At 38.2% G+C, this 60948-nt stretch overlaps 1 protein-coding gene across 1 annotated transcript; it reads left to right on the plus strand.

The window, feature by feature from the left end:
- Window positions 1–16992: 16992 nt before the first annotated feature.
- SdhA (succinate dehydrogenase, subunit A (flavoprotein)) lies at window positions 16993–60147 on the plus strand. Its single transcript, XM_083115487.1, has 14 exons — window positions 16993–17165; window positions 21272–21364; window positions 24378–24595; window positions 25028–25128; window positions 27217–27310; window positions 30494–30686; window positions 33741–33879; window positions 35857–36025; window positions 38969–39164; window positions 41316–41513; window positions 47743–47934; window positions 50755–50898; window positions 55319–55432; window positions 59450–60147. The coding sequence occupies exons 1-14, from the start codon at window positions 17106–17108 to the stop codon at window positions 59534–59536; spliced, it is 1998 nt and encodes a 665-aa protein (XP_082971613.1). The 5' UTR covers window positions 16993–17105; the 3' UTR covers window positions 59537–60147.
- Window positions 60148–60948: the final 801 nt, after the last annotated feature.

The following is a 60948-nucleotide window of genomic DNA, read 5'->3' on the forward strand; positions in this document are numbered from 1 at the left end:
GCTAGCGCATTCTTGAGATCGCTCGCTGGTCGGACAAGTCCAGGAAATAAACAAGTGTGAATATTAACATGACGAGGTTTTCTCGGTTTAATAATCTCCATATCTCTACAATATATAGACATGTATAAATAATTATTTCTTGAGACAGAGACATGGAACCTAACAACCAATGTAAAACAAATCCTTAAAAGAAAATGTGAATGTTTTATTTTTAAAAATCCCCACATTGTGAGGAATCATCAATTTAGATTAAAATGGCACAAAAAACGAGATTAATCACTTGGTGAAAGTAGTAACTGAAAATATGCTGTGTTTTCAATACAAAGTGCATTTGGTGAAAATTTATTATCCTTCGGACACCTATAACTTCTTCGTTTCGTCAATTTTTGACATTCGTACTTACCTATCTGCTTCGCGGAACATTTCTTAAGGTGTATTGACGTTCTTTTTCATCAAAGTAATTGCAATTTTTCACATTAATAGTACTTCTTTCTCGTAGTCTTTTCGCTTGTCTGAGACACAATATGGCGCGTACACCTTCCTACATAATCGCGCGTCGTGCTTGTGTTTTGGCGATTTTCATTCGTTATGCAGTGTTTCAACCTTCGGAACCCAAGAAATACCCGTGAACAAAGCTTATTTTTTTCGCATTGTTTTACGAAGAAAATTGTAATGTTTCGTGGCGCTATCCATGAATGGTTTTTGGGGCTATTCGTCCTGGAATCGGTGGGAAATTTAAACTAAAAAAAATCGTTTGAAATTTTTGAGTCCAAATTTCCCACCGATTCGGGGCTCCGCCCCTGGGGTAATTGACTTACCGGCCCCTACCGCTACCGCGGCCCCGCCTCCGCTCCGCTCCGGCTACCCGGCTTTCTCTATAGAGTTCCTGTTAAAGGCATGTTAGAAATTAGCCGGAGTCACCTGCCCCCCAAGTGAGCCCCAAACTTTTAAATTTGAAGAAATCCGTTTCCAGGATACGGAAAACTTGCCTGAATTTCAGCACACATCCACGACACGTCATATTAGGCATATGCCGACAGCCCATTCCTTCTAACGAGTAGCTTACATTCACTGCCACATTTTCGACATTCCTTTCCTTTCTTCACGATCCCGTGTTCAATTCAATTAAAAAATCCACTGGATCTTCCACACCCGGTACGAATTTCATCACGCATCCACGACACGTCATGTTTCTAACTTTCATTGCAAAGACAGACAGTTCGAAACACTGGATACCCATTCAACCAGTAGCGTGCTCAGGATTTTCGAAAGGGAGGGGTTATATGTAGTTTTTTTTTATATATAGTCAGTCCTCATTCTGCCATATTTTATTGCCTTTGAGGTCCTTTTTTTTAGAAATGCTGGTCAAAAAGGGGGGTTATAACCCCCACCAACCCCCCCTTGGACACGCCACTGCATTCAACAGGAACAAAACACAATCACAACGCGTGATGCTGTACGAACGTGTACGCGCCAAAGGCTATTGTCCGTCGGAGAATTAATTTTCAACAATGAACATGAATTTCCCCTATCATACATTCCCACATCAAACAAAACACCTTCCCGATGTTAGACAATTCGCGATTAAAATTAACCGATATGCCATCTGGTGGGACTTTCAGGAACTAGTCTAAGTAGGATACGTTGTGTTGAAGTCGTTTAAAGCATGGGGGATATGCGAAAGAGTAAGGTCTACTGTTCAGGTTTTTTTGTGCTCTAAATCGTTTTATGGGTCAGACCAAATGAAAAGTTTTCATGTATTTCCACCTCGTGGAATCAACAGAATGAAATTTGTAAATAAATCAGGAGAAACGTAATTGATTGACAGAAGATTGGCATGGGGAACAACACTGTAATTCGGCAAGGAAATTACGATGAATGCACGAGTCTATTTACTTTATTTTTCGAGAGATTGACAAGAAAGTAAAGTTTTAAATTGTACTTTATAAATAAAACTTTTTTCTTTTTCGAAAAGTCTCTTACCCAATGCATTCATGTATTATGTGTGTGTGAAACTTGGAACAGGTGCAAGTCGATTAAGAGAGAAGATGAAAATAGTTTGAGAATGAATTAATGTCAAATGTAACCAGAAAAACAAAATGGAAATGCTAATGTTGCTGCTTCATTCAGTACGATATCCTTTTTCAGTGAGGATAGCCTGGTCATGAAATCGTGAATATTATAGAGAAAGAACTGAAACGATATGTTCGCGATTTTCTCCTGCCAGCTTTTCAAGTATAGGTCAATTTCAATTTCTTTATTTTCAAAAAAAAATCCGAGAATCCCAGTTACAACATGAGGTGTAGATGATGCAGCACTGCTTTGAAGAACCAGTGCGTATACATTAGCTTCGTCTGCGTTTTCCCTGTTATTTTTACCTATCATAATTAAATGCTTCGTTCTCATCACAGCGTCACCTTCGTTAGAGTTCCTGGAATTCACATCGCATTCGCAATATTTAAAAATATCGCGTAATTTAAACGTTTCTCCTCCATAGCAGCCATGGTAACATGCTGCTGTTTCGTACTACTGCTGAATGTAAACAAAGAGTTATCCTACTTAGAGCGGCCATATTGGAAGCGACACTAGCGCTCAGGTGGTAATTTTAATCGCGAATACTACAGGAACTTATTACGGTAAGTAGTTTCTTCTGTAAAAATGAAGAAATCTGTCCGAACAATAGTAAACTAGTACCATAGTTCCTAACTGCAACGCCCATTTTTATTTTCTCAAGAGACCTATTTCGTTCTCTTGGTTAATACAGGCCGAATATCGCTCTTACGCTGCCAAGAGACGTCTATGAAACAGCGAATCTTAAGATGGATCTTGAAAGAGAACTATGAAACGTGAAAAAACGTCCGTAAGACACACAGACTCACTTATCCAAGATGGTGAAGCAAACCGTCTCGAAACAGTATGGCATCTTAAGAGAGGTCTGAAGACGCTTTCCTTTCTTATGAAACGACTATGAATAAGCGCCTAATATAATATAACTTCTAAACATGAGAGCATGTGTGTATATTTCGAGCACGCAAAAAGAAAAATAAACAAAGATAAAAATAAACAATGATAGGCCCCTCTTGAATTTAATGACAAATTATTGTTTTTGGTTTAGAACGAAATACATTTATGAAAAACTTTGTTGCTTTGTTCGCAATACATCCGTTACTGTAAGACACACGCACTTCAAGTTATACCAGCAAAAAATGCATGATTTGTTATTGGTGACAATCAGGTGCATTGTCTGCTGCTATTACTCTGGTTTCAATTTATGAATCACTTCACTAAACCAGTATTCAAATCTTGGTCTGTCCATTTCTTGCTGATAATCACCCTTTCTTTGCACGGAACAGTAAATATGCCCCTTCAAAAAAGACTTCATTGCCGGCAGTGGGTGAAACAATAAGCTTCCCCCTTCGCCTCTTCTTTCTCGTCAGTTTCTTCAGCCCTGGCGGTGGTCTTGCACGGTGGTGTCCTTCAATGTTTGTCAATGTACGCCCCCCCACCGAGTTAAAGCACGTCTCGTCCAAATAATAAACATGTTTCTCATCACGGCGATATCTTTTAATACTGCGGAGATTCATTTGTCGTCAAACAACAAACAATCGTGTCCTCTTCCTAAACTTAAACAGCAAATCATTCAGCACAGCACCCGTGATACAGTTCGTGCGCACATTGACGGCAAATCACCTCTTAGAGTGCGCGTCAAATCTCCTGCATATGACGATAGCCAATAGCAGCACACTGCAGCGGTGCCATGTCGAAATCTCACGGAGATTTAGTAGCGAGGTGAAACAGGTTTTGAACTAGGCAACGCCGCACGTCTGTGATTCGCTGGTGCTGTCCAGCCGTTCAAGGCCATATGCAGGAGATTTGATGCGCACTCTAGCCAGGAATTTTTGGTAGGGGGGGGGGGGGCAAAGTCAATCCTTGAGGGGGCAAATTCTTAATATATTGTGTTGCATAGGCAGATAAAGCGGGTACACAGAAGCACGAGTTCCCACTCCCCCACACACAAAGCAACAAGTAGGCGAAAAGGGATGATATAGTGAAACAAGCAACAACAAAAAAAAAATGAGTAACATCAAGTAACAATAAAATTGAACATAAATAGGCTAATCGGGACTGTAGTCTATCTACTCGATATATGCCGCTTCTGAAAATCAAATCTGAGGCATCTACATTGCAGGTCGATAATGTTAATAGGCGATTAATACGTACCAACAGTTTATCGTGCTTCATATTGTTTCCCTCCAGTTTCCAGTATGCAAGATATTTACGCATGAAGGAATCTAATGAGAATTCAATAACACCAATGTGTTGTGCTATGCAAGAATAATCGATTTAATTAAATAATAATGATTACATATTATCTACACTTTGATGAATACTGTAAAAATGCGTAATACCTTCTTTGTGTACATTAAAATTTGGACTTCTCTGTCTACCACGGATCCTATTTGCTTCAAAGGGGAGACTCTTGCATCACTACAGACAACATTGGTTTACTGGTTACGTTAACCATTTTGCAAAATATTGTGCGAATTGTATTATTTTATTGTTGAAACACATTTCTTTGACACCCAACAAGCAAATAGGAAACCCTTGATTGATCAATGACTTCTTGGATTACGGTCTCATTTAATGTTATGTTGCATAGAGGAAAATTTTGTATCCTCCTTACATCAAGAAAAATGTCTTCCTTAATGACTGTGGTACGAAATCAACTATATGAGGGGTCTTCTCCTTCACCTTACTCCATCCTTTCAGCATGAGGTCTCTGGGGCACTTATCGCCACTACTGAGCAGTGTTGCCACAATCTGAGGGCATAATTTCCCTTTCCAAGGTGCAAAATTTCCCTTTTTGCACTGCTTTTCCCTTCGCTAAAAAACCTTTAAAATAATAGTAATAAATAGTACATAATCTGTACTATTTATGAGTTTGGTGTCTTAAAATTTCCATGGAATTTTGGTATTTTTCATCCCATTTCGTTCAAATTTTGGTTCGAATTTCCCTTCATAAAGGGAAATTTCCCATCATGTGGCAACACTGCTACTGAGCACAAGCGTTCAAACACCAAATATCAGGGTTTTTTATGCTGATACTGATTTCTGCAAGTCAGAGAATAGCTTAAGACGAAAAAAAATAATAACAGAATCCACTTCACAGCAGAAGAGTTGATGGAATGTTTTGTCAAATAATAATGTTGTAAAGAAAGATAGGAAAAAAAGTAAAGTTCCGCGTGCCGTGCATAAAGCAAAGTGCCATGAAGACACATTAAGGGATGTGGTGGTAGATACCCACACATTCTAGGTCTTGGTCAGATGTGATCAGCACCACGCTCCGGCTGCCTTTCCCCAGGCACCCATTGATTTGAGGCTGGTTGAGCCATCCCGGAGACGCTTTATGCCGAACAAGGCCGGAAGAATTTCGACCTAAGATCACCCAGCTCAGGAATCGAACCCGGGTCTTCCTCATGGCAGTTAGACGCTGTACTAACTACACCACCACGGCGCTTAAAAATTAGGTTGTGGATAAGCTACATTAATAGCCAACGTCTCTTATAGACACAGTGCAATATAAACATAAGAAAATATGTAGAATATAATTTGAGAGATTTTCAATGATATTTATTTTACTGCAACTTTATCTACATGTCATTTTCTTGAACCTATAGTATTACACAAGGCACCGCCCTATAACACTGACAATTTTCAAAGTGTGTAGAGGACATCAAGGCGAACAACTTTTCTTAGTAACTATTTGCTGGTCCAATTCTTATTTCGATGCTACAAGCCATCAAAAAATGGCATCTTCTATTCTTAATGTGTGCAGTCCCAATTAGCTTCATGGTTGCCAATGGCAACATGCAAATATTTTTACTTCCACTTAAAATTCTAAAAGAAATAGCATTATATTGAAAATATATCATGCCAACAGTAAGTCAACACTCACCCTTTCCTTTATAAAATTCATTTGTCATAACACACACCTATGTTGCTTATCAAATTTAATGCATTTGCATAAGAGAAATAATTCATAAGATTTGAAATTGATACAAAGGGTACTAGGAAAGTTTTCCAATATGGCGCAACCGAAGGTCGCACGTTGTGACAAGTTGAAGCGTGTTGAGGAAAATGTAACACCTCGCTACGTCAACAGCATCTTGACAGATTATGAAACCTGGCTTTGCTATTATGACATGCCCACGAAAGCCAAGAAAAAAAGTCTGGGTGTCCGAAAATGAAAACACCCCCGTGTCTGTGTCAAAATCCAGATGGGCTTCTTTACTGTGAGGCGAGCTGTGGAGCGTGGGGTATCACAGAAGACAGTCACCGCGAAGTGGTACAGTCACGGACACTTCTGGCTTGTAACGACCTTATTGAAGAAGCACTGAAGCAAGCCATCCATGTCTGACCACCAAGCGCCTTGTGACTAGACAACCCAACCAGCATTGCAATTCTGCGGCTTGTATACCAGTCACAGGTATACATCTCTGTAAATTGAGTAGTGATGCCAAAGAGAAATACGAGATGAAGATTGTCGATCGTAATGTCTCGTGTTCTCGACATGGAATAATACTCGGTCCACGTTACGTTCCATTATTTAATGTTGTTTGGGAAAGAACCTGACGAACTGGGTTTATATTTTCACTCCTTGCATTACAGTAAATTCCATATTTTACAATTATATTAATGCTTTGAACGAAAATGATACCCAGAAAAACATCGAACACACGTGCACACCACTCTTCTCACACACATGCACGTGAAAACAAACACACAAAGCTAAGTTTTAACTTCCAAGTGAATGTCCAAATAACAGTAAATGGAGAAGCACGATGTGCGAAACATGGGACTTTTCACAGAAAGAATGCGTCTATTTTTGACATCCGTGGTTTCTATTAATAGACAATGAAACAATTATGAGAGAAATTAAGATGCAGAGTGTTGGTTAGCGTACAGAGCTCTCACCAGTCAGATCTAGGTTCGATCCCCACCAAGGACAATTATTTTTATTCTTTTCTATTTGTGAAGAAGTATGTAATATTGCTTTCTAGGCATTTTGACGAAAGGATACACATCAAATTTGTTCATTTAATCTGTATTTTCATTCTTCTAATAAGTTCTCTATCACAAGGGGATATAGAGATTCTCTATCTAGGCGATAGATATCTTCTCAATGGTTCCGTAGCTACGATTCTCCAGTATCTTCCACCCACTTGTCTTATTTATTTACTTTATTCATATCAACTCACGAAATACCATGAATCTAACGAAAACACACAGATATAGTTAGAACAAGAAACACACCTCACGTCGAAGGTTCCAGACTCGAGTTCTGGCTTTTTTGCGAGGGTGATTATTCCTGTGTGTCTGTTTATCATCTTTGTCTAAAAAATATTCCTCATTATTGCCGTGATTAACCTAGGAAGAGACCAAAGTGACTGAAATAACAACAGTACAGAAAATGCAAGACACATCTGCCTAGACATGTTATACCTTGGGAATTAGCAATCTGAAAATTAACTTGCGTTTCAGTCGACTACTTGCGAAAGTGTTTCGTGTTGTCTCGTTTGGAGTGTTGGTTATCGTGTTTAACTAGCATGCGCGCAACCCGAGTTCGATCCCAGCGGAAGGAAAGTTCTTTTCTTTTTGTCTAATTTCATCCAATCTTTTTATAAAACTGAGGTTTCTGCAAAACCTTTTGAATTGCATGCCACTTCGTATGTTGGTAATCTGAAAGCAGCAAAGATGAAAATTTGATGTTCCGAAGCGACGATGTATTTGTGTATGTGTTGCAAAAACGCAGTTATTAATTAGTGAAAAGCATGCAGCCACGAGATCATTGAGAACGCTTCCTAGTTGTCAGTGCTGATATGGCAGTAGCTACAGTCCTTCAACACACACCAACTTTCACGTTCCCCCGTAAAATGATTACCTTTCCACGTTTAAAAATCATGAGTGCTGTCTAAAGCAATACTTTGATACTTGCGTTTGCATGTTCGAATCTAAAGTAATATCAACATTTTTTCCTTAGCAAATGATATTGAAACCATTAATAACTGTTTGCAATGTTATATTGATATCATATATGGAAAGAATAAAAATGGAGAATATCACTTAAAACAACTTATAAATATATTAAATTATGTGGATACCTGATCTGAAACGTACGATGCACGATCAGAGAGCCTGAATGTTGCATTGAAAACTGCAGAGAACAATGACTGACTTATGAACAGTGAAAGCACATTACACTAACTGAAAGACTATTTTGAAAATTAATAATATTTGGATAACTGGCAGATCCAAACTTGATGTTAACCACGTAATGCACTTGATAATCACAGAAACATATTTTTTCTTGAGCATGCCCTTTATTTTGTGTCTTGTTTGTTGAAATAATACGTTGAAACGAACAGTAGTATGTTTTAAAGTGTGTTTAGAATCTCTTGTGTACTGCATAGGAATACTGAAGTCATTTTTAGTTTCCTAATCAAATAACAATTATTCAGTATAATCTTTAAAAAGGATAGCCTTTGTTTCTTCCGGTCGCGAAGTCCTATAACGGCTGGGGGTTTGTCGGGCCGACCACCCGTCCCCCTAGTCTGGCTGCAGATCTCCACGCCCCCTTGGTGGCTCGCGTGGGAGGGAGGCCAGCAGTCGGTAGGTAAGCCTTGGCCCAATATTGTGCTGTTGCGCTATAGGATTATTATTATAATATAATCCGTTTCTGTGGTCAAATAACTCCAAAGCAAAAGGCAATAAAATTGTCAGTTTCAGGAGACGGAGAAATAATTTCCTTTTATCTTACATTATACTCTGTCTGTATGCGTAGTGTGGTTTGTCTGTCCGAAAGCTGAAGGCAAACCTCTGTCTGTTGTAACGCGTGGCGTGTTTTGTTCCAGCTTACAAATCACGTAAAATACCTTCGTTCATTTCAGTGTGCTGGTTCTGCAGGCACAAGGTCATGTCGACTGATAAGCAATGATACCACGTGACTCCGGGGCCAACTGTCAGCACCGCAGAGAAGCTTCGGTAACTTTTGCGAGGTTCCTTCTAGTCCTTGACAGAGCGCATGCTCCGTAATTATGTGCAGAAAACCCATGTTTTCTGTGTACAAAATTTACGTATGTTTGGATTGTGTGCTCAAATGTTGAAGTAAACATAACTCCGTGACACACAACAAAAATTACAAGAGCTTCAAAGATTAGAAACTTAGCAAGCGTTACTCACAAGACGATTATAGTGTCCTACTGACAGAAGACCAGGTGGTGTGGTTGTAGCGTTTTAGTTTGACACGCAGGAGATACTGGGTTCGATTCCCGTTTGATTGCCTCCAATTTTTTTCTTAACTGGAGCGACTATATATTTCAATTTATTTATTGAGAACATTCTTATTTTATTTGTAGTGCGAATTGTTGAATTTTGAATTGAATTTTGTTTTCCAAACGATTACGATAATTTCTTGTGAATAGTATTATATGTATTTCTGGATTATTTTCTCGAAAGAAATGTATACTTTTCGCCAGGCATAACATTTTATTGAGTATGTTTGTAAAATGATGAGACATGTGAAAAAAACATAGTAAAAAATCATTTTTACAAATAAAATTTAAAACGGTAAAGATTTCAACCCAGAAATAAAGTAAAAATGTATTTAACCTTTACTCCAATAATTTATTAAATAAAATGCAATAATTAGTTGCTCGAGTTATTTAAAAATCAATAAAACTGGAATCGAACCCAAAGTCTTCTTTCCGCTACCATGGGGCTACTTGACCACTTGAAAATCATGTTATAGCTTCGCCTCATCAAGTCACTTGGAACTCATCGAGACATTAAAGCGCTTTTCCTCTATTTTTTTTCAAGTCCACTTTATCCACAGTAAGAAAACTGGATCTATAGTTTAAAGTGGGATTCCAATCACTTGTGTCTAAACCGCGGATCAAACTTACCAATACTCGGTTCGAGTATGGATGTGTGTTTGTCCCAATGAGAATACAGAGAATATACAGAGGAAATTGACAGGTGTGACAACTGAGAAAAAGGTAAAAAACGGGTGATACTATTAATTTTGAAAATAGTCTTTCAGTTAGTGTAATGTGCCTTAAATTGAATGCCCTATTTTTAACCGTGAACGTGTTTTGTTTCTTCAATTAAAACTTTTAGTTTACAATTTAGTTCATCATACCAACCTGTGTCCTTCTGGCTTGTTTATTTATAGTTTTAAATAAAATAACATTGGAGCATGGAAAAACCTTTCACTGTTATATAAGTCAGTCATTGTTCTCTGCAGTTTTCAATGCAACATTCAGGCTCTCTGATCGTGCATCGTACGTTTCAGATCAGGTATCCACATAATTTAATATATTTATAAGTTGTTTTAAGTGATATTCTCCATTTTTATTCTTTCCATATATGATATCAATATAACATTGCAAACAGTTATTAATGGTTTCAATATCATTTGCTAAGGAAAAAATGTTGATATTACTTTAGATTCGAACATGCAAACGCAAGTATCAAAGTATTGCTTTAGACAGCACTCATGATTTTTAAACGTGGAAAGGTAATCATTTTACGGGGGAACGTGAAAGTTGGTGTGTGTTGAAGGACTGTAGCTACTGCCATATCAGCACTGACAACTAGGAAGCGTTCTCAATGATCTCGTGGCTGCATGCTTTTCACTAATTAATAACTGCGTTTTTGCAACACATACACAAATACATCGTCGCTTCGGAACATCAAATTTTCATCTTTGCTGCTTTCAGATTACCAACATACGAAGTGGCATGCAATTCAAAAGGTTTTGCAGAAACCTCAGTTTTATAAAAAGATTGGATGAAATTAGACAAAAAGAAAAGAACTTTCCTTCCGCTGGGATCGAACTCGGGTTGCGCGCATGCTAGTTAAACACGATAACCAACACTCCAAACGAGACAACACGAAACACTTTCGCAAGTAGTCGACTGAAACGCAAGTTAATTTTCAGATTGCTAATTCCCAAGGTATAACATGTCTAGGCAGATGTGTCTTGCATTTTCTGTACTGTTGTTATTTCAGTCACTTTGGTCTCTTCCTAGGTTAATCACGGCAATAATGAGGAATATTTTTTAGACAAAGATGATAAACAGACACACAGGAATAATCACCCTCGCAAAAAAGCCAGAACTCGAGTCTGGAACCTTCGACGTGAGGTGTGTTTCTTGTTCTAACTATATCTGTGTGTTTTCGTTAGATTCATGGTATTTCGTGAGTTGATATGAATAAAGTAAATAAATAAGACAAGTGGGTGGAAGATACTGGAGAATCGTAGCTACGGAACCATTGAGAAGATATCTATCGCCTAGATAGAGAATCTCTATATCCCCTTGTGATAGAGAACTTATTAGAAGAATGAAAATACAGATTAAACGAACAAATTTGATGTGTATCCTTTCGTCAAAATGCCTAGAAAGCAATATTACATACTTCTTCACAAATAGAAAAGAATAAAAATAATTGTCCTTGGTGGGGATCGAACCTAGATCTGACTGGTGAGAGCTCTGTACGCTAACCAACACTCTGCATCTTAATTTCTCTCATAATTGTTTCATTGTCTATTAATAGAAACCACGGATGTCAAAAATAGACGCATTCTTTCTGTGAAAAGTCCCATGTTTCGCACATCGTGCTTCTCCATTTACTGTTATTTGGACATTCACTTGGAAGTTAAAACTTAGCTTTGTGTGTTTGTTTTCACGTGCATGTGTGTGAGAAGAGTGGTGTGCACGTGTGTTCGATGTTTTTCTGGGTATTATTTTCGTCCAAAGCATTAATATAATTGTAAAATATGGAATTTACTGTAATGCAAGGAGTGAAAATATAAACCCAGTTCGTCAGGTTCTTTCCCAAACAACATTAAATAATGGAACGTAACGTGGACCGAGTATTATTCCATGTCGAGAACACGAGACATTACGATCGACAATCTTCATCTCGTATTTCTCTTTGGCATCACTACTCAATTTACAGAGATGTATACCTGTGACTGGTATACAAGCCGCAGAATTGCAATGCTGGTTGGGTTGTCTAGTCACAAGGCGCTTGGTGGTCAGACATGGATGGCTTGCTTGAGTGCTTCTTCAATAAGGTCGTTACAAGCCAGAAGTGTCCGTGACTGTACACTGAGGAGTGCCTGCCCAGAATAGTTCTAGCTCTCAAAAACGTTCTTCCATGTTTAAGGGTAGACACTTAGTTTTTCCATCATGACAACGCTTCTACCCACCGTTACGAAGTTTGCACCAAGCATTTGGCACATACTGGGCTGAAAGTGCTGAAGCATCCTTCCTACAGTCCAGACCTCAGTCCATGCGACTTTGCACTGTTCCCACATGTCAAGAACCTGGCTAAAATGAATAGGTTTTCCAACGAAGAGGCCCTTTTAAAGGTGTGGGATGACGAGTGTGCCCAGCTCCTTGAGGAAATATGGAAGAGTAGGTTCGAGGACTGGTTTCGAAGGATGAAGAAGCATATCGTATCATGTGTGGTGTAAACGTGTAAAGTATTTTGAAAGACGGTGAAAATGAAAGATGTACTGCAGAAATTATCCTAGTAGCTTTTCTATTTTCACTCCAAAAGATGTCTAAGCCTTGGGTCAGGTTAAGTTTGCAGGAGGTTTTGTGTATTAATCCGCGCGAGAACGGAGCTCAGAATCATCCGTGCCAGTCTTGTCTGAACCGCCGAGCTCTTCGTATCGCATACAATGAGAGAATTGGCAGTATTGCCAACCCCTTAACACATCAAAATCCGTACATGCATTTTTGCATCTTTTTGTCAGCTGAACCATACAATTTTTAAAGTACTTTCTGCGCATAGATTATGTAATAAATGTGTCCTTACTTAATATAAATCGCGAAATATCTTCGAAACATGAGGGCATGTGTGTATATGTCGAGCACCCACAAAAGAAAGAAAACAAAGGTAAAAGTAAACGACATGCCCTTCTTGAATTTAATGCCGAGTTATTGTTTCTTGTTTAGAAAGAAATAAATTTATGAAAAACTTGGTTGCTTCGTTCTCAATACATACGTTACTATAAGCTACACGCCCTTCAAGTTTATACTACCAAAAAAGCATGATTTGTTATTGGTGATATAGGTATACAATGTAGTGAATTGTCTACTACTATTACTCTGTTTGCTTTCAATTTATGATTCAGTTCACTAAACCAGGAGCCAAATGTTGGTCTGTGCATTTCTTCCCTTCCTTTGCACGGAACAGTAAACATGCGTCTTCAACAAAGCCTTCATTGCCGCCAGTGGGTGAAACAATAAGCATACCCCCTCCCCGTTGATTGCTTCAGCCCTGGCGGTGGTTTTGCACGCTCCCACCCTCGAATCAATGTACGCCCCTCGTTGACACATGCCTCGCCCAAGTAATTAACATGTTGTTTTTTTTCACTGCGATAACTTTTAATACCGCGGAGATTCCTTTGTCGTCAAATAACAAACAATCGTTTCCTACTCCTAAACTCAACCGCAAATCATTCAACATCCGAGACACAGTTCGTGCGCACATTGACGGCAAATCACGTTACGCCCTGTTTTATTTTGGTCTTGTCACCTTAAGGTGGAATATAGATCTAAAACATCTTGTTTGATTTTGAAGAGCTTTTTCCTTCGGATGATGCTGGAAATAACACTAGGGCAAAGCCGGGCGCTGAACAGGAGACCTCGATTCAGCCATTCTCGCCGATGTATAGCACGATTATGAATCATGATAAAGACTGGTATCAAGGATTCCACGCGCTCTGCAACGTATTCAGTCTCGCTCGACTCGCTCTTGATCTTCAGTGATTCATCAGCGCAATACAAACCCCAGTTGACGAATATGCGGATCCAAGTTTGTCTGCACAGTGATTGCAACCGATCAAGTCCGTACCTGCTAATGGATGTATGTATCATTTTGTCTGTATATTACAAATTTAATAACTGTTTTCTTGCAAGTGTGCAGTTGTGTCGCAATGGAACCCGTTTCAGCGGAACTATATTCTGCGTGCACGTTTGGATCTACATATGCGAAAACCTGCTGCAAACTTGACCTGACGCAAGGCTTAGTGTAACCTATATCACACTACAATTTTTATTGCTTTCTAGCAGAAATAATAAATGTGAAACACTATCACATTTAGGTCATGTTTGATAACTGACCCAGTAACCTGTCCTACATCTTTCACTAACCGACCTCCGTGGTGGGTGGTTACACAACGCACTGCGACGACAGCCTCGGAATGGGTGGTGTTTGCGAATGTCCCTAAATCAATTTCATATCAACACTCGTTCTCGTCGCGATTAACTAGAAGTAGCAGAAAAGCAAAGTTAAGTAACAAAAATAAAATATCCTCTCTCTCCCTCTCTCTCTACCACATGCATCACTATTACCAAAAGGTAGATGTGAGAAACTAAAAAAAAAAGAGAGTATTTCCAACTTCATAGATATCCAAAAAACACATTACACACCTTTAATAATACAAGACCATTCAGAATTTCCCAACTACTGAAAATCTGGAAATCCTTTTCAGAAATCTGGATCTGGAAATGATTTTCCCCCCAATTCTTGTATGACAGTACGGAATCCAACACACCTTCCTTAATAAATCACCAAATCAATTAGTGTCTGTTATGTTGCTAGAGCAATATAGGATATAAGAATAGTGAGAATTCCGGATAGGAATGTGTTGTATATTTTCACAGGGGGCCCCTGTGAGTTGCCCCCTCTAGCTACGGGCCTGATCACCTCACGCCCTGTTTTACTTTGATCATGTTGTCGTAAGGATGATTATGCATTTAAAACAACTTGCTTGATTTGAAGAGCCTTTCCCTTCGGATGATGCCCAAAATAACACTCGGGTAAAACCGCACACTGAACAGGAGACCTCGATCCAGCCATTCTCGCCGCTGTATAGCACCATTATTAATCAATCACAATAAACATAGGGTTCAAATAGTAGGATCTGCGGATCCTAGTCCGTCTGCACAGTGATTGCAACCGATCAAGTACATACCTGCTAATGGATATATTATTTTGTCTGTATTTTACAAATTAAATAACTGTTTTCTTGAAAGAATGCAGTTGAGTCGGAATAGAACCCGACTCAGTCGAACTATAGACCGTGTTAAAAATGTAAACATAAACATTGGTTAGGTCTTGACCGGTCCCCCCGGAACTTCCGGTTTAGGCCAGTTCCCGTTGTTACCCGTGCAGATTCACCGGCATGCGAAGTAAGAAATGAGCGCTTGTTTTCATCAGTTGTGCGACGATAGTCAAGAAAGGTATTTGTTACAGTTCTACTATGAAGGAGTGGACGTCTAGAATCCGTCGGATGATCAACTGCAGAGCAGATTATTAAAATATGACGTGTCTTTGTGGCCGCCAGTTGTATAGCACACTACGTACATACAAGTATCTCATGTACAAGCACGACGAACGTTTAGATATATTCAATTATTTTGTAAATGGAAAAGTGAGGGAAAGATAATTATTATATTATATATGATATTATTATATTAGAAACTATGCTTAAGTGAATCTTTGCCAACAAATCTGCAGAAGTAATGACACAACAAATGCTCCGCCTATGGATTAAGGGAAAACCTATGATATAGCATGCCACTTTCACTTGCACGAATTTACTTCAAGCAACAAGGGAGTTTTCAGACTGAAGCGACAAGCGATATCGGGATTTCACACAGCAGCGTTCGATCTAAAGCATCCACCATTCACGCTTGAGCAAATAACAGGCCGGCGCAACACAATGCACAGTATTTATAAAACGACCCAGTCCGAGCGACAAGCGATACCTGCAATTTGGCGTTCGGAAGGTGTTTATTTTTTAATGTTTGTTTTCAAGAGACACGTATCGCTGCATTCTGAAATCTTCTTTTCGAACCAATTCACCACGAGAAAATGCACGTGTCGCTTGGACTGGACTGTTGTTTTCTCAGTACCATGCATCGTGTAGCCTCGGTCTGTTGTACTCGTATGCAAGATGAATTGTTTCCTTTAGAGTAAAGGGGCTGTTGCTTATCGCTTAGGTGTGTAATCTCTGTGCCACTTAAAATAAAGTGAATCCTCAGTGATCGATGAAATTTTTCGAACCGAAGCGACACGACAAGCTGCACGTGTCGCTCAGATTCCCAGTGGCGTGTATTGTGCCGCCTGAGACTTGATTTCCCTTGAGCGGTAAATGCTTATTTATAGACTAAAAGGGCCTATGTCGCTTGTCACTTCGGTACGAACCATTGCTGTCGCGTGTCGCTTCGGTTTGAAACCTCACTAAGAGGCGTGCTTTTCACCACAACACAATACACAGATAAACGATCAACATGCTTGTAACAAAATGTAAGTCGTAAAAGTCATTTCCGGGCACCAATCCTTTCTCATTCTGCTTGTATCAACAGGTTTCGTCTCTCTACGTCCTTCGGAAACCTACGGAGTGATACTTGACTTAATAAATTTGTTCCCGATCGAACTGTGCAACCATATGATACACAGCTGACACCCTACTTCCTTGTAAAAGAATCTCCACTTTGCCCTCTCATATTAACGTCCATAGCATCGTAAGCGTAACCGGATGTTCGAGGGGGACCAGACTAGTGCGCATGCTCCGCAGTAGCTCCGCCTTTAACACCGTCTATATTCTGCGCGCACGTTTGGATCTACATATGCGAAAACCTGCTCCAAAGTTGACTTGACGCTTGCTACAACCTCGTACTGTATAATTTATACAGCATATTAGTAATATCCATTGTACTTTAAACTTTACTGAAATTTATTCCAATAGAATTATGGAATTCCGAATATTATGATATATTTTGTCATATTTTTGTTGTCTATCAGACTTCACAATGTTGAAGCCCTTCATTGGTAAAAAGAAAGGAAAGCAACCAATTGGTCATAGAGTGCTGTATGAAGAACATAATACTCGCGAAACACTGCTTTTCGTGCCTTTCTTTCGTGGTCCGGCGATCAACGTCCGAAGGGGTCTATTTCGGGCTACCTTGTACGGAAACGTAGGGAGCAGAGGTGAGAGAGACAAGAAAAGTAAAACTTCAACTATGAGTGCCATGCTCGCATTGCCGTCCTTAATAGCGAAAAATGTTGGTTATTCATCGTTGGTAAGTATTTTAAATTTTACTAACGTGCAATTGCAGACAGATATTTCTTGATGACAATTTGCGTTACTTCTAAGGAAATTCTGAACAGCCGATTATGTAACAAACAAACTAGATGAGAGTACAAACTTGTGGTTGCTAGAAACATAGAACACAAAGTTAAAGAGCCTGTCAGATATATTTTGAAAAATATCTTGTACTGTTAAGTAATATGTGCCAAATACCGGTAATTCAAGGTGCAGTTTCTGGAGCTCGAAGGTGATAAATAACATACGAGATAATTCCATTATGTGACCTGTATTTGATACCGATAAAAGAGCCTTGAAAATAGAAAAACGTTCTGCGACCAGCAGAGTTAAAGAACTTTGTATTTCAAATCATTTGTTACTTTTATAGAGGATATGCACAGAAATGTACATTTATTGGTATAAGGAGGCATCCAGATATTTTTTTGGTAAAATTTTCGGTACCAGTTTCATAGATCGGATACACATTAAAATCGGATATTTTGTGTTTCGGCTAGACTCTACTTTACGTCCTTATCTGCATGGTGATTGCTACTTTCCGTTCGCGGTGCGCGTTCCTGGTGCGGCCGCCGGCATATCTTCGGGTAAGTACCTTTTTCTTTTTACACTTTCTGTTCACGAAAGCCCCACTAACCATTCACGGGGACGAGGTATGCTTACGAGGTTAGGTTATGCCTGTTAGGTTAGGTTCCATTAGCACTCATTTCACCCCTAAATATGTGCTTCATCATCGAAAAAATTCCCCAGTACGTTCAATTACGCATATCCGGACAACATCGGTTTTTCTCGATTTACTCCTCCAGGAAATTTTTCCTCGCTTTGGGTTACTTTGTTGAATTCCTTATAAAATAAGCTTTACAACGATATATGACATGTATTCCTTAGGAAAAGGACGTAAACTAGAGTCTTACCCAAACACTTTTTCTACAAAAGTAACGCAATTTTTTAAGTCCTACCGAACACACGTAACTGTGTGATATCGCTTACTTTGCAAATCAGATCGCTTTTGTCTGTTTTCGAATATCAGTGTTTCCAACCTTCTTCACCCAAAAATACCTACTCGCATGTTCGTCACGTGTGAAAATTGAACATTATGCATGGGTAGCTGATGGATAGTCCCACGAATCATTCACGGATACCCCCATGAACCATTCCGATAAGGTTAGGTTTGGTTAGGTTAGGCAAGCATAGTTAAAAAAAAGGGGGTTGGAAACACTGAGGGGGTTACGTCATCCAATGTATGGAGCATCCGGTTCACGTAGGAAAGCAATGGCAATTGAGTGTAAGAAAAGGCATGAGCCTTAATCTCCGCCACAAATAAACAAGTGACAAATAAATAAATAAATTGTAGGTCGGTGAGATATTTCTATTGAAAAATACATGATTTCCTGGTCAAATAGATTCCATGATAAAAGAAAATACCTCGACTAATGTTGGAAACCTTACAGAAACTTATTTCCGTAAGTAGTTTCTTCTGTAAAAATGAAGAAATGTGTCTCCGATGCATGAAACTGTTACCAAATTTTTGTATCCGCAAAACGTATTTCTTCAATTTTACAGGAGAAAGTACTTACCGAAATGAGTTTTGGTATACTTTACGAATGTTTCTGAAGTGTTTTTTCCCCTCACTTAATACATTTTGCCGGTAAATCATGTATTTTTCAACATTAATGTCTCTCCGATGCACGAAAGCTGTTGCCTCTATGTCCTTCCACTACGTGAATCAAATATTGCTTGCAGTCGATGATGTAACCATCAGTCAATGTTTCCAACCACACCGTTGTTTTCCAAGAACATGACAATTTTAACTACCTAACCTAACAGAACCTAATCTAACCTTGCCGTGCATGGTTCGTGGGGCTATCCATGAATGGTTCGTGGGGCTATCCATGAATGGTTTGAGGGACTAACCATGAATGGTTAGTGGGGCTGTCCGTGCATGGTTCGTGAGCTATCCGTGAATGGGTCGTGGTGCTATCTGTGCATGGTTCGTGGGGTTTTCGAACCTGGAAAAAAATACAAAATCAGTAACACGAAATTAGGTATTTTTCAATGAAGAAGGTTGCAACACTGCATAACCACTGATCATGGACAACGCTAGTCAAGATATTGAGTGTAACACAAGTGAAAATGAACAAACAAGAATTGCTCAATATGTCGAAAGTTGAGATTATTTGCGTGAAAAAACCAAATTGCACCTTGAAGAAACCTTAGGAATGCAGAATACATAAGTACTAATGTGAAAAAGAAGAAAATAAATGAGTTTCAGATGTTTTGTGGTTACTGAAATTGGTAACACTTTACTATACCTGAGACAGATTTCTTGAAATTTACAGGAGAAAGTACTTACGCAAATCATTTTCTGTAGCGTTGTTGATGTTCGGGAATGTAATTTTGATTCATTTTAATGCGATTGCATGTGGTTTTGTACGAAAATCTATTTCCAACGCGCTATTGCTGCTGCCGCCATTTACTTCCTGCATGAGGCACAATACACTCTCGTATTGTCCGTATATGCTGAATTGAACGAAAGGAGTGCTAATGGAACCAAACCTAACAGGCCTAACCTAACCTAGTAGGCATACCTCGTCCCCGTGATGGTTTGTGGGGCTATCGTGAATTTTTGGGCTAACGTCAATGGTTTTTCTGGCTCAAGGAACGATCAACGGTAAGCTATCGCCATGTTGTGTGTGGAAATAAACAAGAACAGTAAGTACTCGTAAATGTAAGAAATATATATTATACTTTCCTAACAAATTAAATTATTTCACCTAAATAAGTGTTCCGGAATGCAGAATAGTACGTTAGCAATGTAAAAAAGTGCGAAAGAAATGATTCCCAGGTGTCTCAGGTATAGTAAAGTAGTACCAAAAATTTTACCATTTTTTTAGGGCTAGGCTAAACCACTAAAATTTTTTTTGAGTTAAGTGCTATTATAAATAAGTATTTAGTTTGTAATAAGTATATTAGCACATATTTTCTTCAGCAAAATGATCTCCATGGCGAGGGGAGTCTCCATTGTATGTCCATGTCAGGAGGCGATTGAGATATTATTATCTGTTTGGTATGGGGAAAGCACCTTTCACTCGTTCATTTCGTCTTGATTGACATTGGTGCTTACCTATTATGCATTGCCAAACATTCTTTAAGGTGGGATTTTGCTTTTCTCACGAAAATAATTTCAATTTTTCACATTACAAGTATTTATGTTCTTCCTTTTTCGCTTTCGTAAGGCACAATATGGCGGGCACAGCTTGGCACGTCATGGAACATCAGTGCGTATGCAGTGTTTCCAACCTTCTTAACTGAAAAATGCCCCAGAAACCATTCATGGTAAGGTTAGGTTAGGGAAACAAAGTTAAAATTTGGGGTTTTATCCGAAAAATCCCCACAAAGCATTCACACATAGCCCCTGAAACCATTCACGGAAGGTTAAGTTAGGCAAACAGTTAAAATTTGGGGTCGTATTTGGTTTTTTCATCTACTTGTAAAACAGCGGCGTGGTTGGGTTACATCATCAAACGTACGCAACAGAAGCAAGTAGAAGCAATGGCAATTGTGCGTCGGAGATATATTTCTCTTCAGATATACATGAATTCCCGGTCCAATAGAATCAACAATGAAAGAAAATACCTGCACGGACTTGGAAAATGCAACTCAAACTCATTTCCGTAAGTAGTTTCTTGTGTAAAATTGAAGAAATTCATTTTCCCCATATCAGAGAGTTACCAAATGCTTGTTTCTTTATATGTAAACCTATTCTACATTATATGAATTGACTGCATGTCCAATTCCACCCACAGTGTGCAGAAGGATGAGATAAACATTTTTTTTTTTTAGAATGACCGTACAAGTATTCATTATTCCTCTTTAGTTCAATTAGCCATGTCATATGATGTAGAATTGGTACATATGAAATGATGAGGCTAGTGTCTGGCAATCAGATTTATGGTATCAGTAATAAAATTAATCATGACAGAAAGTTATGCTTTTACATAAAGTTATAATTTGTGTAGTGAATCATATAATGTGCATTGCTTGCCCAATGAAAGTAAAACCCTCAGTTCTTATTTGCATTTTCAGCTTTCTTCTCTAAGCAGACCATCCTCTGCTGTACGAAAAATTCATTTTACGATTGAGGGACGAAGCAGTGAGGGTACTGCAAAGACTGCACAGGTTGGTATTCGTAAGTTTGTTACTTCTCAACAGTATTGCAATCCTCTGTCTCTAGGTTTATTGAAACAAGAGGTAAAAAATTGGTAACTTTGCTACAATTAAATTATATTTGAAATACAGTATTGACACAGTACCTCAGCACATAGATGTGCCAGGATAAGTAATGATGGTTCATTATACTGTATCAATTAATTGTTGATCTTAGGGGCTAGTTATTGCTTTAAGTTGCAGAATAGGCTATATTGTCAGGACAGTGTTAAAAAATTAGGTTGCGAAAGGCAAAATAAAACGAATTCGAAAATAGTCTACTCTCATGCAGGAGAAGTGTGGAGTCGAATTTGAAATTTGCTCTGAAACGAATTTACTACTTTTTTTAAAAATTATATTTTTTCTCCCAAAGTATCAGAACAAGTCTGCAAGGTAAAAATCTGTTATTCGCCGGACACTTATAACTTCGTTTTGTCAATTTTTGACATTTGTACTTACCTATCTGCTTCGCGGAACATTCTTTAAGGTGTATTCACATTTTTTTGATCAAAGTAATTGCAATTTTGCACATAATTTTAACTATTTTCACCTAACCGAAACTAACCTAACCACACATCAATGGTTCACAATTATTTTGCAATTTCTATATCCTGATACCACGACACGAAATTTTAACTTTGTTTGCCTAACCTAACCACACGTCAATGGTTCGTGGGTCGGAGAATTAAGTTTCAACAAAGAACATGAATTTCTGCTATGAAACATTCCCACATCACACAAAACACAGATGTTAGACAATGCTACAGGAATTTATTACCATAAGTAAAAGTGAAGAAATCTGTCCGGGGAATATCAGATTAGTACCGTCCGCAATTATTGCCACGAGAATGAAACACATATCCGGCAATATGCAGGTTCCGTTCTAAACCATCACCTTCCAGCATTGCCTATGTCGGGGCCTGTTGAAATTTAAATTTCGTAAAAATATAGTTTTATTTAACTTTCATCTTCTATTTGATAAATGAAAATTATGTTTATTCGACCATGGGCATATTGTCTAGTGTGTACGAAAGAAAACAAGAGATAAGTTTTAACTCTAGGATTCATAGTTTCCGAGATAACAATGTTTGGAATTTTGAATTTCCCTTTAAAAAGCACGGCTTTTATATTAGAAATTATTTTTCTACGAAAGTGTCATCAGTAAGTGCACAATTCTCGCTACAAGAATGAAATACATATTAGGCAATATGCAGGAACTGTTTTGAACCCTCACGTCCTGGCGTTGCCTACGTGGGGGCCCAACGAATTTGAAGTTTTGTGAAGAAAAAATAAGATGATTAACTTTTCGTCTTCTTCTATTTGGTTAGTGCAAATTGGATTTTTTCAACAATAGGCGTGTATCTTGAGACTGTACTGAAAGAAACAAGCTATAATTTGTAACTATAGCATTCGTAGTTACGGAGATATAAATCTTCATTTAAGACCTTGTGCAATTTTAATCTTCCACTGAAAATGCACTGGGCGTTTAAGGGCCCACCTTTACTGTGCAGTAGGGCCTTGCAATAACAAGTTGAAATTTTGACACACATTAGAGGAAGGTCTAATTATGTGGTATGTGCAACTTTGCTTGGATATCTCTTGTCCTACACTATTTAAAAATCCACCATATTCCGGTGATTTTTCAGTTTCTTGCATATTCAACCACATATAATATGCATTTGGTGATATATATATATATGGAGATGACATAATGTCTGCATACTGAGCTCACATCAGGGCTACTAGAAAAATTAATGCCACCTTCCTGGTTGGATTACAGTTGTACAGCAGGCACACAAAATATGCAGTTTTTTTGACACTTAAGGTTTTTTAAGGCATATTTTGGGGTATTTTATTTGCTAACGTAAACAAGCTGAGGGTATTTTGATGCAATACACGTGTTCCTTGGTGAGAGGTTTGTTTGGTGTGTAAATATCACTAGGCTGTGATAAATAGTTCCAAAGTTATTGGGTCCTGAATTTAGCTCAGATTTGGGTTACATTTTCTGTTGCGCACCACCTTCTTCCACAGGCTATAACTCGAGAACTATTTCTTGGAGGAACCTAATATTTGGAATACAAGCCTTCCAGAACCTTCATGCCAAATTCCATCCAAATCAAAGAACCATGACCTGGAAACTTTTCTGAAATTGGTCGATTTGACATTTTGACATGGAATGACCCCTATTCATGTAAGCACATGGCAATGAAATGGAGAAATATTTCTGCACATAAGACACATTAAGGAACCATTTTCTTTTAGTATGTGCTTACATGCATATGTAGATTCATGTAGAAAACACACGGCATCATGGTATCCAAACTACACCATTAAAACTTTGGGCAATGTATATTCCCACTCCCCCCCAAAAAAAAAAAACATGATGTAGATGCAAGCTTTAATTCCTGCATAAAATTGTAAATTACTTCTTTGTGATATAACAAGATAGGAAAGCTAATTATTTGTGCTCGTGTATGATGCTGATTTACAACTGTCAGGATTTAATTACAAGCACTGTATGACATGGTGAAATGCATCTACTTATAAAGTGAATACTTTTCTTTTTCATTGTACCTACCTATCTTGTTCTTAAACATGTGCTAATTTTCTGAAATCTCAAAACCTATAAATTTTCATGTAATATACTAACATTTTACCCACTTAAAACGCAATTATTTAATCTACACTATTAACCAATGCCTACTTGTAACCGATATGAATATTTTCAGGGAGTTTTTTATTTGGCTGTAAATATTCTATATTATGAATTCCTGAAATTCTGACGAATTGTAGATAGAACATTTGTATTCTCAGTGGATAATTTACATTTTTTGCAAGAAGCAGTAAAATAATACAAGTCCTTATTTTGCACACTTTAATTTTTTTTTTTGTTTATGATAATTTGCAAAATCACACTCCTCACACTGTTTATGCATATTTCAGTTGTAAAGGCACGATACTTAATTTTGATATTCAAATCTTGCAGCCGTTTCGTGATTATCCAGTAGTCGACCACACGTACGATGCTGTGGTGGTTGGAGCAGGCGGTGCAGGCCTTCGGGCTGCATTCGGACTCGTCATGGAAGGATTCCGGACAGCTGTGATCACAAAACTATTCCCAACTCGCTCGCACACTGTTGCAGCTCAAGGAGGCATCAATGCTGCCCTTGGGAATATGGAGCCAGATGATTGGACCTACCACATGTAAGCATTTTCATTTCTTTTTGGTGTATATTTACCTTGTTAGTGTTGGGCAATTCCGTGAAACGGTACACAGTGCTTGTTGTTGAGAACTGGCCATACAGTTTTTTTTATTCAATTGACCCTGCTATTTACCCTTGCCCTAATAAATGCAAATCCTCCATTAAACTATAGTATATAACAGGGGTAGAAAAATATAGGGTGCCTGATTGCCATGATGCTTGAAAATTTTCACCTGGCACCTAAATTTTAAAATTTAGTTTGAAAAAAAGTATTGGTTCCCTCATGGAAATTTTCATTGCACTTTTTTTTAAATAACAAGTGCAGTATTTGTTTTTTAATACTTTTGTGTTTTCTGTATAATGTGTATCATTAAATTGGAATAATACATTGCATTATAATTTTTTTCACTGTTCATATTTGTTCTTATTGTAGGTATGATACAGTGAAAGGCTCCGATTGGTTGGGAGATCAAAATGCAATTCACTACATGACAAAAGAAGCTCCACAGGCTGTTATCGAATTGGAAAATTATGGTAAATTTCTGCTAAATCCAGTCAACCTTGTTTTCTGTTCTTCCCCCCTCTTTCCAGTGTTCTCTTATTTTCACATTCGACCTGATCTTTCTACTGACATCTTGGCATTTCCTTTAACCTTTTTCCCATTCCGCTGGAAGTCTTTCTGGCCATATTCTCCCCATATATCTTACCACCTCAACCTTGCCTTATTTATTCCATACTGCAGCTTCACCATGTCCACTCCGTTGAATCTCTTTATTTCTTAAGCTGTCTCTTCTGGTTTTCTCTGCCTTCATCTCTCCAATTCTTTCCTCCATACAGGGTGGCTACTCACTTGGAATTCATCGAATTCCAGGGATTATGCATTTATTGGCTTCAGGAATTATGTGTGCATTCTGCAAATTTTTCTGAGTAGACATTAAAAAATGCAACTTTCGTTAATCCAAATCCCATTGAATTTGTACATATTTCACAGTTTAGCTTTTATTTTTATCGAGGAAGGATAACAAAGCAGCATGGAAAATAAAACAGAATTCCCTCAATCCGGTTACTTTGTTAATGACCTTTGCAGAACAATCTATCTGAAGATGGAAGATTATTGCAAGATATCTTGAAGTTGATTACGTGAAATTTAGAAAATTTCGCACTTCCACATTGCACAATTTAGTGGTTAAATCCTATTAATTTCGAAAATCCACTGTTCATTTACAAAAGAGTACAGCGTTTGAAGCGGAGATGGTACTGCGTCACTGCATTGTTTGTTCCCGGGCGGCGGTGGTTGCGATTTCTTCCGTTCGGCGGCGCTGGCATGCGCATCCTGGTTTGCGTCGTCTGCTTCCTGTTGTCAGGTGGCATTGCTGGTTGGCGGGCTGGGCTGTGCTGCTTGGCATGGTGCCGTTCCTGTTCCCCATGTGGCTGGAGGGGGGGGGGGGTCGAGTATGCGCACGCATCTTTTCTTTTTCCCCACCACCAACTGGGAACGCCACCTGACAACAGGATGCGCACGCCAGCGCCACCGAACGGGAGAAATCGCAACCACCGCCACCAGGAAACAAACAATGCAGTGACGCAGTACCATCTCCGCTTCTAACGCCGTACCCTTTTGTGAATGAAGACACTGGATCTTCGAAATTAATAGGATTTAACCATTACATTGTGCAATGCAGAAGTGCAAAATTTTCTAAATTTCACGTAAGTAATTTTAAACTGCGTTTACCGCAAATATCATGAAATCTTGAAGTTGTTTAGACAAATTGTAGTTTGAAATTGTTATACAATTAACAGGTAGAAATAAAGGAAACATCTGCTCGTACCAGTGAATCTTTGGAAAGTTTACCTTGAAAACCAGGAATTCTGCTTGAATTTCATGATAGTCCTAGAGTCCTCGCCCTGTTACAGGTATGTAATGTATGTATTTTACATATTACATACATGGAGGGTGTGCAATCTTACTTGATGCAAAATAACTTTTTTACATACACCTGTAATAAATACCGTATTGGCCCGAATATAAGCCACACCTTTTGTCCAAATTTCAATTGTGAAAAAATAGGATGCATCTTATATTCGCGACCTTAAAAAAATATGACATTTCGTCAAATCACGACGTATTGTGGGAGGAAAGCATTGAGAGTGATGGGAGTGAAGTCAGTAGTGACAATAGCGATGGCGGTGAATAGAGAAATTTTGTTGCCTAATAAGTACTGTACCAGTAGTTAACAGAAAGCTACCTTTGAAGTACGTATAGCACACAATTGTAACCTTAATTTTTCAATAATGATACTGTATTTTTTATATACTGTTTTTATGATAAAATATGTACCTACCTAATTATATTTCCCTGAATCTGCCGGTAAATGGTTACCGGTATTTCCTTTTCTTCCCTCGGCTTACATTCGGGTATAATTTTTTTTTCCCGGCTCCTTCAAATTTTAGTGTGTGGATTATATATGGCGGCTTATATTCGGGCCAATACTGTAATTATTGTGCTCAATTTGAAACCCCTCACCTCGTTCATAGTTTGTATAACATGAGAGTAACATTTGGAATGAAACTGGTAACACACAATTTTTAAGAATAATACACTTTTTTTATTGTCTGTTTCAGGTATGCCATTCAGTCGAACCCCTGATGGTAAAATATACCAGAGAGCTTTCGGTGGCCAGTCACTGAAGTTTGGAAAAGGAGGCCAAGCTCACAGGTAAGCATTTTTTCACATTCAGGGGCCAGCTGAAAGGGATTTGATTTAATCTAAGTTATATACATTCTAATGGTCATATTCATTCAACACTTTTGCAGTGTAATTATCCTTGAAAGTTTGAAGTTTCTGTTTTTATTTTCCTCCAGTTTTGTGTGAAAAAGTAGATTTTATGATTACATAACATATACAGGGTGTCCAGAGTGGGACTGACAGTTTTTAAAAGTGGTATTGTAGTATGGTAAGGAGAAGCTAGAAACAAAAACATTCATTTTGAATGCAAACTCACCAAGTTTTATTGAAAGCAGTTACAGCTCAGTATGGCTCTACATAAGCTCCGTTCGTTGCCCGGAGAATGTCCAGCCTGTATTCAATCTCCCTCCGTATGTTCTGTATCATCTGAAGGGTTACAGAAGCAAGAGCATTCCGAATACGGTCCTGCAGTTCTTGTAGATCTTCTATCGTTTAACCAGAATACCCCATGTCTTTGATGTAGTCCCAAAGAATGAAGTCCAGAGGTGTAACGTCAATATTCTGCAGAATGTCAGTGGCAAATGAATGTATTTTCTGTCACCTGGCGTAGTTTCGTGAAATAACTGCACCTTGTATGCATATAAATGCAACCTTTCGTGCACAACTTTGTGAACAGTGGACCTTGGAATTCCTAGCTGCCTGCTCGCCTCCCATATTGACTTCCATGAGCTATGCATGCTTTTTCATGCACTGACGCCATTTTTGTTTGAGCTACACTGGCGCCACCACCGCTAGTTGTACATGTATGAAAATTTGCTGAAGCAAACTCACAAATGTACTAGTGTTTTTGCAATGCTTTGTTAACAGAAAGTTTAGTTTCTTGAAATGTAATAACTATGAAAAGTATTAAATATGGCAGGCAAAAAGGCAGCGAAAAATTTAAAAAAAAAAGGCAGTGTAGGTCGAAAAAAAGGCAGTCAAGTTTCAGAAAGAGTCAGTGAAAATTGAAGAAGAGGCATTAAAAATTGAAGAGAAGGACTTAAATTCTTCTTAAATCTTTAAAAATGTATTTACAAATTAACCTAAAATTAGTAAATATTATTGAGCTGCTGTTAACGTAAACAATTCGGATTTTACTTTCAATATTTACGATGCCCAGCAAAGTGGCTCCTTTTTAAAATTAATTTAGTTGCTTTTCATTTGCACATGACGGATGCCTACGTCAATAAAAATTTGCTTGCTGCATAACAAAAACAAACACCACATACACATAGTAAACGAACACAAATACAAAAACACACAAAGTTTTATCAGCGTGGATTCACTTGGTATTGTCTCTTTTGTATACTTGTGCAAGAAAGCTCTCAAAGACTGATTTTCCACTTTCCACAGCGGTATACCTGTATCAATAAATGCTTTGCATAACTCCATTGAAAACTCAGATTTTCGGCTGTGATCTGTCAGAAGTTGACATATTTTCTTCTGTCCGATCTTCCTACTTGCAGCTGATTTATGTTTCTCTGACAACACATGTTGAGATATGAAATATTTCTTCCCGTGGTTCACAGCTTTCTCACACACTTTACACAGAAGAACCTATCCATCTGTAGAAAAGATGTCAGTTCCAAATTCAGACACATAGTGGTTGAACTTGCTTTCCAAAGGCACACTTTGTCTGGGAGGCATTTTAGCACGGTTCTGCACTCCAAATTACAGAAGAGAACTGGCAGCGAATTTCTGTTCAAGACGGCGAATTTGAGACGACAATCGCTTATCGCGATGCGAGATCAAGTACGTTTGTTTTGCTTCAGCAAGGTAGTCATTTGCATTGTTGTTTCTGCGAAACCGATAATGAATGCAATGTTGCCAAACTGCCTGGTATTGAATTTAAAACTTGTTCATGAAACTGTGTAAATTAAATACGTGGTTGCGTTTGAATAATGAGGGTTATTGAAAAACAAAATCAAATAGAAGAAGAGAAATATAATTTTAAAAAATGTCTTGTCAGAATAACAAAAATGACAAAAATGTTTGAAAAAGGCAGCATAAGGTGAAATAGGCAAAAAAAAAAAAGAGGCAACATAAAGTATTGTTCAGAATGTTAAGAACCTTCGGATCGGTGTACTTTTGTGTTCAATTTTTGTCTACCAGCGTCGGAAACTAATATGCATTTTGCCTAAAATCCGGGCTCTAGTAATAACTATTTAAAAACTGTCAGTTACAATCTGGACACCCTGTATTTTAAAATTGTGATATTGCTCTTGAATATTTTAAAGTAAAACTTTTGGTTCATTGATGCATACAATTGGGAGTGAAATACATTACTAATGTTAATTAAGTTTTTAAACAACTTTCAACTATTACAAGATTCAAGCATCGGTTTTGAATTTGTGCTTTAAGTCCACTTCATGCACAGAAAAGCTAATTGAAACTGGACTGACATTGTGCCTCCAGCATGTATCGAACCAGTAACCCTTTGATTACAAGGTGTCGAAATTACAACTACACCATCAGGGAGGCCCTCATGCATTAAATTTGTGTGGACAGGGTGGATACTCACCGCGAATTCTTTGAATTCTGGGAATTCTGCGTGAATTTTTCTCCGTATACGTGAAAAATTGAAACTTTCATTAATTCAAATCCCATTAAATTTATACATATTTATTAATGCCTCGGCAATTTTTTCACACTTTATTATTATTATTATTTTTTATCAAGGAAGGAAAATGAGGCTCTATGGAAAATGAAACAGAATCCTGTTCATCCATTTACTGTTTAAGTGTCCTTTGCAGAACAATCTATCTGACGGACGGATGATAAGATATTTTGAAGCTGATTAGTTAAATTTGAGTTTGAAATTCTTGTACAATTAACAATTTTTCATTGATTTGTATATCCTGTAATATTTGTAATTTGTGCTTGTAGATATATTTCAAGTTTGAGTGTGTGATATGACAACTTAAATTGGAATTTTTGGATACTTTGGAATCACACAGTCCCTTAATATTGTTAATATATTTGTGTGTGTGTAAGGCTGATATGGAGAAAACATCTGTTTGTACCCTTGCATTTTTGGAAAGTTCATCTTGAATACCGGGAATTATACTTGGATTTTATTATGATCCTAGGGAGGCCACCCTGTTGTAATGGGTATTGGTTTAAAGTAACATTGGCCCAGCCCTTGTGTATACATCTGTTGATTTTCATTTCAAGGTGCTGTTGCGTGGCCGATCGGACGGGGCATTCCCTGCTCCATACACTGTACGGACAATCTCTGCGTTACGACTGCAACTACTTCATCGAGTACTTTGCTCTTGACCTGCTGATGGAGAACGGCGAGTGTAGAGGAGTCATAGCACTTTGTCTGGAGGATGGCACCCTGCACAGGATACGCGCAAAGAATACAGTAAGAGACATTTTTGATCATTCTGTTAGCTTTGTCATTTAATGATTCATTAGAAGGGACATACATATTCAAGTTTTCATGAACACAACGTAAGATTACCAAATGTAATGATTCACTTTGTGGTGATGTCTTGTCGCAAAAAAATGCAAAATTATACATAATATGAAATGTATAATTTATATCTGAGCAATATATAAAATTTAGTGATCTGTAGAGGCATGCAAATTTCGTTTTTGATGAAAACACGAAATATGAAATAACATGCTGTAATGTTCATTTCTCATCTTTCTGGAAGGTGTGAGGTGCATTTTCCTACCCTGTTTTGTCACGAAATAATGCGAAATTTACTCTTAAACACGAAATTTACCATTTATATACCAACGCAACACTTTCTGAAGTCTGAAGTATCCTGTGAGTTATGCAATTCACGGAAAATTGGTTAATCATGCTGTAAATATTTGAGAAGCAAAAATTGACCCCTTTACACAGGAATAAACTTAATACTCTGGTAACTACATAAATGTGCTATTAGTAGGGCTAAGTTTATTTTGTGTAATAAGAGCAGTTTTTAAATCAAATTTAGGATTATATTATTCACTGCTATATCACCGATATTTCATTTTATGTACCGCTTTTGATCCCGAAATCGACTCTGTTTTTGTACTGAAATTTTGCTTTTTTATTTACCAAAAATTATGTTCCTCTAGTGATCTGATATAAAATCCCATATGGTTCATTAACTTCCTAAATAAATGTACGTTTCCCGATGACCCAATCTTGTGCAATGCAAGAGAAGCTGCATATTTAGACATTAAGTTTAAAAAAGCACAGAATGGAGATACATATTTTTATCCATAAAAATTATAACACAATGGCAGAATATTGCACTAAATTATAAGATATTTATGGATATATACCAGATTGGTAAAATTGTCTAATTTTACTGATAAACCAATATACAAACCCCTATTGGCCGATAATGATAGATACCTATTTATCTGTCCCATCCCTAATTTTTTTTCACTTGCCCTGTTTTTCCCACTGTTTATTATTAATTGTTAAATCATTGTGACTGATTATTTCATGTAACAAACATTACATTTCATTCTGATCAGGACCTCCCCAATTGCGCAGTGGTAGAGTCGTCGCCTTGTAATTGATACTCTGTGGAAGCACATGGTGGTTTGGATCCCACTTTAAATTGTAGATCCAGTCTCAATTAGTCTTACTGTGCATATAGTGGCTTAAAAAACCAATTCAACCAATCAATCATTCTGATCAGAAATACATGTGAAATGTACTATATTTATTAATTATTGGCCCATGGTGTCCAGTCTATAGGATATCCCGTATTCAATTCCTGGAATGGGTGATTGCAGGTGAGAATTTTCCAGGAATGTCCTGCAAGGAACAGTTCTGGGATTCACACAGCCTTTGATAAATGGGTGCTGAGATTGTGAATGTATGGAGCCATACCTCCACATCCCCCTATATACCTCGACGGCATGTTGCAGTGTTCAGGGGGTAGCCTTATCTTTAAATGTTTTTAACCTTTGCATTGAGTATTTTTAATAAACAATAATTATTGATGTTAGTTCGATAGGATTGGTGCCACTGGGAACTGCATTTTATACGTATACTTGAGTTAGACATGTAATACCAAATTAATATCAGTTTGTACCTTCCACCCTTTATCCTCTACTTCTTCCATGTACTTGGAGTAATTGTATTTCCCTTGCCTTTTTGATGGATTAATTGTATTTCCCTTGCCTTTTTGATGGATTAATTGTATTTCCCTTGCCTTTTTGACAGAGTGATTGTATTTCCCTTGCCTTTTTGATCAAGTAATTGTATTTCCCTTGGAGTAATTGTATTTCCCTTGCCTTTTTGACTGAGTAATTGTATTTCCCTTGCCTTTTTGACGGAGTAATTGTATTTCCCTTTGAGTAATTGTATTTCCCTTGCCTTTTTGACAGTAATTGTATTTCCCTTGCCTTTTTGACGGAGTAATTGTATTTCCCTTGCCTTTTTGACGGAGTAATTGTATTTCCCTTGCCTTTTTGACTGAGTAATTGTATTTCCCTTGTCTTTTTGACAGTAATTGTATTTCCCTTGCCTTTTTGACGGAGTAATTGTATTTCCCTTGCCTTTTTGACGGAGTAATTGTATTTCCCTTGCCTTTTTGACTGAGTAATTGTATTTCCCTTGCCTTTTTGACTGAGTAATTGTATTTCCCTTGCCTTTTTGACTGAGTAATTGTATTTCCCTTGCCTTTTTGACTGAGTAATTGTATTTCCCTTGCCTTTTTGACTGAGTAATTGTATTTCCCTTGCCTTTTTGACAGTAATTGTATTTCCCTTGCCTTTTTGACGGAGTAATTGTATTTCCCTTGCCTTTTTGACGGAGTAATTGTATTTCCCTTGCCTTTTTGACGGAGTAATTGTATTTCCCTTGCCTTTTTGACGGAGTAATTGTATTTCCCTTGCCTTTTTGACAGTAATTGTATTTCCCTTGCCTTTTTGACGGAGTAATTGTATTTCCCTTGCCTTTTTGACTGAGTAATTGTATTTCCCTTGCCTTTTTGACTGAGTAATTGTATTTCCCTTGCCTTTTTGACTGAGTAATTGTATTTCCCTTGCCTTTTTGACTGAGTAATTGTATTTCCCTTGCCTTTTTGACTGAGTAATTGTATTTCCCTTGCCTTTTTGACTGAGTAATTGTATTTCCCTTGCCTTTTTGACTGAGTAATTGTATTTCCCTTGCCTTTTTGACTGAGTAATTGTATTTCCCTTGCCTTTTTGACTGAGTAATTGTATTTCCCTTGCCTTTTTGACTGAGTAATTGTATTTCCCTTGCCTTTTTGACTGAGTAATTGTATTTCCCTTGCCTTTTTGACTGAGTAATTGTATTTCCCTTGCCTTTTTTGACTGAGTAATTGTATTTCCCTTGCCTTTTTGACTGAGTAATTGTATTTCCCTTGCCTTTTTGATGGAGTAATTGTATTTCCCTTGCCTTTTTGATGGAGTAATTGTATTTCCCTTGCCTTTTTGACAGATTCTTGCAACAGGAGGCTACGGTAGAGCTTACTTTTCATGCACGTCGGCACACACATGCACTGGGGATGGTACCGCCATGGTCACCAGAGCTGGCCTTCCATGCCAAGATCTTGAGTTTGTTCAGTTTCATCCAACAGGTTGGTAGTTTTATCTAATTTCTTCCAGCACCAATTACGAATAGTATTGTTTCCCAACTAACACACACATGCTGTATATGTAGGCTGGTCAGTTGTATTTCAATCTTACATTTCCATATGTAGCTTGCAGTAAGGTGCACAATTTTACTCGTACTTTTACTAAAGAGACCTCAGCTGGCAAACTTATCAATGTTTATTCATGTTTCAAGACTTGTACAGGGTGGCGCGCGGGAGTGGGAGACTTTGATAATGCCGTAATCCACAGTAATAATATATATATTGTTACATAATTCTGGACATAAAATGGTACATGTATGCCATTTGCAAAAAACAAAACATAACTCACTTTTTGAAAATAACAGTCCTGTAAAGGGCGTCTCTCTCTGAGGTAACATTCCTACATATCTTTCTGCAGTACATCTGCAATGATAGACTGAATCTCTTCACATATCGCAGTCTTTAGTTCATCCAGTGTATGAGGTAGTAAACACACGATCCTTTAAACATCCCCATAAAAAGAAATCTCACACTTTCCGATCTGGTGATCTTGCAGGCCAGTTCATATCACCGTTCTTGGACATGATACGCCTTCCATTTTTTGTAATATGCTTTCACCACGAAAGCACGCTGCTCCCCTGACCACTACTCCATAGCAACTGAAATGGCATTGCCTACGCAATATTCCCATGGTCTCATAGCATTGCCAAATTTGACAATGACTTTGTACTAAGTAATACAAAATCTCCCACTCCCGCGCTACCCTGTACACACACTCCTCACAAAAAGTTTGGAATTGTTATATTAGGCAATAGGTGATAGCCATGGTGGCATACGTCGGCAAAAACATGAACGTCCAGGAGACAGGCAGATACCATATGTTGTTGAATTCCAAGACCTTACCAATTACCTATTGCCTAACAATATTCCAAACTTTTTGTGAGGAGTGTATTTAGGGCCCAACACAAGGTTGTTTTCAGCATGAAATTAAAAATTATATATTCCTTTTTTTTTATATCTCTGCACCTAATAATAGTAAAGACAAATAATACCTCATTTTTTCAGGATAGATTAAGCTATAATGTCTGCTAATAAAAAATACTTACGTGTTAGTAATTAGAAGAAGAAAAAATGCCTTGTAATCAAGGGGTCCCAGGTTCAATACCTGATGGAGGCACATAGTGGTTCAGATCCCACTTTAAACTGTAGGTCCAGTCCCGATTAGCCTCTCTGTGCATAAAGTGGACTTAGAACCAAATGTCAAACTCAAGAACAACAACACTAAAACTTAGGGATGGGCTGCCATATTGGCCAATACCGATACAGTGTAAAATTCCGAATGGTCCTTGAAAAACCTGAATTGTTCATTTACCTCAATAAACGTATGTAACAAGGTGACTGCAAAACAAAAGAAACCTGAATATTTAGACATTTTACTTTTAATAATAGTAAGTCATCGAGATTATATGTTTATACCCATAAAAATTGCAATGAAAAGGGAGAATATTATTATATTTATAGAAATATTGGATCTGTAATATCAATAATTTTCCGGTATGCGTATATCGGCCTATACCTACATTGTACGGATTAATCTGCTCCATCCCCACTAAAGCTTCTTTCGGATTAATGATTTTTTTTCATGTTTTTTTGCATATTTTTCTATGAGTCATGTTCACATATAAAGAAAAATACTGAACAGTACGGCATTTCTAGTGTTTGTAGTTAGTTCTTATTTATGGCTTCTCAAAATATATCCTGTAAAGAGGGTTGAAGTAAGTTAAGCATTACACAATGGTCTGGAAAGTTAGGCAATTTGTTGTGTCAAGATGAGCAGAAATTATATTCTGAACAATGTAAGTCACTACAATCTTGAAGTATTTATATCCATGTTAGTGTCAGCTCCAAGCGCTATTGATTCAACCTTTATAGTAATTTTAATTTCCAGGAGTTTAATATAATTTTTACTGTTCCCGAAAGGAATCTATGGTGCCGGTTGCCTTATCACTGAAGGCAGCCGAGGAGAGGGTGGATACCTGATAAATAGTGAAGGAGAGAGGTTCATGGAGAGATACGCCCCCGTTGCGAAGGATCTGGCATCGCGAGACGTTGTATCTCGTGCAATGACCATCGAAATAAGAGAGGGAAGGTAAGCAAATTATATGTTATACCATTTATATTTTAGTCAGCCCCCGAAGTGGAGTGGTTAGCACACCGTACTCCAATGCCAGAGGTCCCGGGTTCGAATCCATCATTAGCATGGATGTTTGTCAGTGTCCCATCAATTTCATGATATTATCACTCATCCCCATCTTTGTGATTAGCCGAAAGTGGCATAGAGGCAAAGTAAACTAAAGCAAATCAATCAATCAATCAATCAACCAACCATTTATATTTTATCGTGACCTGTTATTTTGAAGTAGAGTATGTATTGAATCATTAGGATTCTGTTTTATGGATAAATATGAATGCATAAACAAAAGTGATATTAAAATTAGTATTGTAAAGTATCAATTATAATGTAACACCTCAAGTTGGAATATAATTGTCCTGTGCTACACTACCAAGCAGTTTTTAAATTAGTTCTTATTCGCACTTGTTCTACCTACATGTCCTCCACAATAATGTTTATCAATTTATGGTCAAAGTTCTTTCGAACTCCTGAGGGTCCTGTAAAATGAATTTTTTGTCCTCTAAATGTGTCTCGCCACTTATGTAGGTTACGACGACTCCCTGTTCCAGAAAGTTCTTCTTTATTTTCATCTGGAATATTGGTAAATTATTGTACTTACTTGGCTTAACTTTTGTCAATTTTGGGAGCAGATTCGAATTTATTTAACAAGATTTGTTCAATTCCATGTCACTTATCAGCAGGGACAAACTTGTCATTGTTCATGTTTTGACTCATGAAAACATGTAGGAACAAATACTTTCTTCTTTTCGTGTACATGGCAGGAAAGTTCATGACACTTGTGGCCAACTTGTTCCAACAGTTTCTTTACCATCAATAGATGCCATCTAAGAAACGTGTCCAGCAAACCATGCATTGCACATATATGTGTAATACCAATCAATACTGTGGGTTCACAAAAATGAAGAACATGTTACAGGCACGACAAAAAAGGCTATGCATCTCTTAGGTTTACTGTATCGTTTCACCGAAATTAGTGACATCTCAGCCCTCACCTTGTACTTCAAATCATTCATTTCCCCAATAATAGAATACTGCTCTCCAGTCTGGTTCATGGCATGTCCCACTCAGCTCTCCAGAATTGATTCTGTTCTTAACTTTTATCTTGCTATAGTTTGTTACAGGGTTCCCTCATTACGCAATTTTTCAACACATCTCCTGTCCTTTCTAAACTTACAGACTCCCTATCAGTACTGTTTACTGAATGATTTTAGGTATCTTTACAAAATTGTCAATGGCAGCATCCGTTGCAACACGCTCCTCCAAGAATTCCACTTTCGACTGCCTATGCGCTCAACACGCAACACAAATCTACTTTACACAAAAAAGCCTAGACTGGAAATTCAAAAAAGATCGCTCTTCCACAGACTTCCCTCTCAATATAACGACCTCCCATCAAGTGCTGATGTATTTTCCACTGAGTATGCCTTTCGGTCAACCATCAGAACATATGTTGCTAAATAATTTTTAATTGTGCTATCTTGACTTATTTATATTAATATTTTGTCTTATTTTGTTATTTTTATTTTGTTCTTTTTATTGTTACTGACTTCAGTGTAAAATGGCTACGTACTGTATCTGAAATTTTCTCAATAAATAAATTAATGTGACACTTTTGCAGAGTCGAATTATCCTGACGTTACGCGAAAGTTGAAGTTTCCATTGATTTTGTACCAATATTATTTGAAAAAACTGTATTTTGCCATTAAGTAACAGGTATTTTTATATTCTGATGTAATTTTGGAATATTTTTGAGCAAAGGTATTGTAAATTTAAAATATTCCATTCTACATATACTTACAAATAGCATAATTGTATATTAATTCATGTAGGGCAGAAAGCTGTTTTTGTAGTTACAGAATCAATGTAAAGAAAATTGTAAGCTTAATTATAACCCTACTTTAATAATAATAATAATAATATACAGTAAAACCTCATTAATCTGGACTAAAAAGGGGGGGGGGGTTTAACGAAAGTCCGGATTAACTGAAATAACCTAAAAGAACAGGAGAAAGTGCATTAAAACTCCGTTTATAGCAACAAAACACGTTTATTATGGTGTATTTAAAGGGCATAGGCCTAAAAACACTATACAATACACTACAAATCCTGCGGGAAACAGAATTTCATCAGTGGTTGACTACCTTTTCTTTGGGAAGTTCTCTTGTTGATTTCTAGCCATATTTTTCTTCCCCTTTTGCCTGTCCGGATTAAGCGAAGTTCGGCTTATCTAGGTCCGGATTAACGAGGTCTTACTTCAATTGGAGTGGAATACTTAACATTTTGAACAACTTGTACTGTTACAATTTTCAGTCGTCAGTATCAATATCGGTGGAGATCGGTGTAGGTATCAGTTCAAAATAATATCAGTTCAGCCCTAATTAGTTATAACTGAAATGCATATTTGAGATTGCCTCTGTATAATGAAGTGTGAAACAACTTTTTTCTTTGGTACGAACTATCTGAAGTAGGATCAGTAAGATTTCTCAGGCATCTTAGAAGTGCATAGAACAGATTAACAGTTATAATAAAGACTTATGTTGCATGATAAAACTCTGAAGTCCTGCAGATATTGTACCATCCCAGCCTAGTAGCCTCCAACCCTCTTATCAGGGCCTCTCCAATGGTGCAGTGGTAGTGTTGTCACTTTGTAATCAAAGGGTCCCAAGTTCGATACCCGGTGGAAGCACATAGTGGTTCGGATCCACTTTAAACTGTAGGTCCAGTCCCAATTAGCCTTTCTGTGCAAAAAAAGTGAACTTAAAACACCAACTCCATCCCCTTATCACCATTAAGGTCTTTAATGCACATTTAATTTGGATTTGTTTATTTATTGTTCAAAATATTCATCTCTTGTGGTGTGAATTATATATAAAAATATCGTGTGATATTTTTGTACAGAGGTTGCGGTCCAGAGAAGGACCACGTGTACCTGCAGCTTCACCATCTCCCTCCAGAGCAGTTGGCGGCCAGGTTGCCAGGCATCTCGGAAACAGCCATGATCTTTGCAGGTGTGGACGTCACGAGGGAGCCGATCCCTGTACTCCCTACTGTGCACTACAACATGGGCGGAGTTCCTACAAACTACAAGGGGCAGGTAAAGTTCAAAGTTTTAAATGAAATACAAGGTGCATTCAATAAATAACGGAAAATTAGTATAAAAAATCTAAAATACGACCGTGATTGTTATATGTTAGTTATTTTGTGAAGGCATCTGTAAGCTATTCATAGCTGGGGCTGGCACGCCTGCCTCGCGCAAGGGATGCTGGGAAACAGTTACACAAGATGGCCGCACCCTTACAGGAGTGCTCCAAGCTGGAGCAGCAAAGTATAGTGAGATTTTTTTTTTTGAGCGAAGGCGTGAAACCAATAGAAATTCATCGCTGCATGACAGTTCAGTATGGTGACAACTGTATGAGTCGATCACAAGTGTACGAATGGGCTGAGAAGTTCAAACAGGGCATAACCAGTGTTGAAGATTCTCCGCGTCCAGGTTGCTCTGTCATTAAAAGCAACATTGCTCAAGTGGAGGACTTGATACAGGAGAACTGGCGTATTACTGTCAGTGAAATTGCTTCCCAGATGGAAATAAGTGTAGGATCAGCCCACCATATCAACCTTTGCCCGAAAAACTGAAACCAGCCATTCTGCAGAGACGACGTGGTCTGGTGTCCACTGGTGTTTTTTTTCTCCATGACAATGCAAGACCACACACTGCCAGTGTCACATTGTCTACCAGCTAGGACCTAAAGTTTGAGTGCTTACCCCACTCTCGATATTCGCCCGATCTCGCACCTTCCGATTTCCACACCTTTGGCCCACTGAAAGATGGACTAAGTGGATCGAGCTTCCAGAATGACGACGAAGTCCAGTCAGCTGTGCATGAGTGGTTACGCACGCGTCCAAAATATATTATTTCCCTGTGGAATCAGTGCCCTTATCAAGTGCTGGCGTAGATGCATTGAGCTAGGGGGACTCTATGTTGAAACATAGTACTGTAGTTCTTTTGGTGCTTGTAATAAATATTTGTTACAATATATTTTCTGTTATATATTGAATGAGCTTTGTATTTTGAAACTTTCTCTCAATTATTATGAGTTCTATTTACATTCCCATCACGGATTCATATTTGAATTTCTGCAACCTCTCTCAAAGTATAGACTCAATATGTACTCTGTTTAAATTTTAAAATCTAGAAGAATGGTGAAGAAAAGGGCTTTTCAGATGTTCATCTTTAACATTTCATTGTGCCACACATACAAACAAGCATTATGAGTTATGAAAATTGTGAAATATCTGTGATGGGATACTCTGTACCTTTCCATTTGTGTGTGTGGTGCCAATTTTTTTCTGGAAATATTTTAGTGTTCCTAATTGCAGTAAAACTTAGCTAATGGCAACAACAAGGAAGTTTGTAAACACAAATGTTTCTCATTCAGTTGCTTTATAGATAGTCAACTATTATAATTTTAATAGGGTGGTGCATATTTTATCTACCAATTTAAGTTGGCAACCCTGCCAGAATGCACGTGCACATGTGTGTCATACCTACATCCATGGAGAGTTGGTAGTCGGGCAATTAGTATACAATTGAATGTTGGCCAGTGCAGATGCTGATTGTGGCGGTGAAAGCCTCCATTCAAACAGTCACCTGGCTTTGCGGTGGAACAATGAAGATCGCCATGCACCTGTTCCAGAGAGACACGGCATTCTGAGGTAGATTGACAGTGGAGAGCCATGGGTAATAATGTTGTGAACAGTCAGTCGCCATGAAATACGTGTTATTCCACAGGTCATGTTGAGACGTACGTTTTGAAAGGCATCTTGCATCGCCTCGAACAGAGGGAGTACATGTAGAGGATGTTATTTTCAAGTGCCTATGTGTATATTTTTATTTCTTAACCATTCACAGTTTCTGCAAGCACTCACAGTTTTTCCGTTGTCATTTGAAGTTGGTAGATACAATATGCGCCAACCTGTATATTTAGTTTTATTTTAACTAGCAATGTACCAGAGTTTGCTCACATTTTCTTGTGGGATAATGATTCAATTACAAGGTCCATTTCTTTCCACAATGCAAAAATAATGAAAATTATAGATTTTGCCTAATCCTAGGATTGTGAAAGTGCCATGCTTCAATTTTACTGACTCCTTGATAACCTGGGAGAGTATCAGTGTTTTTAATCATTCCTCTTTTGTTGTTGAATATTATTAATATGTTATATTGATAAATCTATTTTCCATGTAGGTGATTACATACCGCAATGGTAAAGATCAAATAGTGCCTGGCTTGTATGCCTGTGGTGAGGCAGCCTGTGCATCAGTCCATGGAGCAAATAGACTGGGTGCTAACTCCCTCCTGGATCTGGTGGTGTTTGGTCGTGCGTGTGCTCACACCATTGCAGAGTTGGAGAAGCCAGGACAGAAAGTACCTGATCTTAAGGCAGTAAGTGTATTAATCATCTCATCATATCTTAACAGGGTGTCTACTAGGGGGCTGCAATGAGCGGTTTCACTAGAGCAGCAAATAGTTCACACAGACGACACTAGAGAGCATAGGAATTGACAGCCTATTTGTTCGAAAAGGCAAAACGATCGGTGAAACAGTTGGGCTGAAAAGTTCGTAGGCTAACATAGTAAAAAATATTTTTTTGACAAAATTCGATTTTATTATTCAATATAGTTGCCTTCGAGGGCGATACAACGATTATAGCGGTCATACAATTTTTCGATGCCATTTTTATAGTACGATTTCTCTTTAGCCTCAAAATAGGCCTCAGTTTCGGCGATTACCTTTTCATCAGTGCTAAATTTCTTTCCAGCGAGCATTCTTTTAAGGTCTGCAAACAGGAAAAAGTCACTGGGGGCCAGATCTGGAGAATATGGTGGATGGGGAAGCAATTCGTAGTCTAATTCATATAATTTTGCCATCGTTTTCATTGATTTGTGACACGGTGCATTGTCTTGATGAAACGGCACTTTTTTCTTCTTTTTTCGTGATTTCATCCTTTAAACGCTCCAACAACGCTATGTAATAATCGCTGTTGATGGTCTGGCCCTTTTTGAGGTAATCGATGAATATAATACCATGCGCATCCCAGAATACTGATGCCATAAGCTTGCCAGCCGACTGTTGCGTCTTTCCACGCTTTGGATTCGGTTCATCACGTGCAGTCCACTCGGCTGACTGTCAATTGGACTCTGGAGTGTAGTTATGGAGCCATGTTTCATCCATTGTAATATATCGACGGAAAAATTCGTGTTTATTACGGTTGAATATCGCTAAACATTGCTCCGAATCATCAAAACGTTGTTGCTTTTGATCGATTGTGAGCACGCGCGGCACCCATTTTGCACACAGCTTTCGCATGTTCAAATATTCATGCACAATATGTCCAACACGTTCCTTTGATATTTTTAAAGTCTCAGCTATATCGATCAACTTCACTTTACGATCATTTAAAATTATTTTGTGGACTTTTTTGATGTTTTCGTCGGTAACAGCCTCTTTGGGGCATCCACTGCGTGCATCGTCTTCGATGCTCATTTCGCCTCGTTTAAATTTAGCAAACCACTTCTCAACGGTTGATTTTCCTGGTGCAGAGTCCGAATAATGTTTATCAAGCCAAGCCTTGGCTTCAACAGTATTTTTTTTCGCCAAAAAGCAATGCTTTATTAACACACGAAATTCTTTTTTATCTATTTTTTCTCAATAACGAAAGCTGCTTCACTCACAATGCTATATCTCACGAACTAATTATCCAGCAGCTGTGAAATTTATACACGTATCTTTTGAAGGTTAGTCCTAAGTAAAAATCACATGGATTTAATTCTAGTAACGCCATCTATGAGTCAGCCTACGAACTTTTCAGCCCACCCGATATGCTTGAAGCCTAGTAGTTAACATATAACCATAATTTGTCTTGTGGAAGTGGGTGCTCAAATATGGATTGGGAGTCAAAGACTCAGTGAAATTGAAACTTAAGTAAAAATAGTGATCATCTCCATTGTGACGACACCCTGATGGCGAGGTAAAACCTAAACCCACAGGAATTACGAGAAACCCCCTATCCAAAGACCAACCTCCCAAACTGACCTAATCTTGGACTATCCTCTACTAAATGGTTTCTCGCACGTCTCCCTCGTTAGCTTGAGGAGCGCAGACTGGAGGGTTACAATCCTTGGAAATTCAAAAAGTATACTGTTGATTAATCAAAGAACAATTCCCCTTAAAATAATAAAATATTTCTTTTAAGTTGACTTACTCAAACTAGAAAGATTGTGGACAAAATATATATATATATATATTCATTCATTGTTTTCTTCCTAATTGGCAGGTTTTTCACTGCAATCTCCAGCTTTCCCTGTTCTCTGCCTTACGCTTTGTAATAGCATACGACCCAGTTAATTTAATATCATCCATAAGCTGATATCTCTTTCTTCCACGGACTTTTCTTCCTTCAACCATTCCCTCCAAGGCATCTCTTAGCAGGCAGTTCCTTCTTAGACAGTGTCCTAACCAGTTTCTTTTCCTCTTCTTGATGGTCTCCAGTATTGATCTTTTTTTCACCAACTCTTTTCAGTACGGCTTCGTTTCTTACCTTGTCCGTCCATTTTACACTCTCCATTTTTCGCCATGTCCACATTTCAAAAGCTTAGAGTCGTTTCTCTTCATTTCTTCTCAATGTCCAGGTTTCTGCACCATATAGTGCTACACTCCACACAAAACATTTCACTAATCTCTTCCTTAGACCTATGTCCATGGGTCCACAAAAAACATTTTTTCTTCTATTGAAAGCTTCTTTTGCTATTGCGATTCTCATTTTCACTTCTTGGTTGCAGCTCATGTCACTGCTTATAGTGCATCCGAGGTACTTGAAGCTATCCACTTGCTGGATTCTTTCACTGTTTGCTCTCACATTAATATTCCTTGGTTTCCGTCCTATAACCATTGCCTTTGTCTTCTTTACATTAATCTTCATTCCATACTGCTCACAGCTGCTGTTTAACTCTTCTAACATACTATTTATGGTTATTTCATCCTCAGCGAATAATGCCATGTCATCAGCAAATCTTATGCAGTTTATTCTTCTTTATTCTTTCTTCTTTATATATATATATATATATATATAATTATTTTTTTAACACCCTGTTTGTCTCAATACGCAGTAGGAAGGAGCGAACAACCTTCCTCTCACTACCCACAATGAGAATACTTAAGAATTATACAGAGAAAATTCCCAGAATGGTTTGAACTACAAATTTCACCCCCTTGCCCCTTTAAGGTTATGCAAACGGTGAGACATCCCTGCTTATATTCACCAATGGCTATTAACCCTCAGAACATGCATGAGAATACACCTGGGTGATGAATAGGTTAAATTATTGAAATTACGTACTCAGGTATACAAACAACAACGTTTTATTATAAACCCCAAAAATTAGTGAAATTCTACTGGAGCATGTAAGTTATATTTTAAGCATAGCAAATACTAACATTTGTGAACATCTTGACATGTACTCAAGTTATTTTGCAACTGAGTGTATGATATACTGATAATTGTCACATGACTTTAATTTCCAAAAGTTAATCTACCCAAACTCAATTAAGGTTGTGACAAGTAATTTGCGTAGAATGCAATTGCTCTTAACAAAATAAAATTAACAACTTAACGGTGCACCGCATTGACTCTATGATTGAAATTTAGTGTCATATTATTCAAGTTACATTTGCTTTAAACAGTTTTGCACTGTAGCGTACCACTACATAAACTTGTCAAATTATTCCAACCCAACTAATACAGCATGAACAAGGCTATTTACACATATTTTGCCACATCAAGAATCGTGACTGTCATTGATTACCTGTAGCAAATTATACTACCATGTGTTTACATTTAATAATCAGATTTGCATTAATGGCAAAACAAATGATGTGGTTGCATTTCAAATCTTTGACAACAAATATCCAGACGTCAAATTTGTCTACATGTAGCAGATAGCAATTCACTATGCTAATAGAATAGCGTCACCTGACATTACCCGATGTACATATATTATGCTTTACAATAAGTGTACTAATTATTTATTTTCTGAATACCTAATTATATCTCCGTGGAACTAATCTGGATATATTTTGATTCTTAATCTCGATTACGTACACCTTGTGACACTCGAAAGTCTATTTAACTAGAATATATCACATCAAATATTCATTTTTCGAAGACGGCGGAGTCACCCATTTTGTAAAGATGCATGCTTTATCGAAATCTTTGTATGTTGACCTCGGCCAAACTGCACCAAAATTCACGTTAAAATCTGAATTATTTCACTATTGTCAGTGTACAACTTACTGTGACCATTCCCGAACTGCTTCAGTTGACCTTCCAAATGCGAATCCAGGTGTCTACAGGGTATCATGGCGATCGGAATCCTTGGCCCATCATAATATCACCAAAGCTTGGTGAATCGGACCTTCATCAGGGACACACCGCTGTAGATACTTCCTGCAATGATATCCGTCTGATAAAAATCACTTTTCGTTGACCAGACGATACCAAAACCCACACAAAGTCTCGAAAACTACAGGCACACCTCGCTTGCAACTTCAAGCGCCAATTTCTCCACGTTCTACTACTAAAATTCAGTTTCATCCACTTTGCATGCAGCATCAGCTGTTTCCCACTCTAGACATCTATTGATGATCTCGCAAACCACTACGCTCCTTTAGTTCGGAGACTACACGCTGAGGACATCTGTTGATGACCAGGCAAACGAAATGAACGTATCCTTCGTAAACAACTCGTAATAATAAAAATATATAACAGAATCCATATGATTATTTTTGTCATCACAATTTGTTTTTCACAATTGATATTATGTCAACCTTTCGTCACACCATGTTAAAATAATGTAGTTTAGTGTATCTTACCAATACATAGGGACATGAAAATGAATAATGATTATAGGCTGAAACTACCAAGTCAGATATTTACAAATATATTTCTAAGATTGTCACATTGAAATGATATCTGATTCTACGTGTATTAGTGGTGGGCCGATATGAAATTTTGGCAGATACCGATAAAGTACCGATATAAAATTTACAGATACCGATATTTTACCGATCCGATATGAAATTAGAAATGGTCCTTGAAGAACCTGAAATGTTCATTGATATCCTTAATAAATGTGTGTTTCAAGGTGACTGCAGTACAAACAAAATTACATATTTTGACATTTACTTTTTAGTAGGGATGGGACCGATTAATCGGTACTCTATCGGTATCGGCCGATATAGGCATATCGGTTTATCGGTAAAATTACCGATTATTTTACCGATCCGATATATCGATTATTATCTGATAATTTAGTGCAAAATTCTGCATTTTGTTGTAATTTTTATGGATAATATCCATGCCCTACTTTCTAAAAAAGTAAATGTCTAAATATGCAATTTCTCTTGCACTGCAGTCACCTTGAAACACACATTTATTAAAGAGGTCAGTGAACCTTTCAGGCTCTTTAAGGACCATTTCTAATTTTATATCAGATCGGTAGAATATCGGTTATCGGTATCGGTAAATTTTATATCGGTTCTTTATCGGTATAGGCCAAAATTTCATATCAACCCATCCCTACTTTTTAGAAAGTAGGGCAAGGCATTTTTTATCCATAAAAATTACAACAAAATGGCAGAATTTTGCAATAAATTATCAGATATCTATTGATATATCAGATGGGTAAAATAATCTGTAATTTTACTGATAAACCGATACACCGATATGCCTATATCAGCAGATACCGATAGAGTACCGATTAATCGGTCCCATCCCTAACGCGTATATACTTGAGCGTGGGAGACTCGAATTAGTATGATTGAGTGAAAGTGGTATTTTTAGATGTATGTGGAAGGGTGGAGGGGGGGGGGGGTTAGGCCATCGTTATGTACTGTTACGTTAATTGTTAGTTTTTGACATCTCAGAGGGGTCCATAAATTATTTGTTAGCATACTTTGTGTATAGTTTGAAATACAATTTTCTTTTACTATAATCATTATTATTTTTAACCTTGAATGCTGGGAATTTTATGTACTTGATTTTTATCTCTGTTATAGAGTAGCTACCCTGTGTAAACCAGAGTTGTACACCATCCAGAGGGTGACTCTCATGAGGGTGAACCTTGTTTTTGAGATTGTATGGCTAAAAGTCATCCAAGGATGACCCACAGTTATCTACCGATGTTACCATCTCTTAATTACCTGCAGGCTTAGTTGTTGCACTTGGAACATCCGTACTGCTGTCACAAGCCACAGGTATCATGGCAGTTGCACAGATTGGGTACGGAATTTTACGATTATTTTTCCTTGAACGCCCAGACAGATCGCAGAGGTGTTCACCATCCGAAGGGCAAGGTTGGGTCATTGGGAAAGCCAATTTAAAATTAACACCTCTGGTCTAAACACAGCCATATCTTGCAGTGAAAAACAGCTGGGTTGTGAAAAACGAATGTAGCAATCTGCACTTACAGAAATTGAAATTTAAGACCGCAGTTTGGTCGGATCTTGGTCTTGGTACTACAATTCTTTGGTATACCGTGCCGTTTCTTTATAATTGGTATTGCTGTACACTGAATGGAACTTAAATAAACAGATGAATTGCAATGTTTATTTGCAGAACACAGGCGAGGAGTCCATTGCTAACCTGGACAAGATCCACCATTCCGACGGCTCAATCCCCACCGCACAGCTTCGCCTCCAGATGCAGAAGACGATGCAGCGTAACGCAGCAGTGTTCCGCACAGGAGACGTCCTCAAGGAAGGATGCAATAAGATGGATGAAGTATTCAACTTGCAGAAGGACCTAAAGGCAAGTACTTACAACTTCGATAAATTCTTCAGTACTTTGTTTTATGGCTGTGCATTTTTTGCTGACTTTCATAAATGAGAAGACATGATAGGTTTGAGAAAAGTCTGACTTTAAGTTTGCTTTATAGTTAGGTGGAGAGAGACGGGGAGAATATGGGAGTACTTTACCAGTGTGCATCCCACTCAAACTGCATATTAATCTTTGAGCACTCATTTGAGATAAAAGTGGATTTGGCAACATTTACTTTACACTAAATACAATGTAACCCTGATTTGATGTTCCCGTGTTTTACATTTTTCCTCATTATTAGGGACATATATTTTTGGTAAATAAAATAAAATGTCGCTGTTATAGCGGTAAAAAAGCCATATATAAAATGACATTTTGGTTTTAAAAATGTGAATATAATCCTAAATTTGATTTAAAAATTGCACTATTACACAAAATAAACATATCCCTTCTAATAGCACATTAAATCATTACCAGAATATTAAGTTTATTCCTGTATAATGGGGCCCATTTTTTCGTCTCAAATATTTGCAGCAGAATTAATCAATTTTCCGTGAATTGCATAACTCGCAGGATACCACAGACTTCAGAAAATGTCATGTCTGTATATAAATGGTAAATTTCATGTTTAAGAGTCTATTTCGCATTTTGCAGTTCTATTTTGCATAATTTCGTGACAGAACAGGGTAGGAAAATACACCTCACACCTTTCAGAAACATGACAAATTAACATTTGAATGTGTTATTTCACATTTAGTGTTTTCGTCAAAATGAAATATGCACGCCTCTACTCATTATACATTCAATCTTTTTGGTCCCAACATAGCAAAATGTTATTAAGTTTTCCACGATTTTACATTTTGCCCCATGTAAAGTTTTTCAACTTGGTCCCTGAAAAAATATAAAATCAAGGTTCCACTATCTGGTTATCATTTTAGTAAGACACATTTTAACACAAAATATTATCTCTTAATAATAACAACTAAGTGATGAGGTTCCTATCCAGCCAGTATTTGTATTCTTACTTAGCAATGCCGACCTCTGTGGCAGAGTGATTAGCACAGCATGCTAGGAGTTCCCAGTCAGAGTCCTGGACTGAACATGGATGTGCTCTTTGTGAGTTTCCTTCCATCAATTTCATCATATCATCACTTCATCATTTTGATAAGTCAAAAGTGGCAGAATTGTGATGCTAGAGTCGTTTTCACGTTCAGAAGACACAATGGGCTCTTATGGGCAATGCTTTTCTTATGGGAAATACGAGCGCGCTGTTGTCAAATTTCTGGATTTACAAATTTAGCTTAAGTAAAATCGGTACCTGCAGTTTTGCAGGAAATTTTGTAGAGAATACGATGGTGAACACAAGAAACTGGTAACTTGCTTACATAATTTTAGATAAATTAAAAATGCAAATTTTCTGTGAAAACACAATTTTTACATTGTTTTCATTCCTAACGTTGAAACATGCCGTAAAATTGAAGCTTTCATTATAAAAAAAATTGACACTGTTTTTTAATTGTCATAGGTGACGGTGGTACTCAGAATTTATCAATACTTTAAAGCATATTTGCATTAAAAAATATTCAAATAAAGTATGTGGAGATTTTTTATATTCGTGCAGTAGAAAATGTCGTCCCTGGCCATTTTTTGTTCTGTAATTCCAAGTAAAAACTTCCAGCGACAAAGTTGTGGAGAAAATAATGAAATTATTTTTTATAACCACTCAAAGGTTCCCAGAAATATTACTTCCATGCATTTGGAGTTTCTTTTTAACCCGAACCGCGCGCGAAGTAAGGAGACGTTGTCTGGCCATCTTGAGCTGACTCACCGCAGCATTCCGGCTAGTCACCACCAAGTTTTCGAGTTATTTTATTTCCATTCAGTAAAAATATGAACTTCATGCTGTTTGTTATAATAGAATTGAAATTACTTAAATTTAATAATTGACAATTATTTCCAATGCTGCTGTTTTGATCAACGTTAGTGCTGTCGCAAATACACGTTGTTTTCGTTTACATTACTGTCGACATTAATACTGAAATGAAGATCACCTTTCAGTTTCCAACATACATATAAATTCATAGACAACATATTAACCCTTGAAAGGCTTTCCAACACGTGACAAAATATGGGGCTTCAAGATAGAAATATGACATGCCTTGCTTGAGTCATTCACGTCTTATCAGTTCACGTGGGCCATAACTCATTTGTTTGTTTGGGTTGCAACTTTAACCCATGTGCCAGGTTCCCCTTACTTGAGTGAGAGATCTGCTTTGGTGTTTTCAGTTGTGTGAGCTCTCAGTGATTTTTACTTTTTTAAGTGATTTCTGAAGTGTCATATTCGTGCATTACACTCGCGTGTGTAGTGATCGCAATGGATCATAGTAAAAAGGGTAACTGTAACGTTCACAGTATAATATTAATATTAATAATTACATATAATTATCATTATATATACAAAATATGTAACACCTTCATTGTGAAGGAAGGTCATCATTTCCCGGCGACATGAGCTAAAGCTGTATTGGCAACACTGTGCGGTTTCTCCATAAGCGCCGTTGTGTCTTCTGAACGTGAAAACGACTCTAGAAAACAAGAATTAAATTTTTTATCAATGCTTTTGTGCCAATTTTGGCTAATTACAGCAATAATGATGAACGAAGAATTGATGAAAGACGCTTGCAAATAAACTCATACCATGTCAGGCCTGAACCTGGGGTCGTAGTTGGCAGCATCATGAGTCCAGCACTTAATCAAATTGTTGTATATCAATTTATGCAGAGAAAAGGTTAAATGTTCCTTCCTTTCCAGATCAACGACCGGGGTATGGTATGGAACACAGATCTTATAGAAACTCTGGAGCTGCAGAATCTTATCCTGAATGCCAACCAGACAGTGTACGGAGCGGAAGCAAGAGAGGAATCCCGAGGAGCCCATGCAAGGGAAGACTTCAAGGTCAGTAGAATTTGTACTGGGTCCATCGTGAAATCGTCAACCCTCGATTTTGCTAGGGAATTTTCTTTTTTAGGAAGATTGTGTATTGCAAATTGTGAAAAACAAAATTCTCGAGCGCGGAAACAAATTTTTACGAGTGTACAGCCGTTGAAAGTGGAGATACAGCCGTTAACCTTTAGACGGCGACCAGGTTTACGAAAGTAATCCCTTTCTGGCCTAGGCTTCTCAGCGGGAATTTTAAATTTGAATACTCTTTGGAGGAAAATTGTTATAACTCTGGCACTATGGGAGCAATCTACTTCAGATAACATTTGTTTTGCAGCTAAAACATCGAAACATGCAACCATGTACAATTCAGAATGCCAGACAGAGGAAGGGGAGCTTGGACGAAAACAAAAATCTGGAGTTTGCCCCCTCTTCTCCTGCTATTTTGGGGAGAGGGTGCGAACTTTGGTATTATTTTCAAGGAATGGACGTTTCCAAAGAGAACGAAACATGTTTCATGTTCCTGGGTGCCATACAAGTTGAATAATAAGCCAAAATGTGAAACACTGTTTTTTACGAAAAATAGGTAATTTGTATATTGCTCAGAAAATTGTTATAACTCTGGCACCCCCAAATTTCAATGGATAAAAACAAAAAAATCTGGACTTTGCCCCGTCTTCTCCTGCTATTTTGGGGAGAAGGAGCAAACCTTCTTTCCAAAGAGAATGAAACATGTTTCATTTTCCTGGGTGCCATACAAGTTGAATAATAAGCTAAAATGTGATAATCTGTTTTTTACGAAAAATATTGCTCAGAAAATTGTTATAACTTGAGCACTATGGGAGCAATCTATTTCGGATAAGTCTTGTTTTGCAGCTAAAACATCAGAGCATGCAACCGTGTACAATTCAGAACGCCACCAAATTTCACTGGAAAAAAACATACAAATCTGGAGTTTGGCCCCTCTTCCCTCGCTATTTTGGAGAGAAGGCCCAAAGTATGGATGTTTCCAAAGAGAATGAAACATGTTCCCGGGTGCCATACAAGTTGAGAATAATGAGCCAAAATGTGAAACTGTTCGGAAATGTAGCATGGATATGTTGTGAAGGGGTTGGGAAGGGGGAGAGGGGGGAGGTTAGTCATCATAGTGAATTTTCCAATCTTGCTCCAGACCTGTGTCAGAGTTTCCACCCAAATAAGAATATAAAGGTCCAAAAAGCACATCCATTTCGTAATCAGCTCCATGATACCATATCAGTAAAGGTTAAAGTTGCAAGGTGGAAGTCTACTTGTGGCCATGTCAGTTCCGTAGCAGCCACCCGCACCCGTACCGATGGATATATAACAGTTGCTTTTTCAGGGCTAAACAAAAAAATTCATAAAAATTGCCCCCCGATTCTGGGTGCTGCCCCTGCTACCACGGCCCCGCCTTTTTCTATCGAGTCCCTTTAATGTCATGTTAGAACCTGCCCAACACTAAATTTCGACAATTAATTCACTCAAACATTAGGAAGGTACCAAAAAATGAAACATCAGCAGGGTGCTAAAAAAAATGTGTAGGCATGTGCCTGTGACATGAATCCATCATGGAAGCCCTGAAGAACCGTAATGACGTTACGTAGGTAAGGAATTTTAATATTACAAAAATGTAAGTTTCGTAGCACGTAGATCTCTAAAAATGTCCTTCCGCGCTAGAGTGTGCGTCAAATCTCCTACATATGGCCTTGAACTGCTGAACAGCACCAGCGAATCACAGACGTGCGTCGTTGCCTAGTTCAGAACCTGTTTCACCTCGCTACTAAATCGTGTACCTGGCGCTCGGATATAAATATATTATTTCAAGTGTCAGTAGTTCAACAGATGGAAAGATAATGAATTTGCGAGTATGTACGAAAAACAAGCGTGATTGTAGCTTATACCGTTCCCTCTGTAGAAGCAATGTTATTATAAACGTATTTGCATTGTATCGTTTTTGTTCTCCCTTCGTTCCTGTTGCATTCCGAAACTTTCCGATTAACGAAGGGAACAGGGCAGGTTCGTTCCCAGTGATGGTAGAAGGAGAAATTGACGAAGAGGATTCCGTCACTGTTCGTTTTTCCCACGTTTTTAGTGTGTGTGTGTGTGTGTGTGCAGCATGTCGTTGAGTAAACCAAGTGGTAGTGATAGCGAGAGAAGAGAACAATACAGTGTTGTACGAAGCCAGGCACGACAGGTGATTTTTCAGGAGTACAATTTTTTTAAAAAAAAATGTTCGAGTGAAGAAGAGAGCAGTAAATTGACTTTAAGAAGTGCCAGGCTCTAACAGCTCTAGCGTGTGGTGTGAATCAAGCTACCGTTTCTCGGATATGATCGGGGGCAAAACAATGTGGATCGGGGCCTGCTCAAATGTTTCAATCACCTAGAAAGCACATTAACGTACCAAAAAAGAACGACAAACTTAGATAACTTTGAAAAAGACGTAGTTCGTAGAACCGTCTTTGAAATTTACGATTGTGGCGAATTTTCTACTGCCAAAAAGATAACTTACTCTTTACGGGACAAAATATCTTACAAAGGCTGTACAACTTCCACCTTGAGAATATTGAAACAATTATGCAGTCCCTCTGGCATAATCAGGTATGTTCTTTTCTCCCATAAGTTTATTATATGTTATATTATCTAATGTTCCGTGCTCTCCGTGACAAGGCGTTTCGCTCAACCACGCTGTCTCTTTTCCGTGTGAGATTTCGACATGGCACCGCTGCAGTGCGCTGCTATTGGCTATCGCCATATGCAGGAGATTTGACGCGCACTATAGTTAAAAACACCCTTTCTTAGACGAAACTTCATTTTGGACAACAAAATTTGAAATGTGCTAGAAATGGAGGGTGGAGGATTTCACGATGCAGCCTTTGTACTAACACCCAGAGTTTACTTCTCTTAACCATAGCTTACCTGAGGGCCCACTCTAGTTTTTCAATATTCCAGGGTGTTCCCAATATTTCTGTATTACTTTTGTAAATGTAATATAAATTGGAGGCAAAATGCACTTGGTGGACCTTCATATTAATCGAGACACTCGTGCCAGTGACTGTACAATTGGTTGGCATGATGTTAATTTTTGTAATTATTATGGTGTTTTTGAGTTTCAGTGAATGGTAAAATATGTGTGCGACACTCGTGTAATTGGTGTAATTATTATAATTAGTAAATAGCTGCATATACACAGGGGATGGACAAAAATATGGAAACACCTGCAAAGAAAAGCCGGAATGCTGTAGCTAATAGGTGCTGGACCGCCTTTAGCTTCCAAAACGGCCTGCAGTCTGGATAAATACAAGTCCTTGATGGTGGATAATGGGATGGTCACAATCCTTCTCAGTGTCCGTCTGTCTTGCACGCAGTGTACATTTGCGTCCATGCAGGTGTTTATCTGATGATGTCTTTCTGGACACACTATTAAGTCATGATCTTGGATATAGTCCCTCTCGATACGCCAAATAACACGGCTACTTTGGTAACAGAGGCCCCTGCAAGGCGGGCACCAACAATTTGCCCTCTGTGAAACAGTCAGCTCTGACATGATTCAGTATCAGCTGCACTGCACGCTCTCTACAGTGCAACTGTCGACTCCTGCCAGTCTGACAGGGTCCTATCTCATGGCACAAAACAAAAAAATGTCTCACCTCGTCTGATTTCAAGTGGAAAAATTGCATAGATATCACCCGTTGCGATGTCGTGGTGTTTCCATATTTTTGTCCATCCCCTGTATAATCAACAATGGAAGAAGTGATTCAACAAAAAAATGGTTTCTTGAATTTCAGTGATGAAAAAAGGTGTGGTGTGGGCCTGTGAGTCCCACTCCCTTTCAGCTAAGTAAGTTTCTCATGCAGCATGGGTAAGCTAGGGTTAAAATAATAAAAAATGGGATCACTTCCATACTTGATACTGAATATCTGATGATATTCGGTATCAAGGGATACCTGTGTGGATTTGTCTCTGCCAGCGCTACTGCTACGGGATCTGTTGCTTTTGAAACACAGTAGACATTGATGTTGTCTGCTTCTTCCCAGCATAGAGATGTCAATTCTTTTTTTAAATTAGGCACACACAGGAAAAAAGAACTGTCATCTCTATGCTGGGAGGAACCAGGCAACATCAACGTCTACTGTGTTTCAAAGGCAACAGATCCCGTTGTGGTAGTGTAGCAGAGATGATTCCACACAGGTAAAACAGCGGCAGCGAAAAATAAGGCGACCAGGTTGGCTCAATAGAGCAATGGCATGGTATGCCAGAGACCCAGGTTCGAGTCCTGGTCGAGCCTGCATTTTTCGCTGAAAAATCTGAAATTTTTATGTAAATAAGTTCGTTACCAAAAATATAGCAAAAACATATCATTTTTGCTATTTTCGTAACATTTCGTAATGTTCTTTAACATTCTTTTTTTTATCTTTAGGATCGTGTGGATGAATACGACTACACAAAATCCCTGGAAGGGCAGAAAGCTCGTCCATATGAGCAACACTGGAGGAAGCATACGCTATCTTGGATGGATGGCAACACTGGCAAAGTAAGTCCAAGGAGCAAGTTTTTTACTTTCTAAAGTAATTTTATAGATTTTTTTTGAGACATTGTAGGACATCAACTTCCAAGCCATGCCTGTTGGTAAATTTAGTCAAGGAAAGCAGTTGTTGAATGTGTTATGTAAATAAGGCCCTGTTGCTGTAAATGTATGTTATTTTAGTGACTCTAGAGCACAATAGTTGGGTAATTGAAGCTTTAAAAATGGAATTGAAAAAGAAAAAATATTATCAAGAATGGTAGAAATTGGAAGTGTGAAAACATTAATATTTTCATAGTAATTTCTTGTGAGGAGAGGCCACAAATTTAAGGGAGTTATGTAAACACACTCAATATTTTTTGATCATTTCATTATTGATTTTTTTCTTCTTGACGTAGAATTTTTCATGTTTATGTATATCACACTCCCCCCTCTCTTGCTCTCTCTCGCACACATTTTTAGATCAATACAATGTCATTATTATTTCCTTTGCAATTTATGGTTCTTATAAGCACATAAACACAATGTTTGATGTAACATTTTGAGAGAACACTCACTACCTTAAGACATTTATTGTTAGTTTGATAAATTTTACTGAGTCGACCTATGTGGCAGAGTGGTTATCACAGCATGCTACGATGCCAGAGGTCCTGAGTTCGAATCATTTTCTGCCACTTTGGGTAAAGTTTCGGGAGAACACATGCTCCTTTCATCAGACATTTATTCTTAGTTTTAGTAACAGTTGTAACAGTGTGCTAGTTCTCCCAAAATGTTACATCAAAAATTGGGTTTATGTGCTTGCAAGAACCGTAAACTGCAAGAGAAATAATTCTACAGTGCAAGCAGTACGTACATACAAGAAAAAGCTATCATTATTATCAGTAAAATGTTCACGATACTTTATATACAGGGTGTTGCAAAATACCTGTTACAACGCTTGGGAGGTGATTCGACAAGTAAAAACAAGGAAAAAATGCCATGTGAAAAAATGTCGAAATCGGCACCGTTTTCGAGTGACAGGCGTGCGAAAATCACCTCACACCATGTTTATGGCACAATAACTCAAGAAGGAAGAAAGATATCAATGTCGGAATAAAATAATACAAACAAAATCGTACCTGGCGAATACAATGGTGCATCAATTGAGGCCCAGTGTAAATTGCGCAAGGGGACTCTCAAAGAAAGTGGGGAATCCTCTGATGGAAAATACAAGAAATTTACTACTATCTTCTACATAATGTTGAGATCGGAATGTAGCCAGTAAAAAAATTGCGACGTATGTCCACATATCCAACTACTGCTGGGACACCGTCCCACACTCGGGAAATTGGAAAATAACTGCAAATCTCCTGTTGTACACAGTTCACATTGAGGTACGAAGAAGAAAAGAAACCAATTTGTTGCATGTCTCACTACTGCTGGGACACCATCCCAAATGGAAAAAAAATACGGGAAAATCATAAATAAACGTTTTCAATCCCTTAATGTTGACACACTACTTTGCAGTATGAAAAACAAAAGTTAAACAATGGCCACATGTCGTCAGTCTGTACATACTACAAGAGAGCTCCCCAAAGAAAGTGGGTAATCCTCGAAGGATATGAAGACAGAGAATGGCGAGAAAATGCACACAATGGCATGTAACATTTCCAGGCACAGCACATCTGGAAGGGATTCCACTGAGAAGCGCACAACCTCCGCACATGCAGATCGACGGTATGAAGTACAGCAATATCCAGCATCTTCACTCGCACCTTTCACTAAAGGACACTATGCGGTGCTGATAGGGGCTCACAAACACCGGTATACTCAGAGAGGTTGTTGAAAATGTCCGCCATTGACTTCAAGACAAAGATGGCATCGGCGAAGCACTGATTGTCTGGTACGCACTGGACTTGTCTGGCATGTCACCAATTGTCCCAGCAGCGGCACTAACACAAGCAACGAGGTCCTCAGCACTTTCCACATGGGTTTCATACACGAGCCTTTTCATTTCTCCCCACACAAAGAAATCCAGTGGTGTGAGATCGGGGGAACGAGGTGGCCACGGTAAAGGTCCATCCCTGCCAAGCCAACGATCGCCGAAAATATCGTTGAGTAAGGCTCTGACTCCCCGGTCGAAATGTGCGGGGGCGCCGTCGTGTTGAAACCAGATACGTTGTCTACCTGCCAGTGGCACGTTTTCCAAAAGTTCAGCTAACACGTCATGTAGAAACACCCGATAATTCCCACCACACAAAGTACCACACAAAAATTTGTATGGGTGCAATCCCTCCTCCTGAAGAACGCGGAATACATTGCTATGGTAATTTTGTTGAGTACGAGCAATGACACGTGTGCTGGTGTCAGGACGGTCTCGTATCGCGTCCAACACGTCCTCTTCAAATTGCACAGTGCGCACAGTGCGGGGTCTTCCACAATCCCACCTACGGGGTAGTAGAGATCCAGTTTCACGCAGTCGAGCATCAAGTCTTTGAAAGAGTGCATGTGCTGGTAACCGCCTATTGGGAAATCGTTCGTGATACGAACGCCGTGCTTCACGGCTGTTTCGGTTTGCCTCTCCATAAACGAGATGCATATCAGCAAGCTCGTGGGTAGAGTACTCCACCATTGTCCTGTTCGAGAACTGCCCAGCAACAGGGGCACTTTCCCTCCGAGTGACGGATCACAACTACCGTGATTAGCACCCACGTAATGTCACACAGGTGTCCACGCAGTTGTTGCAAACCGAGAAAGAACACGGGAATACGTACTCTACGTACAATATTCCTTGGCGCAATTCATCCATACACACACGCCAGACTAAACTCCACGCTGCGAGATGCAGAACAAGACAGGAAAAACAACGGCCGACTACACTCTCTACGTAGTATCCACCAACACTAATACGTAACAGGTGACCTACACTCACAGCGCCTCTAGTGGGGCTTTCTGTATCAATTAGCTGAAATCAATCTGAGCGTAATTTGACGGCATAGCGTCATTTTCGAGTGAATTTCCTATTTCCCGAGTGTGGGACGGTGTCCCAGCAGTAGTGGGACATGTGGACATACGTCGTCATTTTTTACTGGCTACATTCCGATCTCAACATAATGTAGAAAATAGTAGTAAATTTCCTATATTTTCCATCAAGGGATTCCCCACTTTCTTTGAGAGTCCCCTTGCGCAATTTACACTGGGCCTCAATTGATGCACCATTGTATTCCTCAGGCACGACTTTCTTTGTATGTTTTTAATCCGACATTGATATCTTTATTCCTTCTTGAGTTATTGTGCCATAAACATGGTGTGAGGCGATTTTCGCACGCCTGTCACTCGAAAACGGTGCCGATTTCGACATTTTTTCACATGGCATTTTTTCCTTGTTTTTACTTGTCGAATCACCTCCCAAGCGTTGTAACAGGTATTTTGCAACACCCTGTATACAGCGTAAGTCAAAATTATGTTCCCGATTTTGTTAATTTCTTATACGAAAGGTAATGATCTTTTCTTGCATATGTAATTTTTTTATGGAATATAATCGCAAAAAGTTTTGTTTCTTTCTATTGCAGACTCATAGTTGCTCTCTCGGCCACCAGGAGGCAGTTTAGTCCCAGTGAGGAAAATATGACCATGAACCTTCCGGCCGGTCGATTTTCCTTACAGGTGCAACCAGTTTCTTCAAATGTTGCGTACCATTTTCTAAATGACTTGCCAGAAGGTGGTTCAACTCCAAATCTTGTTCGGAAGTGCTGCTGAACAAGCACAACAGACTTATTTGTATGAAAATCGAGAATACAGAACATTTTCTGCTGTCCAGTGGTAGCCATTAAACTGCCTCCTGGTGGCCGACAGTGCAACTTAAAGTCTGCAATAAAAAGAGAAAAACTTTTTGAGATTATATTCCATAAAAAAAATACATATGCAAGAAAAGCTCATTACCTTTCGTATAAGAAATGAACGAAATCGGGAACATCATTTTGACTTACGCTGTATTTGGCACGTATGCAGATGCTATAGCACCCTATATGAGTTCTTTAATTTCAGGTAACTCTCGACTACCGGCCTGTGATAGACGACACTCTGGACCAAAAGGAGATGGCCACGGTGCCACCTGCGGTGCGTTCGTACTAGATAGATTGCTTTGGAAGTGTAACCTGTTCAGAAACCAGCGAAATGCCTTTGAGACCAGCCTTTCAACGGTGGAAGAGTTTTTCTAAAAGATTTTTCATAGAACCCATCGCAAGTAGGATATGTTGGTATTCCATCAACAGATGCTAGTACAAAGTATTTATTTTTTTAATTGTTCCTCAGCAGTAGCTACAACTTCTAGTTTCAAAAGTGAGGTTCTCCTTGCTATTCAAGGTACCTGCTTTTGTGTACTGTATGATCTGCGTATTTTGTTCAGAGCAATAGTATTATATCTAGACCAAAGGGAAATGCAATAATGGTCTATAAAGGTTCCAGCTTTGGGCATTTCAACAACTCTGAAGATCTTGAATGCTTATGTATTTATTAATGATGTAAATATGTGAATTATATGGAATGTCCCATGATGCTGGAGCATAATGCTATAATCACGATATTGTAATGTGAAAATTAGAATCTTTTTATAGATTATGATCTATGTTCTGCTACCTTGTGTTTTCTTTGATAGATTTTGATCTATTTATTGCACGCTCCCAAGCAACATCTCATGATGGTAGGATATTGTAAATATTTGCGACAATAAAGACTTGTCAGTATATATGCATTTTTTTATACCTTCTCGTACAATTTTGCAGTTCTCTGTACATTTCCCATGTCTGTTTTCAGAGTACTTTGGACAATTAGATGAAGGTTATAACCTGTGCTTTTTTTTTTTTTGGTCGTACACAATGGTAATTTACTCTAAAGAGTTCATGTTTCATTTTTCCGTGCAGTTTTTGTTCGCTAAGCCACCTGTCTGTTGGCTTTGTCAGGCAGGTGCTTGTAATGTCCTGGATTCAATGCCCGCTGGATGCACATAGTGGTTCGGATCTCACTTTAAACTTTAGGTCCAGTCCTGATTAACCTTATTGTGCATAAAGTGGACTTAAAACACCAAATCAATCAATGAATTAAAGCATGTGCTTGTAAGAACAAAAACTGTGCAGAAAAGTGAACCTGCCAAACGGATATCTTTGGATACAATGTGTACACAATGGTGACAATAAAACTAAGTAAACTGTATTTTAATGAGAGAAATTGCATGTGTGTGTACATGAATGCACAATCATTGGCTAGAGTCTTTACGTCCTTCTTGCCCACTCCTTCTTACCCATTTACGTCTTTCTTGCGCACTCCTTCTTGCCTGTTGACAAAACCGTGCTAGCCGGCGCTTCGGCACCCGTAGAGTAAGTAAGTTTTTCATTTTACACTTTCTGTCACTAACCATTCACGGGACTGAGGTATGCCTACGAGGTTAGGTTAGGCCTGTTAGGTTAGGTTCCATTAGCACTCATTTCACCCCTAAATATGTGCTTCATCATCGAAAAATGTCCTCAGTACGTTCAATCATGCATATC

The sequence above is a fragment of the Lepisma saccharinum genome, chromosome 30 (genome assembly GCF_977018435.1).
Source record: "Lepisma saccharinum chromosome 30, izLepSacc3.1, whole genome shotgun sequence".
Lineage (NCBI taxonomy): Eukaryota > Metazoa > Arthropoda > Insecta > Zygentoma > Lepismatidae > Lepisma > Lepisma saccharinum.

Excerpts from the sequence above, each read along its gene's own strand:
- SdhA (XM_083115487.1), top strand. The coding sequence starts at position 17,106 with ATGAGTGCCATGCTCGCATTGCCGTCCTTAATAGCGAAAAATGTTGGT. Across the intron at positions 17,166-21,271 it reads ATGTTGGTTATTCATCGTTG|CTTTCTTCTCTAAGCAGACC; the intron begins GTAAGTATTTTA and ends TTGCATTTTCAG. Across the intron at positions 33,880-35,856 it reads TGTTCAGTTTCATCCAACAG|GAATCTATGGTGCCGGTTGC; the intron begins GTTGGTAGTTTT and ends TGTTCCCGAAAG.